The sequence below is a fragment of the Myxocyprinus asiaticus genome, chromosome 43 (genome assembly GCF_019703515.2).
Source record: "Myxocyprinus asiaticus isolate MX2 ecotype Aquarium Trade chromosome 43, UBuf_Myxa_2, whole genome shotgun sequence".
Classification (NCBI taxonomy): domain Eukaryota; kingdom Metazoa; phylum Chordata; class Actinopteri; order Cypriniformes; family Catostomidae; genus Myxocyprinus; species Myxocyprinus asiaticus.
The window spans coordinates 5042203-5114291 of NC_059386.1; the positions used below are offsets into that span (position 1 = coordinate 5042203).

At 43.6% G+C, this 72089-nt stretch overlaps 1 long non-coding RNA gene across 1 annotated transcript; it reads left to right on the forward strand.

Annotated features, from left to right (window-relative positions):
- The first annotated feature begins 1921 nt into the window (after nucleotides 1-1921).
- On the forward strand, nucleotides 1922-36761 carry LOC127433294 (uncharacterized). The gene is made up of 3 exons (XR_007895872.1): nucleotides 1922-2011; nucleotides 11006-11166; nucleotides 34660-36761. It is a non-coding gene; the product is annotated as an uncharacterized LOC127433294 (long non-coding RNA).
- The last annotated feature ends 35328 nt before the right edge of the window (nucleotides 36762-72089 follow it).

The window sequence follows — 72089 nt, forward strand, 5'->3', positions numbered from 1 at the left end:
GCTTGCTCAGCGGGAAGCTCTCCCTCTCGCTGAGATGTCCTTCTTTAACCTCCAAAAGCCTCAAAGAGTTGTTGTGGCCTTAACCCCGGGCATATTAGTCTTTGATGATGACCTATTCAGACTTTCTCTGTATTTGCAAAAAGACTTTCCAAAGGAAAGCTTAATTACTCTGAGATTGCTCTTTAAAAGATCAAAAGTTTTCAATTATGTTTTATCTCTATATCAATTTTGTCTTAGATGTTTCTCCTACAAATCACAAGAAGAAATAAAAATAGACAATTGTTGACATACAGTCAGAGTATAGAGCTATGAAATGTGGATAGCATAGCTCAGATATTTTATTCTTGGAAGAATTTGATGAATTCATATTGAAATATTTGCCTGTTTCTCAATAGAAAAATCTGAGAAGCAAGGGCCAGATTCACAAAACATTCTTAAGGAGAACATTCTTCTTAATTACCATTTTCTTCTTCATTTCTAACTTAAGAAATAAGTTATGAAAATTTTGTATTCCTGAAAAAAATTTCTTAAGAAAGTTCTTATCTTTTTTTTTTTTTATTATTATTTTTTTCTTAATAATTCAAATTTTGTCATAAATATTATTAGGATAACCTCAAAGATGTCTTAAATCCCAAAAGTTAAGAGGTTTACTGGGATGTTTCAAATGTGACACATTCTATCATGTTGATGTAGATGTAAATCAGTGCTGAAGTGTTAAAATTGTTGTATTTGACAAGGCTACCTCATACCTATTATACTGTAATAAGACAACTTCAAAGCCTGTCCATTTATTCTTAAGAAAAATAATTAGAAGTTCTTAAGGAACTATTTGAGAACTTCAAGAATTTTTCAAGAATTGCACTTTCTAGGAACATTCTAACAAACTTAGAGTTTATCCCAAACATTTAAAATGAAATACATTCAAACAGTCTACCTAGTAAAGACAACATCTGTCGCACATCTTTTAACAGTTAAGTGGAAAAAGTTTCATCAAAAGTTTATCTAGGATACCTTAAGTTTTTTTTTTTTTTTTTTTTTTAGAATTCCATATTTCTTGCATTAAACCACCACAACGAAAATATGAAAAAAAAAAAAAAAAAAAAAAAAAACATTTGTGTCAGGTGGCGTATCGCAGAGACGGAGATTAACTCATCTCAACTGACACAGTGATTATACAGTGAAACACCCGTGCTGTCATAATTTAATAAATACAAATATTTCAAAACATTTGCATGGCCAGTAAGAAATATTTATGTATGGTAAATTGTAATCTACACTTTGTAAATATTCCATAATATTCTTGTCATTATAGGAAAAGTCCACAAAAAAATGAAAATTCTCTCATTATATTTTAGTGAAATATATTATATTTTATCATAGTCACATTTAGGCAGCAAAGAAGTAATCCATGCTACTCCAGTCGATCAATATATGTCTTCTGAAGCGAATCAATAGATTTATGTCAGAAACTAGTTGATAATTTTTTTTTTAACTTCAAATCAGCAATTCCATCCAATGATAAAAGCTTCGGCAATTACCACGATATGCAAATTTGATACCAGGCACATACCTACCTAGAAAGCTAGGCTTCTCTATGATGATTGTTCATGCTTTCAAATGGGTGTGACTTTTTAACAAATAGCAGTGGAATGCAGTGATATGTTGCTGACAACATTTAAAAACTTTAAAAATACAGATGTCCACTGAGCGCACAGAGATAAAGCTGCAGTTAAAGCCTGCTGAAACATATTTAATTCAAAATAATTTATTTCAGAATTCATAATCTTGCCATTTGTCTCTTGTCTATTAGCATTTGTAAATATTGTAAAAATACTGCAAGAACCCCGCAATATGTCCCACTTCAACTTCCTGTTTCAATAGGAAACAAGTCAAAACAGGTTGGGGGGGGGGGTGGAAACTGCACTCATCAAGCTGTTTAATGGGGTTTTTAATCTCACTGCTGTCTAGGAAAAACAGTTGAGATGTAAGAGAGGCTTTGTCTGTTATTTGGGTAAGATCCTTTATTTCTTTGATCTGTTCTGCTCTTTTCCCTCCTCTTTCTCTTTTAGTAGACCTCTCGTCCGAAAAACTCTTTCGATTTGTCTCTGTCTTTCTCTCCCCTACTGCACTTGCATGTTTTCTCAGTCCTGCATTTGGCCTGTCTCACCCCCCTAAAACACCCAGTGAATGGTTTATTTGATTTATTGTAGAGTTGCAGAGAGACTCAGGTTACGCTTTTGAAGTCAGCAGTGACTGCACGACCCTTGGCTCTCAAACGCTCCTCCGACATTAGCCAGACAGACTCCGCTTGGAGAAGAGAAAAGAAAGCCTTGTTGTGCCTCTGAGCACTAAAAAGCACATTCAGGTTATTCAAGGGTTTCATAAATGGAGATCTTGGCAGTCTGAGGTTTTGTAAAATGTGGCTTGCTACAGTGATGTGGACATCAAACCGTCAACTGAAAGTCAAGGAGTCTATTCTGAGGTATTCAGAAGGGAGCGAAAACAACTTTCACTTATCAGGGGACCAACATATTCTGCAGTTTTCATTAGTATATAAGTAATTAATCTTATCAATATAAATATTGTTTAATGTATTAATAAGCATTCAAATTAATATCCCAGGATGCATATTTCTATATTTCTTTGTTTATTACAAAACAAATAACTACTATATCACATTGATTTTCTGTGTGACAGTGGCGAATTATCAGTATTTCATGTGCGTGCACACATACATATCATACATGCTATTTCTTACTCAAGGTAGCACTGATGTATCAGTGATTGACTTGATTTACATTTGACATTGCTATTTGATGAAGAAGCAATGTGGAAGTAAACTATAGCAGGTGTAACACATGAACAGTATGGTTTGGCTATTGTCATTTGGGTGTACTACTGAAATTATGTAAGCTATAAATCTATTTACACTCAAAATGTGGCAGAAAATACATATGTGAAGCTTATGTGTAAATTATGTGTTTAATGTAGCTCAATATGTGTTTGACAGCCAGTTACGTCTCATGAAATTTCAGTGTGGAAGTAATGAATTCTGTTCTATATTTGTTGCATCATAATTTTGATATGTAAAAAATAAAACATAATTGTATTGTTTTCTAATTATCTTGAAAATGTTTTGAAAATGTTACACTATCTGGGCATTTTGTTGATCCATTTGTGATTGATATATCTGTCAGGTCTCTAAAGACCTGAATATGTAAACATTTTTGGTTAAACACCCATGCATTTAAGGGATAATCTTAATTTAAACCTATAAATAATCCTGCAAGTAACACATAATAGTAATAAAGTTACAAGAGTTACAATAATCGGTATATAAAGGCTTTATAAAGGGTTTCATAAATGACTATGAATTATGTCGCAATGCAGCAAAAATGACTAGAGCGATTAGAAGAAGGGATTATGTCATTTTGCTACAGTCCGCTTTGAGTTTATATTAGTTACTGTAATGTTTTGGCTCACTTGTGTTGTCACTTTCCTTTTGATGTCAAAAGAATGCTGCTACTCTGAGTGCTGTTCCAATTGTCCTAGTTACATAAAGTTCTCTGCAAAAATACTTTTCAGGTCTTCATGCTCATTCACAGCATTCTGTATATCATATAATAAAGCCTGATGACCATTAAGCCATACTGAACTTTATGTACAGGTTTGTAATATTGACAAACACTTAATAAATGCTTCACAATTGTCTACTTTGCATTAAGATACATTTTCATTGGTTACCAATGTTGAATAAGTGTTATTAAGCATTTATAACATAAGGTAAAATGTCTCACTATTGTTTTTTAGATATTGCATGAAAGTTCCCCTATTTATGAACATTGTAAATGCATATCAATGATTTTTAATGCATTTGTAAATGAATTATTAGTCACTAATGAACCCCTTTATAAACCTTTAAAAAAGGGAAAATTAATGTAAAGTGTTGCCCAATTATCCTAAAATCATTGTTTTCCTAACCATAAGACTTTTTTTTTTGTTCTTTTTTTTTTTGGACTTCTTAAGTCTTATATAACACTGAAAGCTGCAGCATTTGACTTCAGCTCTGAACTGCATTACCATTTGTTCCTCTTGATTATTGACATTGTCAGTGGGCAGTATGAAGAGCTCAGTCATCACCTCAGCTTTTGTTTTGACATCAAAGCTTTGCACTTAGCACCCAGTGGCTAATAAGGCATCAGTGAGAGCTTAGACATTGTAACATCTGTGGTGCTATTGGAGTGTGAAGTTTTACAGGGGGATGGGAGCATTGAATGAAGCTTATTCTGTGCAGAAACTAACCTCCACATAAACCTTCCTGTTTCACTCCTTGGCCTTTCCCTTGACCTAAAACACATTTCCCTTTCTTTTACTTTCTCGTATTATTTATAATTAGATTAGAAAAACAATCAATGCTCTGTCTGTGATTTGTATTTGCTGGTAAACTGTGAAGATACTGCAAGAAATTAACTGATAAAATCTCCAATGTATACCACAAGGTTGCGGTTAGGGCCACTTTTTTATTAACTTTTTAATTTTCAAAGAAACATCCTATAAAACACAAAGTGTCAGGGAAGCTATATACTTTGAAGCTACTTATACTGTAACTTAAAGTATTTAAACTTCAGTCAACTTTTTAAAAAGAAGTTAGCTACACTAAGCTATTAACAAAAAAGTAGCTAACTACAGTACATTGAAGCTATTTGAGATTGCAGAATTCAATAATATCATCTGATAGATATATTTAATTACCATGCTATTTGTAGTATAACCATAGTAACCACTAGGCTTGGGATTGATGCCTTCCTCGCGCATCAATAATCGGAAGATTTTCTCGATGATTATTGATATATATCAGGGTTTTTGCTTGTTGCACAATAGTCTTTGTCTTTTCAAAAAATATTTATCAACACAACTGTGATCGGCAGGGTAAATTAAAGGGGGTTGCACACCGAACGGTCTGGTGGATGACATGACACATTCTAAAATTCCAAACAATTATTTTATACAAAGGTACACACACACTGCCAATGCTCAGTGTCAAAATTCTGAAGTGCCACGTGGTGCAACTCATTATGAAAGGACAAAGATTATTTACTCTGGCCATCACTGGATGATATATGTCACAGTTAATCTCCATTATATTTTCAAGGACTCTTATTTTGTAATAGTTTCTGTCTTTAGTCCCCCCCCCCCGAACTACGTTTCCCATGATTCTTTGCCCTCATCACAGCCATGTGTTCCCCATCTTTGTTCCCAGGTGTTCTGTGTTTGGTCCTTACCCTAGTTTGTATATATACCCTTTAGTTTCTATCACGCTTGGTCAGTTCTTGAATGTATGTCGCATGTCTATCAGTTCCTGAATATCTGTCAGTTTACTGTATGTTAGTGTGTAGTCTAGAGTTTATTTGGTTCTTTGTGTTCTCCTCATTGTTTGATATCTTCATCATTAACTTCATTAAAAGCCTGCAAATAGATCCTTGCCTCTCATCTCATCTCTACTACACAATCTTGACAATATATTGTGTATATGCATCTTTCATAAAGCCTTCACAATGTATTTTCAGATAAAAGTATTTCGTTTTGTGGTTTGACAGCTTGAATGAAAGACCTATTCAATTCTACATAATAAACATAAACATAATAAACGTGCATAATAAACGTCACCATTTCTAATCGTTTAGTTTGCGCAGTTACAGCAGTTTTTAATACACTAACCTGCAAACTCGTCAACGTCACTTTGTTAATTTTTGAAGTAAAAAAACCTTCGTAACTTTGGACTGCCATCTGCTGTTCCACTTCATAATGCTTTTAGTGTCAAACATAAAAGACTGTATGTTGTGAATGTACCACCTCCTTTGTTTAGAGAGCGTTCCCAAGTAGCTAAACTAAAACTATCGCCAGCCATGATAAATATTGACAGTTTGACTTTAGACACCTCAGATATATCGCAACGAATCCATAATTACAGCAAGACATAGATTGTAGACTGGGGTGGCGAAGGAGACAGAAGAAGGGATGTGGTGTAAAACTTGTGTCCCACCCGTTTGTTTGTGTGGAGTTTCCAGCTTGACAACAGATGGGTGAAAAGCAGATGACACACCTCACAAACATCAGACAAGACAAGAGTGGCACTATAGTGTGAGTTAGTTTGGTTGAGAAACAACAAATAAACAAGATTTGCATTTCCTCAAGGAAATAGCAGTGCTTGCAAGGCAGCAAAAGAATAATGTTAACTTTTTAGGAAATCTCAGGTTTTGCCTAAAGGGGTGCTTAACCCAAAAATGAAAATTATGTTATCATAATCACTAATCTAATTAAATTATTGTTAATTTGTCTAAACAAAGAGTGATGAAGCAGAAAATTTCACGAAACACTAATAGTATGCTTTTACTCATTGTGCACTATACCTGAACTTTGTCCTGACAGTGAAAAAGCTTTTGAATGAGTTTATTATCCACTTTTTCTGCTTCCATCTTTTCTAGTGTTTGTTTTGTCCATTTCAGTAGTAATTATTTGTCCAGAATCTTTCCTGGCCAGTCTAGATGGTGCCATACACAAAGTATAGTGGGATATTATAAACAGTGACTTTGTTGCCTTCAAAAACTTACCAGATGAAGGCATCTTAGTAGAACAGGATGTAAAAGTCATTTGAATCTTTTTCACAAAAAAAAACAAAACAAAACAAAACAAAAAAAAACTCCATTAGTTCATATACTCCGGCACTTTTAAGACCGGCCTCTCTCTGTTCCTCTTTATAGCAAAAACACTTGAATGAGTCATGTTCAACCAGGTCTCCTCTTTTCTCTCCAGTAACAACCAGCTAGTTAGCATCCAGCCTGGCTTCAAAAGCCGACACTCAACTGAGACTGCCTTGCTGTCCGTCACTGAAGCTCTGAGGCTGGCGAGAGCAGCATCCAGATTGTTTCTTCACATTCTGCTGGATCTGTCTGCTGCTTTTGATACAGTTAACCACCAGATCCTCCTTTTCACCCTCTCGACAGTGGGCATCACAGGAACCGAACTCCGCTGGTTTGAGACTTACCTCACAATTAGGTCCTTTATGGTGTCTTGGAGGGTAGCAGAGTCCAAGTCACACAGACTATCTACCAGGGTACCTCAGAGTTCAGTGCTTGGGCCCCTCCTCTTCTCAATATACATGACATTACTGGGATCTGTCATGCAGGCACTTGGCTTTTCCTATCATTGCTACTCCGATGAGACACAACTCTACCTCTCATTCCAGCTTGACAATCCTACAGTAACTGCACGGATCTCAGCATGACTGGTAGACATCTTGTGCTGGTAGACAATTTGTTGTTCCAGCAATCCTATTTATACAACATACCTTCACCATTCAGCTAGACTTGTCAACAATCACACACACACACACACACACACACACACACACACACACGTTTGACTATCAGTTGAACTTCATGGACAACATCGTAAAGACAGCAGATATGCACTGTACATCATTAGGAAGATCAGACCTTTCAGAAACCCAAAGCTCTTGGAGGGCTCAATGCACCACATGTTTACTATTATTTCTTAGCCATTTAATTATAGTATATCAAACACTGGTCCAGTGATACAAATCTATTATTTCAATTTCGGTTAAAAAGAGCCCTCGCGCTCCCTCGTGTTTCCCGCACTTACACACGCTCACACACACACACACGCACACACACGCACAAACAAACTCAAGTCGTGACCAACAAATAAAGCCGCATCCCAGTGACTTGATCAATACAACAATTTATATTATCCGAAATAACTTTTAATGTTTCAATGTATTTCGCCCTAATCAGCCTCACATAGCTATAGTGGAAAGCACCGCTGCGCATCGTGACCGCATTACCACCTTGGGTGTGCATTATTTTTCAACAATTCAATGGTCTGTCGTCAGTTATTCCTTACTTAACTGTTCAAACAAATGTTATCAGTTGGAAAAATACTAATAATATGACTTTGCCAAGCACATCCATTCTGTTATACATGTTTAAAATTGCTGCATAATACACACAAACATAATTGACTGTTGAAAGAAATGTTATCAATAGGAACAATACTGATAATATCTTTTTGCCATGCACATCTTCTTGTGTTATTTACATTTTTTCAAAACCCTGCATGTTACGATTTAAACGTGATGACATAACGCTCCTATTCTGTAAAATAACAAAGCAATAAAAACAAATCTCAACCAACAAAACCCATCACCAGTCTGACCCATTATTACATTTTTAAAACTATTAACAACAGCACAGCAATAATGATTTCATATTTTTGTGGAGAAACTGCCATGTATTTGGTATAAAAAGGCACTCAGATAAAAAGATATATAAAGCTGAATACACTAAGTCAAATCAATAGTATTAATATATTTGGTGGAGAAAAACCACACAAGATCCATAAAGTTGTTTATTAAAAAGTGATACAAAGGCAAAGATGCCTCAATATATATTATATTGTGAAAAGGGCTCTGTAACAGGGTTAAAATGGGCAAGGAGGAGGCGGGAACCAGCTGAACAGTCAAAGTAATATTTAATGAAAACTTAAACAAAAAGACACAAACATAAACACACACATACGGCAGCTGCGTTTGGCTCACTCTCTCTCGAACTGCCGAATCCGGCTGCATTTATCCCTCTCCTCGGCTGATTGGGGGCCGGGCATGCGTAGTCACGGCCCAGCCCTGCCCAACTCCTCGTCACACTCCTCCCTCCTTTGCCTCAGGTCGGGGAACCTTTCGGGGGGGGGCGTGACTACGCATGCCCGGGCTTTTCCCCACTTCTTTAGAGCAGGGGAGGGGGACAAGGGGAGAGAAAAAAAAGAGGAGAGGGAAAGGGCGAGGCAGAGCAACAGTGAGAGAGAGAGAGGAGAGAGAGAAAAAAAATTGCTCGTCGGTCACAGACACACCGTAGCCTGGTCCTCGACCACTCCTCTACCCTCTGGCAGACGATAGATGCTCCTCCCCAGGCGGACAGCAGCAAGTCCTCCGACCCCTGGTGGAGGGAACGCCCCTCCGCGTTCTGGCGGCCGGTAGCAAGCCCCTTCGCCCCTGGCAGCGGATCCACTGCTCCAGGTGGCCTGCAGTGAGCCCCTCCTCCCCTTTGCAGATGGCGGCCATTCCTCCACATCCCCCGGATGTTAAAATCAGAATGTTTTTCATCGGGTTGCAAGGCAAAGATGAGGAAAAATAATTTACATGTTACAACAACCCATATGAGAAAATATGTTTTTGTTTTTAAGGCATTTGATACAAATAAAATATACATCCTCACTGCTGGTACAGGATTTCTTCTTTGATTTACTTCAGCCTTTATTGTCGGTGGAGAAAACAGCTTTTTGTTCTTTAGTGCCACCAGTTGCATGGTTTTTAGTAACTGCAGCAGGTTTTGGCACGTGATCCCAAGCTCCTATTTCATTCTTAAGGGCATTTCATTGCCGGGCGAGGGGAAAAAAATCAACACACTCCCGATAAGAAAAACCTTGCTTTGTCGGCACACGAATGTTCTCTCTAGTAGTAAATGGCTCCATAGAAATCCATTGTTTCTATTAAAAATGATCAATGCGTAGGGAAATCGCTGCAAAAATTTGCGTTTGGTGTTGAAAGGAATGCTCCAACAATCAGAGGAATGGTTAAAAGTGACATAGAGCCACGGTGTTTCACTTTGTAGGGAAATTTACATACAAATGGTTAACTTACATATTAAGCTGGTATGAAAAAACAAAAACAATGCTCAAGTAAAGCTGAATTAAAGGCAGAAAGTTGTGTAGAATAAAAGAGAAGACTTCTAAACTGAACTGTCTTGCAAGTACTGCAATGATTTATTGAAGCCACTAAATTGTTTTTAGTCTAAACTCACACAATGAGTTTTTTTTTTTTTTTAGCATTTAGTGTGTCTATTTGTACCTAAACTGGCTTAATTTGTTTAGAGATCTGAGACACAAATGAGCTGGTTCAGTCTAGAGGCAGGGCAACATGTGGGATTTAATGACTGCTGGTTAAAGACTGCACAGACAGCGGGTGACGTCTGTACCACATCACAGAAAAGGAGTGTGTGTGTGTATGTGTGTGTGTGTGTGTGTGTGTGTGTGTGTTTGCCTGTTTTTTTGCCCTGCTCTCATGCTGAGAAAATTCTGGATTTGACTTTATTTCCAAGGTTTCAGTATTTTCCCATCAGGCACGCAGATCTACCCATAAGACCTTTAAAATCCCTTCAACCCCACTGTGGTCCCTGTTATCTTGAATTTGTCCCAGAGAAACACTGACAGCTTATCTTGAGGGTAAAAAGAAGGTTGCATGTGAAATGTATTGTATTTGTGTATCTATCTAAAACCTGTATGCTCATATTTTGATGAATCAAAATATGCTCATTTTTTGATGAATCTTCTTGCTACACTTTTCCAAACAGCGACAGTGCATAGAGACCATATCCATCAAGCTCCAAAAAACAAACAAACAAACAAAACAAAAAAAATGTATCTAGCCAATATGACAGTGGTCTACTACTGACACCTAGTGTTGTGGATGCAGCTTCATGCAAAAGCAAATGATTTCGGTTACCGATGCCATTGTAGAAATTCACAGGCATATTTGCATCCATGATTAATTTATTCCACAACCAAAATTGTCCCATAGTAAAACGCAACAGTGCCCACCCACTTTTTCAGCCATCTTGGTACCGCAGGTATTTTTCCCATTAATTGTTTCTATAGGGGTTTCATAAAATCCTTCATAAAAGAGTTCTAAGCTATGAACCAAATCAACCAACTCCAGCAAACTTTGATTTGAAGCAAAAAAGTATTTGAAAATGTGAAGAAATAAACAAAACAAAACACGAAAGTACAATAAAGTCTTTCATGAGTTAATGAACTACAATTCCATTGTGAAAGATAGAATTCAAATGAAAACATCAACGATATAAGTAGTTTGACAGTGTGCAGTTGCTGCAGAGCTCTTTTGTCACCATTTTATTTTTTTATTTTTTTGCAGTGACTCTATGATTGGTGGATTTCCCCCCTAAGGATCATGGGTATTGTAGTTCTTCTCAAGGAATTCCACTATTAAACATGATTTTTGAAAAATGAAACTGAAGAAATGCAGACTGCTTCAACAGGAGCATATTCCATCGATTAACAACCTTGGAGCTCATGGTAGGTCTGTTTTTAAAGGTTTAAGCTATTTGCTAATAATCAATTCCCCTATGGAAGAAATTAATGGGGTTTTTACTAGGGATGTCCCGATACCATTTTTTTTGAGAACAAGTACGAGTACCGATACTTTCTTTTTGGTACTCGCCGATACCAAGTCTTGTACCTGTTTTTATTTTTATTTTATTTTTTTCTGAACTCCATATTAACTATTTATTTCAATTTTTTCATCAAAATTGTGTTTAAAAAAAAAAAAAAAAAAAAAAACAATTCATTAAAACTTTAATCATATTAAACTATAACAATTCAACATGATATTGTATTATTTTTATCAAATTATGTGCTTTTTCTGTATACAGAACATCACAGCACAATCCAAAATACATCACTGGAGTTATTTATGTCAAATAAATTGCTGCATAACAGAGCATCACAGATGTGAGATATTGCATAAATATGATAAAATTACTATTGATTTTATAATTATAATTATTATTTGTAATATTACAGTACATAAGCCTTATTTAGCAGTGTAAATCTAGCAATTCTTTTTTATATTTGCAATTTTTTTATTATTAAGTGATATTACATTTTTTATGTTATACTTTGTATTAACCCTAGAATAAGTTTTAAATAATGAGTTACCACAGCTGCAATGAGGTTTCTCATACAGCTGCTGAGGGAGTGACAGAAATGGCCTCTTTCTCACTTCTGACTGCTGTAATCCACTGCTCTCTATTTTTTTCCATCTTTTGGACAGCTGTGAAAGTGTAAAAGTGGATTTTTTTCTTTTGCTGCTGGAGCAAACGGGTAAGCAAAAATTATATTTGGCTGTGGTCTCCCATTCATCGCTATAAGTTTACCCTGCTATCGTTTACTTTGACATTCCAAATATTCCATATTCAGCATTCCATATGTGAAAAGGGTCCATTGAGTTGGGCGGTAATGGGTAGAAATGTGATCTCAACATGGCAGCCACCATGATGAGTAGGGGACCACCCTTTTCATCTTCATTTAATGTAAGTGTACATCATTTTGAACAGATCTGACAAAATAACTATTTATTTCTTTAAGTGTAACATTGGAAATAAATACTTTTGCTTTACCATAAAGCACAGTTTTCTTTACGATATTGACGAATTTCTTATTAAAAAAGAAAGTTGGGGTGTCCCTTTTTGTCTTTAGTTTATATCACAGCCTTAACCATCAATGGCTATTAGCTATTGCTAATTGGTGGCTTGTGGTATTAGGGTGAGGAACATTCAGGTCCACACTAATTCCACACTAATTCATTTCAGTTTGGCCTACGTTTTGGCCTTCCTTCCACAGTCAGACTGCGTTTTTGTCCAGCGAAAACTGAGCTTTTTGAAAACGCCCTTCCAAGTAGATACATTTGAAAACACCGTCTTCGCATTGTAGTGTGGACAGGGAAAATGGAGACCAACAATATTCCTCCAAATGTTGTCCCAACTAGTCTAACAGAGTTGTCTGAATGAACAATTTCATATTAAACAATGTTGCTGACTTGCAAGTTCCCAGCATGCATTGCAATATGAATAAATTATGTGATTAGTGTTATAAGCTTATGTTTGCTGACTTTATTTATGCTGTTATTGTTGTTTTTTGTTGCCAGTGTTAGTCAGTTGTTGTGTTGTGATGTTAGGAGCTCATATTTTATCTTAATGAGGTTTGTTAATGGTCACCCATATTGAGGTTTGTGTGTTAAGGGTTGAGGTCTATTGTGTGTCTGTTCGTGTCTGTCTGTTGTGTGTCTGTTCGTACTGCCTTGCAACTACATACCTCTCTTCAGAGGCAAAGATTGTAGTTATCTTCATGTAATAATAATAAAAATGGTGACAAAATGAAAGTTCTTGTACTGCGAATTGATAGTTGGCTGAACAAGAAATTAGTAGCTCTCTCAACAAGAACAATGCATTTAGTGAATAAACACATTTACATTGACTAAACAAAGCAATGTTACTGAGGACAATTAATAAGTTGTTGAGAGAACTCAAAAATTGTGTTGCCTTGATTTTTTAAGTTGACTTATTTTACAGTGCAAGGCGATGGGAAGTTTACTAGGAATTGCTGTCCGGCGGCTGAACAGTTGTGTTTCATACCGTACATGGAAATGACACAGGGTTCTTACGCTTCTTATGCTTTTTCCACATGTGCAGTAGAGGGATTTAAGTGCTTTTAGACGTTCCAGTGTGGATGAGCAACTTTTGGAAAATGTTTGAATATGGCAGTGTGGATGGAGAGTGTTTTCAAATTTATCCGCATTAATGTGGACGTAGTCTCATATTCTAGATAGCATTTTATTAGACAAATATTTGGATACACCCCTGCAAACAAGATGATGTCATCAATATATTTTGTTTGTATATGGCACAAAACTCACATTTTGATTTCATAGGGTCTTTAAGATTAGATACACCAAGTCACTACTCAATCCTTAATGAATAGCATTTATGTAGTGCTGTTCTCTATAACTGAAAGAAATCTTCCCACTTCTGTCAGTGTTAAAATGACCCACACAATATATATTGCCCTTTAAAAAAAAATAAATAATAAAAAAAAAAAATTGCACAGCAGTTTATTCTGTCTAAATACAAAATACGGAAAGTTCAGTTTTTCTTAGAAAACAAACCATTCTTCACAACTTCTCTTTTACTAAGTGACCTTTCAAGCAATCTATGAACTTGAAACCATTATGCTATTTGCCAAGGACAACGGTCAAGTGTGGTAAAGGATGTGGCTTTTGTGGGATTCTTCTTAATCCCAAATTCAAACAAAAGGTTTCATCTTATTGTTGTGTGATTATCATACACACTCTAATACCCTTACAATGGTGAGTTGTGTAAGCTATCATAGTAAACATTTGGACACCATTTATGTTTTATCACAGGAAATGAAAGGGGCATGAGGTTTATAAGGGACTTGCTGGATTTGTCTTTCTGCTGTGAGCTTTGGACTCTTTTTGGACTCATGTTCTTATGTTTTATTGATAAACTTTTATTTCCCATAAGTTAAATTAAAAATATTTAACGTTGGTAACAGGATTGAATGGTTAAGCTTAACAAATTTAGTCAAAAGGTGAATATTAAATGTGGGGCACTGCTAAAAAAAATAAAAATAAAATTGGTAATTCAAAATTAGTAATTGAATATCACTTCAACAAATTATGTCAAAATTGTTGTGTGATTTTAAAAGTTGGATACATTAAAAAAGATCAAGACCACTGAGGTAGGGCAGGCCAAAATCATTTGATGCATTTAAAACTAGCATTCAGGCTATGTTAATTTTATGTTAATTTTTTTTTTTTTTTTACATATCCAATAGTACTACAAAAAATATTCCATTATCAATTCACTCTAAAATCGAAGTCACTGCTGGGGTCATTTTCAGATGATTTTGTCCTAATTATCTTTATTTCCTTGAAGTCACCTATTCATTCAGTCTGACTCCTCAAAGGTCTAATGAAATCATCTTTCTTAGCTTTGCACTTTCCTGTCTGAGAAGTTTGTCTGAGCAGCAGTTCGCAGCAGGTCTGATGAAGGCTACATCTGGAAACAACTACTCGCATAGACAAAATGATTTTTCCTTTCCACTCACGGGCTGGGGGCTGGGTGACCAGGTAGAGAGGAAATGAACACATGCCACAAAAGAGAAGGGAGACGGTGAAAAATACTCTTGGGTTTAAATACTAGACTGTATAATAAAATAAAAACGAATGAAATTAATTCGTAGATCACATAAGTGTGCTCTGTAATAATGACCAATGTTGTCAAAGATGAGCAGAAATACTCAAATAGTCAAGTCATTTTTATTTGTATAGCCCTTTACACAACACACATTGTTTCAAAGCAGCTTCACAAAAAAATCATGCATTAACAGAAAATGAAACTGTAAAGTCTTAGAGTCATCATTGTGTAGTTTGATTAAATATGATAAACTGTGTATAAAAATAAATAATTAAATAAAACTTTTATTTAGGACACCAGTGAGCAAGCTGAAGGCGACTGTGGCAAGGAACACAAAACTCCATAAGATGTTGGTTACTGGAGAAAAGTAACCTTGGGAGAAACCAGGCTCACTGTGGGGGCCAGTTCCCCTCTGGCTAACCAGCATGAATGTAATGCCCATATTAGTTATTTATATGCAGTGTAAGTCACGGATTAAAATTAGTAAACTAAGTAAGTTTTAATGGCCAAGATTTTTTTAAGAACTATAAGATTAATGTCTAATGTCTCTGAAATTCATCCTGGATTAACTGCAGAAGTTCACATAGATGCATTGTCCTTTGTTAGTTGGCTGATGAAGGCTTTAGTTGGCAATTAATTGATAGTCTATGTATTTCATTTTAAGAGTGCAGTCCATCATTAGACCAAGGTGATACAGGCAGAGATCAGTGAGGTGCATCGCAGTTCAAACAATAGGTCATTTCGGTGAGGTCTATCTTAAGTCCAAGGTTCAGGCAGTGGCATATGATGTATCCCATGTCTTATGGTTTGAGATGGCATCAGTTCATCCTCTGAAGTCCATTGGCACCGGCTGCATTTAGTCTTCATCACTCAGAGACACGTAGCAGTGGAGTCCGACACCAAGCAGGAATGCAGCTGGATATGACTGGCTCTGGTAACCTCAAGATATGAATCCCGAGGTTGAGACAAGGGAACAAATAGAATAATATAAGCGTAGATGCCATAACATTTTTTGCAGAGTTATAAATCATGATAAAAGTTTCCGGTTCTGGCAGACCCAACTAAAGCAGCCTAATTGTGAGTTGATGGATAAATTAGTTGTATGCCTTGCTAAATACATGAGTCTTTAGTCTAGATTTAATCTGAGTGAGTGTGTCTGCATACCGAACAGTGTTAGGGAGACTATTCAATAGTTTATGAGCCAAATATGAAAAGGCTCTATCTACTTTTGTGGATTTTGATATTCTAGGAACTATTAACAGGCCAGAATTTTGTGATCATAATGAACGTGATGGAATATAGCGTGGTAGAAGGTCACTTAAGTACTGTGGAGCTAGACCATTCAAAACTTTGTATGTAGTTAACAAAATGTTAAAATGAATACAAAATTTAACAGGTATCCAATGTAACGATGATAAAATTGGGCTAATATGATCATATTTCTTGGTTCTAGTCAGCACTCTGGCTGCTGCATTTTGAACCAATTGAAGTTTATTTATTGACCTTGCAGGACATCCTCCCAGTAATGCATTACAATAATCTAGTCTTGTGGTCATGAATGCATTAATCAGTTTTTTTTTTTTTTGGCATTAGCAACAGAGACCATGTGTCGTTAACTTAGCAATATTTCTGAGGTGGAAGAATGCTGTTCTACAAACATTGGAAATGTGATTTTTAAAGGACAGTTTGGTATCAAATATAACACCTAAGTTCTTCGCTGTAGAAGACGATGTAATAGTACATCCATCGAGAGTCAATTTATATTTTAGCATTTTATTTTTAGAGGTTTTTGGTCCAATAATTAGTACCTCCGTTTTTTCAAAACAGAGTAGAAGGAAATTTCTGGCCATCCAATCTTTGATTTCATTGATGCACTCTGCTAATTTGGAGAAGTGTGAAATTTTGTCAGGTTTCGAAGAAATATAAGGAAACTTATTTCACGATTCCTGGTTATATCTTCCAGGGGAAGCATATAGTATAAGGAGTAAAGCAGAGGCCCTAAAACTGATCCTTTTGGAACTCCATACATAACTTTTGTTTTATTTTACAATTCCTCGTTTACACAGACAAAGAGGTCTGCTAAATAGGACCTAAACCATGCTAATGCAAGTCCATAAATTCCAACATAATTCTCAAGCCTATTCAAGAGAATGTCGTGATCTATGGTGTCAAGGCAGTACTGCCTATATCTAAATATGATTTAGATATAGATTATATAGTCTAGGCTATATTTTATTTTTGACAGCAGAGGTTAATATAGCAAAGGTTTACATAACCAATCATTTGTCACTTTGTCATTTGAGAGGTTAATTATATTTTTGCTTTTGGCTAATGTTGATTCTTGCTATATACTATAAATATATATACAATAGCACTAGTAGTACAATAGTAGTGATAACATATAATACTTTTTTGTAATATATAAGAGTAACATTTTATAATAACTCATTAATAAATTATTAAAAAACAGTATAGAATGCTAAACAGAAAATTAGTTAATATATATTCAAATATTATTAGAAATATGAGATAATGCGCTTTTTAATGTTTAGTTTGAATTTAACTGACATTATATTATGCTAAACAGATAATTAGTTCATGTAAATTCAAATACTTTGACATGTATTAAACTCTTATTCATATATGGCCTTGCAACTTTTAACATCTAAAATTGAGTTTAGCAAATGCTATTTAATGATTAACAGAACACGTTTTGCCGTCAACTGGGGGGAGGGTGGGGGGGATGATGCGGGTGTTGAATAGTACAGTTTAAATAGATTTTTAGGTAACTCCTACAAGAGTAAATATATATATTAAAATGCTTTAAAAAACAATTTTTTTTCACATCAATCTATACTCCATACCCCATAATGAAAAAGCAAAAACCATATTTTTGATAACTTTGCAAATGTATTAAAAAGAAAAAAAGCTGAAATATCACACTGACATAAGTATTCAGACACTTAACTCAGTACTTATTTGAAGTACCTTTGGCAGTGATTACAGCCTCAAGTCTTTGGGGGTATGATGAGACAAGTTTTGCACACCTTTATTTGGGGATATTCTGCCATTCTTCTCTGCAGATCCTCTCTGTCAGGTTGGATGGGGACCGTCGGTGGACAGCAATTTTCAGGTCTCTCCAGAGATGTTCGATTGGGTTCAAGTCCGGGCTCTGGCTGGGCCACTCAAGGACATTCACAGAGTTGTCCCTAAGCCACTGTTGCGTTTTCTTGGCTGTGTGCTTAGGGTCATTGTCCTGTTGGAAGATGAACCTTCGGCCCAGTCTGAGGTCCTGAGTGCTCTAGACCAGGTTTTCATTAAGGATATCTCTGTATTTTGCTGCGTTCAGCTTTCCTTCAACCCTGACCAGTCCCCCAGTCCCTGCCACTGAAAAAGACCTCCACAGCATGATGCTATCACCACCATGCTTTACCGTTGGGATGGTATTGTGCAGGTGATGAGCAGTGCCTGGTTTCCTCCAGGCATGACACTTGGAATTGAGGCCAAACATTTCAATCTTTGCTTCATCACAGTCTGAGAGTCCTTTAGGTGCTTTTTTGCAAATTCCAAGCAAGCTTTCATGTGTCTTGCAATGAGGTGAGACTTCCGTCTGGCCACTCTGCCATAAAGCCCAGATCGGTGGAGTGTTGCAGTGATGGTTGTCCTTCTGCAAGTTTCTCCCATCTCCACACATGATCTCTGGAGCTAAACCAGAGTGACCATCGGGTTCTTGGTCACCTCTCTTACTAAGGCCCTTCTGCCCCGATTGCTCAGTTTGGCTGGGCGGCCAGCTCTAGGAAGGGTCCTGGTTGTTCCAATCTTCTTCCATTTAAGAATTATGGAGACCACTGTGCTCTTGGGAACCTTCAATGCAGCCAAAAAATGTTTGTAGCCTTCCCCAGATCTGTGCCTTGACACAGTCCTGTCTCTGAGCTCTGCAGGCAGTTCCTTTGACCTCCTGGGTTGGTTTTTGCTCTGAAAAGCATTTTCAGCTGTGAGACCTTATATAGACAGGTGTGCCTTTCCAAATAATGTCCAATCAATTGAATTTGCCACCGGTGGACTCCAATCAAAGTGTAGAAACATCTAAAAGATGATCCAGAGAAATGGGATGCACCTGAGCAAAATTTCAAGTGTCATAGCAAAGGGTCTGAATACTTATGTCAATGTGATATTTCAGTTTTTTTCTTTTTTTTAAATTTGCAAAGTTATCAAATATCTGGGCCTGTTCACAAAAAATCCCAAGGCTAAAAGTAGCTCCTAATGTGGAAATTTAGGAGCAACTCTTAAAAATGTGGGGTGTGCCACTCCTAATTTCAGGACTCATAAATTTTATCTAAGGGTAATTCATGAAGCTTTTTTCTTTTTTTTTTCTCCCTTTTTCTCCCCAATTTGGAATGCCCAATTCCCAATGCACTCTCGTCCTTGTGGTGGCATAGTGACTCGCCTCAATCCGGGTGGCGAAGGATGAATCTCAGTTGCCTCCATATCTGAGACCATCAATCCACGCATCTTATCATGTGGCTTGTTGAGCGCGTTACCACAGAGATCTAGTGCGTGTGGAGGCTTCACGCTATACTCCGCGGCATCCACGCACAACTCACCACACGCCCCACCGAGTGTGAGAACCACATTATGGTGACCACGAGGAGGTTAACCCAACATGACTCTACCCACCCTAGCAACCAGGCCAATTGGTTGCTTATGAAGCCTGACTGGAATCACTCAGCACACCCTGGATTCGAACCTGCGAATCCAGGTGTGGTAGTCAGTGTCTTTACTTGCCAGATGGGCTGGTTTGAGTATTTCTGTAACTGCTGATCTCCTGATATTTTCACACACACAACAGTCTCTAGAGTTTACTCAGAATGGTGCCAAAAAATAAATAAATAAAAAATACATCCAGTGATGTACAGTTCTGTGGATGGAAACACCTTGTTGATGAGAGAGATCAATGGAGAATGGCCAGACTGGTTAAAGCTGACAGAAAGGCTATGGTAACTCAGATATCCCATGTGTACAATTGTAGTGAGCAGAATAGCATCTCAGAATGCACAACATGTTGAATCTTGAGACGAATGGGCTTCAACAGCAGAAGACCATGTCAAGCTTTATTAGGTCCATATTGTTCCTAATAAAGTGCTTAGTGTGTGGGTGTGTGTGTGTGTGTGTGTGTGTATGTATATATACACTGGTGGCCAAAAGTTTGGAATAATGTGCAGATTTTGCTGTTTGGGAAGGAAATTGGTACTTTAATTCACCAAAGTGGCATTCAACTGATCACAAAGTATAGTAAGGATATTACTGATGTAAAAAACAGCTCCATCACTATTTGAAAAAAAGTCATTTTTGATCAAATCTAGACAGGCCCCATTTGCAGCAGCCACCACTCCAACACCTTATCCTTGAGTAATCATGTTAAATTGCTAATTTGGTACTAGAAAATCACTTGCCATTATATCAAACACAGTTGAAAGCTATTTGGTTTTTTAAATGAAGCTTAACATGGTCTTTGTGTTTGTTTTTGAGTTGCCACAGTATGCAATAGACTGGCATGTCATAAGATCAATATTAGGTAAAAAAAAATGGCAAAAAAAGAAACAGCTTTCTCTAGAAACTCGTCAGTCAATCACTGTTTTGAGGAATGAAGGATATACAATGCTTGAAATTGCCAAAAAAGGAAGATTTCATACAAAAGTGTACACTACAGTCTTCAAAATCAAAGGACAGCTGGCTCTAACAAGGACAGAAAGAGATGTGGAAGGCCAGATGTACAACTAAACAAGAGGATAAGTACATCAGAGTCTCTAGATTGAGAAATAGACACCTCGCATGTCCTCAGCTGACAGCTTCATTGAATTCTACCCGCTCAACACCAGTTTCATGTACAACAGTAAAGAGAAGACTCAGGGGTGCAGGCCTTATGGGAAGAATTGCAAAGAAAAAACCACTTGTGAAACAGAAAAACAAAAAGAAAAGGTTAGAGTGGGCAAAGAAACACAGACACTGGACAACAGATAATTGGAAAAGAGTGTTATGGATCTTAAGGTAGTGTTTTTGATCAGTTTTATACATTTAAAGTGAAGAGAAACATCTGTTTCTTTCAAGAACAAAAATGTCTTAGTGTTTCCAAACTTTTGAAGGGTTGTGTATAAATAATGACTATAATCAACCTCAACTGCAACATTCACAATAGTAATAAACAGGAATTTGCTTTACCTAATGCATCTTCCAAACATATTGTAGCCTATTGTAGCAAAGGAAGTAGTGAGATTATTAGGTGATAACAGAGAATAACAATTGGAAGAAAGTGTTGCTAGTGGAAAATGATAATATGTAGACAGTGAGTGCAGTTTCTTTTTTCCTTTTTTCTCTCTGCAGGCATTCAGTGGAAAGAGTGAGGTAATGTGACTTCTGCCTTTCACAAGAATCTTAAATGTGTTATTTCGTTGAGCGTGAAGTGTTGTGCTGTTTTGCTAATACAACCCCCTGCCACAGCACATCCACACAAAATACAAACACTCAAGACGCATTCTGGGGGCTTTTTCTGAAGAACTCTACACTGTTTCTTATAGATACACGTGATTTCACTGACTACATTTTCACTGTTTCTGTTGCATAAAGAAAGAGAATACCAAACACACCCTTAACTTTAGAACCAATAAAGAAACACTGATAACACTTTAAAATAAGGTTCCCTTCATTAACCATAGTTAATGCATTAGGTATCATGAACTAACAATAAAAGATATATATATATATATATTTACAGCATTTATTTAGCTTTGTTAAAGCCAGTTAATAAAAATACAATTGTTAATACTGATTTCATGTGAGTTACTAGTGCATTAACTAATTACTAATATACAACTTTTGATAAAAAAAATATTACTGTATGTTGAAATTAACATTTACCAAGATTAACAAATGCAGTTAAACTATTGTTCATTGTTAGTTCATATTAACTAATGTTTTTCACTAATGTTAATAAACAGAACATTATTGTAAAGTGTTACCGAAACATTGAAGGTACCAGTACCACATTATAAATGCTAAGTACTGTTAACATTAAAGAAGTAGCTCTCCCAGAAAATTAAATACTGTCATCACTTATTCTTAATCATCTTGATGGCGCCATGGATGGCTGCCTCGGCGTGGAGCTCCTCAGTTCTTTTGTTGTTTTTGTTGGTTTGTCCTGTGTTTAGTAATCTTTTTCCAGTCAGTTTCAACAGAGACGAACTGCTGAACATTCGACAGCATATACCAGACAATCTTTTCCTGGTTTTCGAATATTCAGATGTTTTTCTAGACATTTAAGTTGGAGGCGCAGCTCTGCTGTTCAAGAGACGCAGGTGAGGGAGACGAGCCAGTGCGCTGGTCAAACTCTGTCGGCACGGATTTCGAACAGCGCTGCTGAGTATTCACTTAGCGAATCTCCACTCTCTATCTAACAAAACAGACAAACTACATCTTCTCACCCCCACAAACAAGGACTTTTCAACCTCTGCTGTTTTGTGCTTCACAGAAACCTGGCTGAGTGAAGCCATTCCGGACAGCGCATTACATCTGCCGGGCTTCCAGCTGTTCAGAGCGGATCGCACCGCAGAGTTAATGGGGAAAATGAGAGGCGGTGGAACATGCTTTTATATCAATGAAAGTTGGTGTACAGATGTAACAACGTTAAAGAGGATGTGCTGTCCTAATTTGGAAGCGCTCTTTATTAACTGTAAGCCTTTCTACTCACCGCGGGAGTTTTCCTAGTTTATTCTGGTGAGTGTGTATATCGCACCAAATGCGTATTTGAACACAGCGCCGCAACAGCTGGCTAATCAAATCACAGACATGGAACAACAATACCCGGACTCAGTTATTATTATTCTTGGGATTTTAACAAAGCAAATCTCACACGTGAACTGCCCAAATACAAAAAACACATCACATGCCCCACCAGAGACAGGAACATACTGGATCATTGTTACACAACAATAAAGGATGCATATCACTCTGTCCCTAGAGCAGCTTTGGGACTCTCTGATCACTGTATGGTTCATCTTCTTCCAACCTACAGGCAGAATTTAACCAAGCCAGTAGTAAGGACTGTAAAGAGATGGACCAATGAAGTAGAGCGGGAACTACAAGCCTGCTTCGATTGCACGGATTGGAGTGTTTTTGAGGCTGCAGCCGCAGACCTGGACGAGCTCACAGATACTGTTACATCATATATCAATTTCTGTGAGGATATGTGCATTCCTACTAGGACTTATTTAAAGTTCAACAATGACAAACCGTGGTTTACAGCAGAGCTCAGGCAGCTTTGTCAGGCCAAAGAGGATGCTTACAGGGGTGGGGATAAAGTCTTGTACAATCAGGCCAGGAACATACTGAACAGGGAAATCAGAGTGGCTAAAAGAAGATACTCTGAGAAGCTGAAAAACAAGTTTTCAGCTAACGACCCTGCATCAGTGTGGAGTGGCATGAAACAACTCACAAATTACAGGACTCCTACCCCCAACCCTGTAGGGAACCAACAACTGGCTGACGACCTGAATGTGTTCTACTGCAGATTTGAAAGGCCCAATCTCACACCCCACACCCACTCTGACCTCCACTTCACACAAACACCAAAATCTCCTGCAACTCCCCTCCTCCCCCCTCCTGCTACTCAACCTGGACTTAAGATCTGTGAAGATGATGTGAGCCGCGTCTTTTGGAAACAAAAGACGAGGAAGGCTTCAGGCCCAGATGGCGTCTCACCAGCGTGTCTTCGATCCTGTGCTAACCAGCTGGCCCCCATCTTCACACAGATCTTCAATAGATCACTGGAGCAGTGTGAAGTCCCATGCTGCTTCAAACGCTCAATCATTATTCCTGTCCCAAAGAAACCAAAATCACAGGACTTAATGACTACAGACCTGTCGCCCTGACATCTGTGGTCATGAAATCATTTGAGAGACTGGTGATGGCCCACATGAAGAACATCACTGGACCCTTTCTAGATCCCCTTCAATTTGCTTATCGAACAAACAGGTCTGTGGATGATGCAGTCAACATAGGATTACATCATATCCTGCAACATCTGGACAGACCAGGGTCATATGCAAGGATCCTTTTTGTGGAATTCAGTTCGGCTTTCAACACCATCATCCCAGCTATACTCCATAATAAATTACACCAACTCTCTGTTCCCATGTCTATCTGTCAGTGGATTACCAGCTTTCTGACGGACAAGCAGCAGCTTGTGAGACAGGGGAAACTCACTTCTAGCACCTGTACAATCAGCACTGGTGCCCCCCAGGGAATGTGTGCTCTCCTCACTACTCTTCTCCCTCTACACCAATGACTGCATCACCAAGGACCCCTCTGTCAAGCTCCTGAAGTTTGCAGATGACACCACTGTCATTGGCCTCATCTGAGATGACGATGAGTCTGCATATAGAAGGGAGATTGAACAGCTGGCTGTCTGGTGCAGTCAAAACAACCTTGAGCTGAACATGCTCAAAACGGTGGAGATCATTGTGGACTTTAAGAGAAACACCCCAACACTGACCCCCTTCACCATTCTAAACAGCACTGTGGCAGCAGTGGAGTCATTCAGGTTCCTGGGCACTACCATCTCACAGGACCTGAAGTGGGAGACCCACAAAGACTCCATTTTGAAAAATGCCCAGCAGAGGTTGTACTTCAACCTGAGGAAATTCAACCTGCCACAGGCACTGCTGATACAGTTTTACTCAGCAGTCATTGAGTCTGTCCTCTGCACTTCAGTAACTGTCTGGTTTGGTTCAGCTATGAAATCAGACATCAGAAGACTACAAAGGACAGTTTGGATTGCTGATAGGATTATTGGTTGCCCCCTGCCCACCCTTCAAGAACTATACACTTCCAGAGTGAGGAAAAAGGCTGGAAAAATCACTCTGGACCCCACTCACACTGCCCATTACCTTTTTGAACTGTTGCCTTCTGGCCGATGCTTCAGAGCTCTGAGCACCAGAACCATCAGGCACAGGAACAGTTTTTTCCCTCAGGCTATCCGTCTCATGAACAGTTAAATTGCCCATTGAACAATAACTATGTGCAATACACAGTTTAGTCTTTTTATATTTATCCAACACATCCAACCTCTTCTGCCATTTCATTCCTCTGAATCAAAAACAAAACAAAACAAAAAAACATTTGCACTGCACATAACAGATTTGTATTTGCACTGTACATAACAGATTGTATTAGATTTGCACAACCCATGTGTATGTGTGCATGTGTGTATGTGTGTGTCTGTACGTATGTGTAAAATTATTTTTTATTATTATCGTCCCGGTTACTTGCGTAACCTCTGTTCCCTGATGGAGGAAACAAGACGTTGTGTCAATGTAGTGACACTAGGGGTCACTCTTGGGAGCCCGAAACACCTCTGGTCTTTGATAATAGGCCAATGAAAATTGGCAAGTGGTACTGCATACCACTCCCCCGGACATATGGGTATAAAAGGAGCTGATATGCAACCACTCATTCAGGTTTTGTGCTGAGGAGCCGAGACAAGGTCCTGGCCATTTCAGTGGGTAGTTCAGCGTTGTGGCAGGAGGGTGTCCCTCCCAAGGGGAAGACAATGCGGAGACCACACCCCGCTCAGAAAGGGGGGGGGGTATTTTGAGTGGAAATTCGTCACATGGTCTTGCCGAACTTTGTCGGAAGTATGTCACGTGGAGAAGTCCCGTGGTAGGTCCTACCCTACGGGGAAGGAGTTTCTACAAACATGGTGACTGGGGCAGAGGGGCCTCTGCCCAAGGAAGACACATTTTACCAACAGGGAAACGAATTAGCAAATGGGGAACCTATGGGGAACCACAACATGTGGAGCACCTACCCCAGTACAGGGCTTAGTTAGCACATGTAATGAGCCAGCAGCGAGTTTCTCCGCAAACTCTTCTGCCACAGGTCTCGGAGGATATCATCCAGAGAACACAGTTTGTCAACACTACTGGGAGTCAACAGCACACATCTTCAGCTCAGGGGAGGTGAAAGGCGCCATGCGCAAGTGATACACCCGGCCAGCTGTCCCGGACTTACCTGCTTGTGCGTGCCACTACACGGGATGAAACCGGTTCCACCTGGAGATTGTAAAACCTTGCCAAAGGTGTTGGGTGTTGCCCAGCCCGCTACTCTGCAAATGTCTGTTAGAGAGGCACCACTGGTCAAGGCCCAGGAGGCCGCTAAACCCCTGGTAGATTGGGCTCCTAGCCCTGCTGGGGGCGGCACGTCCTGGGCGTGATATGCCATTGTTATGGCGTCAATGAGCCAGTGGGCGATCCTCTGCTTGGAGATAGTGCTTCCTTTCTGCTGGCCACCGAAGCAGACAAAGAGCTGCTCAGAGACTCTAAAGCTCTGCGTGCGATCCAGATAGATGCGTAAAGCGTGCATCGGACACAGCAACATCAGGGCTGGGTCTGCCTCCTCCTGGGGCAGCGCTTGCAGGTTCACCACCTGGTCCCTAAAAGAGGTTGTGGGAACCTTGGGCACATAGCCCAGTCGGGGTCTCAGGATCACGTGAGAGTAGCCCGGACCGAACTCCAGGCACGTTTCGCTGACAGAGAACGCTTGCAGGTCTCCTACCCTCTTGATGGAAGTGAGCGCAGTCAGGAGGGCAGTCTTCAAAGAGAGTGCCTTAAGCTCAGCTGACTGCAAGGGCTCAAAGGGGGCTCTCTGTAGAACCTGAAGAACTACAGAGAGGTCCCATGAGGGAAGAAGGCGCGGCCTGAAGGGATTCAACCTCCTGGCACCTCTCAGGAACCTGATGATCAGGTTGTGCTTCCCTAAGGACTTGCCGTCCACTGTGTCGTGGTGTGCCACTATAGTGGCTACATACACTTTCAAGGTGGAGGGGGACAGCCGCCCTTCCAACCTCTCCTGCAGGAAGGAAAGCACTGATCCGACTGCGCATCTCTGGGGGTCTTCATGTCGGGAAGAACACCACTTAACTAACAGATGCCACTTAAAGGCATACAGGTGCCTCGTAGAGGGGGCCCTAGCCTGAGTGATCATGTCTACCACCACGGGTGGTAGGCCACTTGAGTCTTCTGTGTCCCGTCCAGGGGCCAGACATGGAGATTCCAGAGGTCTGGTTGCGGGTGCCAGATGGTGCCCCGTCCCTGAGAAAGAAGGTCCTTCCTCAGGGGAATTCGCCGGGGGGGCTGTCACGAGGAGCGTGAGGTCCGAGAACCATGTCTGGTTGGGCCAGTAGGGTGCTACCAGGATGACCTGCTCCTCATCCTCCCTGACCTTGCAAGTAGGCTCACTAGAGAAACGCATATTTGCAAAGTCCAGGGGGTCAGCTATGTGCCAGCTTGTCTATACCGAGAGGTGTCTCGGTCAGGGCATACCGGAGCAGGCAGTGGGAGGATTTTTAGGAGGCGAACAGGTCTACCTGTGCCTGCCCGAATCAACTCCAAATCAGCTGGACCACCTGAGGGTGGAGTCTCCACTCTCCCCTGAGGATAACCTGTCATGACAGTGCGTCCGCTGCAGTGTTGAGGTCGCCCGGGATGTGAGTGGCTCGCAGCGACTTGAGGTGCTGCTGACTCCAGAGGAGGAGACGGCGGGCGAGTTGTGACATACAACGGGAGTGCAGACCGCCTTGACGGTTGACATATGCTACCGTCGCCGTGTTGTCTGTCCGAACTAACACATGCTTGCCCTGGACCAATGGCCGAAACCTTCGCAGGGTGAGCAGAATTGCCAGCAACTCAAGGCAGTTGATGTGCCAATGTAGCAGCGGGCCCGTCCATGAGCCGGCAGCTGCATGTCTGTTGCATTCAGCACCCCAGCCCATTTTGGAGGTGTCTGTCAAAACCACGACATGCCTAGAGACCTGCTCTAGGGTAACGCCTGCCCGTAGAAATGTGAGGTCGTTCCAAGGGCTGAAGAGGTGGTGACAGATCGGCGTGATGGCCACACGATGTGTCCCACGGCACCATGCCCATCTCGGGACTCGAGTCTGAAGCCAGTGCTGAAGCGGTCTCATATGCATCAACCCAAGCGGAGTGGACACCGCTGAGGATGCCATATGCCCCAGGAGCCTCTGAAATAGATTCAGTGGAACCGCTGTCTTCTGTCTGAACGCCTTTAAACAGGTCAGCACTGACTGTGCGCGCTCATTCGTGAGGCACGCCATCAACGAGACTGAGTCCAACTCCAAGCAGAGAAAAGAGATGCTCTGAACTGGGAGCAGCTTGCTCTTTTTCCAGTTGACCCAAAGCCCTAGTCGGCTGAGGTGCGAGAGCACCAGGTCCCTGTATGCACACAACACATCCCGAGAGTGAGCTAGGATCAGCTAATCATCGAGATAGTTGAGGATGCGAATGCCCACTTCCCTTAGCGGGACAATGGCTGCCTCTGTGACCTTTGTGAAGAATTGAGGGGACAAGGACAGGCCGAAAGGGAGGACCTTGTACTGATACGCCCGACCCTCGAATGCAAACCGCAGGAAGGGTCTGTGTCGAGGTAGAATCGAGATGTGGAAGTACGCGTCCTTCAGGTCTACCATCGCGAACCAACCTTGATGCCAGGCACTCGCTAGAATGCGTTTTTGCATCAGCAACTTGAACGGGAGTCTGTGTAAAGTTCAGTACTTGCAGGTCCAAGATTGGCCATAACCCACCGCCTTTTTTCGGTACAATGAAGTAGGGGCTGTAAAACCCCTTCTTCATCTCGGCTGGAGGGACAGGCTCTATCGCATCCTTCCGTAGGAGGGTAGGGATCTCTGCGCGCAAGGCAGCGGCGTTCTTGCCCTCCACCGAGGTAAAGTGGATGCCACTGAACCTGGGCGGATACCTGGTGAACTGAATCGCGTAGACGAGTCGGACGGTCCGGACCAACCATCGCGACGGGTTGGAAAGCGCAAGCCACGCGTCCAAGCTCTGGGTGAGGGGGACCAAGGGGACAATCTCATCAGATGTACCGGCGGGTGGGGCCTCACGGCGGGGCGGAGCCTGAGTTGCCACACCATGTCATGGCCATGCTGAGTTCAGGGACATCGAAGCACTTATCTGGCTCCTTGTGACCGCACCTGGAACAGCCTGGGACGAGGAGGACGAGGCCTGTCCTCATGACCCGTGGAGACTGTCACATCGGTGGCGGATTTGTGCCACAGCTAGGCACGCAGGGGAGGGGAGACCACCACTGGAGTGCCAAACCTGCCAAAATGGAGTGGTGGACGGTGGTCGTGATGACGGCCGTGCACACCGAGTATGTGACCCAGGGAACAAGGAAATCGCTCTTGCTGAACTCTTGGGTACTGCAGCCACTTGGGCATGTGGTGCAATTAAAAGAAAAGGTAACAAAAGATTCTCCTCCCGGCCCTCCACCGGGGGATGGAGTGGTCTGCTTACCAGCTCCAGAGCAGCGGGTTTCGTTGTTCCTGGGTTGCCCGTCTCAGGGGCGCTTCGAAGCCTTTTGTGGGTTCTTGGCAGCCGACCGTGAGATGGGTGGTGTCTGCTTACTGCAGTGGGCTCCACGCTGGGGCTGGGCCGCAGGGGGATACCCTTGGCAATGAGCAGATGGGGTGCGAGATCCTGAGCCACGCCGGGGCAGGATGTGCCAGATAGCCTCCATCTGCTGCTTCACCACTGAGAACTCCTGGGCAAAGTCCTCAATGGTTTCGCCGAACAGGCCAAGCTGGGAAATGGGGCAGCAAGGAACCGTGCCTTGTCGGCCTCTCCCATCTCGACCAGGTTGAGCCAGAGGTGGCGCTCCTGGACCACCAAGGTGGACATCGCCCGCCCGAGAGACCACGCCGTGACCTTCGTTGCCCAGAGAGCGAGGTCGGTCGCCGAGCGCAGCTCCTGCATCAATCCCGGGGTGGAACTACCCTCGTGCAGTTTCTTTAGCGCCTTGGTTTGGAGGACTTGCAGGAGAGCCATGGCGTGCAGGGCAGAGGCGGCTTGCCAGCGGCACCGTAGGCTTTGGCCGTCAGGGATGACTTAAACCTACAGGCCTTGGATGGGAGCTTTGTCTTATCCACCAGGGGGATTGCCAAATAGCCCTTGGCCGCCCCACCATCGAGGGTAGTGAGGGCGAGGGAGCTGAAAGCTCAGGACTGGGCAGTAAAACGTGCCTCCCATGACCTTGTCAGCTCCTCATGCACTTCCGGGAAGAAAGGAACTGGGGCGGGGTGTGACTGTGAGCGGCGCAGCGAACCAATCATTGAGCTGCGAGGGTTCAGGGGAGAGCGGAGGGTTCCACTCTAGCCGGATGCTCGCGGCTGCCCGGGAAAGGATGTCCGTCATCTCCGCATCAGCCTGTGACTGGGCGACCGCACCTGAAGGGAGGAGCCCAGCTGAGGCTTCTGCATCCGAATAAGAGATCGAACTCACCATGAGACGAGCTGGCGGACTCATCCGGAAGCCCAATCGGGGCAGACGAGCGTGATGGGGAATGGGAGGTCCTTGGGGGGATACCCGGTGGAGGTGGTCCCATTGGGGTCCCCAAATCTCCCCCAGTGCTAGCCGCGCTGGCCTCATACCCGTGGGTAGAAGGACTGAGGCGGGGAGCCTCTGGGGTGGCTTGCTTTCTTACGAAGGCAAGCCGCGACCGCATCGTTTGCCATGGACGTGTTCTCGCAATGAGTACATGACCCATCCACGAATACTGTCTCCATGTGGGCAGCGCCCAGACACGAAAGACAGTGATCGTGGCTGTCAGAAGGCGAGAGATAACGACCGCAACCAGGAATAACACACAAACGGAAAGGCATCTTTAAAAAGACGCATCTTTAAAAAGACATTCCGTGTGTGCCGCTCTTTTAGAGAAATATACTCTTTTTTAGAATATACTCTTTTATTTCTGCCAAAGCGCCCAGGGGCATTCTCTGCAGTGCACCAGTGCAGAGGGTGGAGAAGCCGCTGAAATGCACCGTCAGATCCAGCAGAGGTGAATGAACAGCCGTGGGAATTCAGCTCAGTGAGCATCGACCGTTCGGCTCCGAAGAGAAAATCTGAATGAGTGGTTGCATACCAGCTCCTTTTATACCAGTATGTCCGGGGGAGTGGTATGTAAATACCACTCGCCAATTTTCATTGGCCTTTTATGAAAGACCAGAGGTGTTTTGGGCTCCCAAGAGTGACCCCTAGTGTCACTACATCGACACAACGTCGAGTGAGTGACAGATAGGGAACTATATCTTGCTGCTGTTTTTGTATTGTTTTTGTAGTGTACACTGGAAGCTCCTGTCACCAAGACAAATTCCTTGTATGTGTAAGCATACTTGGCAATAAAGCTGCTTCTGATTCTGATTCTGATGTCATTCAGTACAAGGAAGTGTCATACTCGCTAAGGAGACTGCGGATGTCAATATTTATAGAGAATAAGGACTTACATTTTGGTCCATTTATCTTCCAAAGCTATCATATAGCTTCAGAAGACATGGATTAAACCACTTGAGTTGTATGGATTACTGTTATAATGCCTTTATGTCCTATTTGGAGCTTGAAAGTTTTGGACCCCATAGACTAAATTTATGGATAAAAAAAAATCAAAACACTTTCTGAGGTAAACTATCCCTTTAAGTTTCTTGAAGAGCGAAATCATTACCCTCAAATCAACAGGAGATCTCTTATGATATTATCAGAAAGGAAAACAAGTTGTTGTGAGGTTATCACTGGGAAGTCACAGGAGTTCATTCAGGCAGACAAATCATAGTCACCATTTTGGCCATCACACTTGCTTTGCTCTCAGAAGTACAAAACCAGCCATGAGTCACCACATCAGCTAACACATTTAATGACCGGTCCTCATAACAATAGAAACACAGAGCCGGGTGTCTCCAGTGAGCACTTTATCTTGTTTTGCAACACACATCGTTTCAAAGCAGCTTTACAGAAAATAACACATTAACAGAAAATGAAACTGTAATATCTATAAAGTCTTAGAGTTATCATTGTGTAGTTTGATTAAATATGTTTGTAAATTATGTATAAAAATAAATAATTAAATAATAATTGTATTTAGAACCCCAGTCACCAAGCCGAAGGCAACTGTGACAAGGAACACAAAACCCCATAAGATGTGGGTTAATGGAGAAAATGTTGGGGACAATTCCCCTCTGGATAAACAGCATGAATATAATGCCAATATTAGTTATTTATGTGCAGTGCAAGTCATGGTTTAAATTTAGTAAACTAAGTAAGTGTTAAGGGCCTGTGTTTAAACAAAGATTTTGTATGGACTGTAAGATTAATGACTAATGACGTTGAAGTGCATCCTGGATTAACTGCAGAAGTTCACATAGATGTATTTTCCTTTGTTAGTTGGCTGATGAAGTCTTTTGTTGGCAATAAAATTGATAGTCTATGTATTTAATTTTAAGAGTGTAGTCCATCATTAGACCAAGGTGATACAGGCAGAGACCAGTGAGGTGCATCGCAGTTCAACCGGCAGGTCATTTAGGTGAGGTCTATCCTAAGTCCAAGGTTCAGGCAGTGGCATATGAAGTATTCCATGTCTTATGGTTGGAACTGGCATCAGTTCATCCTCTGAAGTCTATCGTAATAGACTGAAGTGTTGTCTGGGTGGCACCGGCTGCATTTAGTCATCATCACTCTGCATAGTAGTGGAGTTGGATCTGGCCAGCTCTGGTAACCTCAGGATATGAATCCCGAGGTTGAGACAGGGAAACAAATAGAATAATATTAGCGTAGATGCCATTCAATTTTTTGCAGAGTTATAGGTCATGATAAATGTTTCCGGTTCCCGCAGACCGTACTAAAGCAGCCTAATTGTGAGTTGATGGATAAATTAGGTGTATGCCTGGCTAAATAGATGAGTCTTTAGTCTAGACATAAACTTAGTGAGGTCAGCATATTTTAGCAAACTCATTGAAAATAACCACAACTATCCTAAGTGTTTATTCAGTACTGTGGCTAAATTGGTTAGGAATAAATCCTCAACTGAACCAGATATTCCGTCGCAGCACAATAGTAATGACTTCATGAATTTCTTTACTGATAAAATTGAAATAATCAGATATAAAATTTAACTTATGCAATAGTCAATCACTGTACCTCAGAAAACAGTGTCTCATAATTTTCCTCACAAGTAGCTTCAATCCTTCACTGTCATAGGTCATGAAGAGCTAACAAAATTATCGAAACATCAAAAGCCACAACATGTATGTTAGATCCAATACCAACTAAGCTCTTAAAAGAGGTATTCCCTGTAATCTCGGAACCTCTTCTTAATATTATTAACTCCTCACTATCCTTAGGACATGTCCCAAGAAACTTTAAAATGGCAGTTATCAAACTGCTTATTAAGAAGCCACAACTTGATCCTAGAGACTTGGCTAATTATAGACTGATTTCAAATCTCCAATGTATGTAAAAAATACTAGAAAAGGTAGTGTACTCCCAACTATGTTAATTTCTACAGAGAAATAGTATATATGAAAAATCTCAGTCAAGATTTAGGCCCCACCACAGTACAGACACTGCACATACAAGTGCTACAAATGACTTGCTCCTATCATCTGATCGCAGCTGCATTTCTCTTCTAGTGCTTTTAGATCTTAGTGCTGCCTTCCACACCATAGATCACGACATTCTCTTGAATAGGCTTGAGAATTATGTTGGCATTTGTAGACTTGCATTAGAATCGTTTAGGTCCTAATTAGCAGAGCGCTACCACTTTGTTTGAATTGTCAAATCAAGTAAGTATGGAGTGCAACAGGGATCAGTTTTAGGGCCTCTGCTTTTCTCCTTTTATATGCTTCCCCTGGGATATATTATCAGGAATCGTGGAATAAGTTTCCACTGTTCTGCCGACAGTACCCAAGTTTATATTTCTTCGAAACCCAACAAAATTTCACAATTCTCCAAATGAGCAGTGTATCAATGAAATCAAAGATTGGATGGCTAGAAATTTCCTTCTACTCAATTCTGACAAAACAGAGGTACTAATTATTGGACCAAAAACCTCTAAAAATAAGCCATTAAAATATAATTTGACTCTTGATGGATGGACTGTTGCATCATCTTCTACAGCAAAGAACTTAGGTGTTATATTTAATATAAGTCCTTTGAAAATCTAATTTCCAATGTTTGTAGAACAGCATTCTTCCACCTCAGAAATATGGCTAAGTTATGACACATTTTCTCTGTTGCTGATGCGGAAAAACAAATTAATGCGTTCATGACCTCAAGACTAGATTATTGTAATGCATTACTGGGAAGATGTCCAGCAAGTTCAGTAAATAAACTTAAATTGGTTCAAAATTCAACAAACAGAGTGCTGACTAGAACCAAGAAATATGCTCATATTAGCCCCATTTTATAATTACCTGTTAAATTTAATATTAATTTAAAAATTTTGTTAACTAACTTTCTAAACTTTTGTTCACTAATACTCCACTAACTTTGAATGGTCTAGCTCTGCAGTACTTAAGTGACCTTCTACCATGCTATATTCCATAACGTTCATTACGATCGCAAAATTCTAGCCTGTTAATAGTTCCTAGAATATCAAAATCCACAAAAGAAGGTAGATCCTTTGCCTGTTTGGCTCCTAAACTATGGAATAGTCTCCCTAACAATGTTCGGGATGCAGACACACTCACTGAGTTTAAGTCTAGACTAAAGACTCATGTATTTAGCCAGGCATAAACTTAATTTATCCATCAACTCACAATTAGGCTGCTTTAGTTAGGTCTGCCAGAATCAGAAACAAATATCATGATCTATAACTCTGCAAAAAATTGAATGGCATCTATGCTAATATTATTCTATTTGTATCCCTGTCTCAACCTCAGAATTCCTATCCTGAGGTGACTAGAACCGGCCAGATCTAGCTCTGTTCCTGTTTGGTGTCAGACTCCACTGCTACGTGTCACTGAGTGATGATGACTAAATGCAGCCGGTGCCAGCCAGACATCACTTCAGTCTATTACGATGGACTTCATAGGATGAACTGATGCCAGCTCCAACCATAAGATATGGGATACTTCATATGCCACTGCTTGAACCTTGGACTTAAGATAGACCTCACCAAAATGACCGGCCGGTTGAACTGCGATGCACCTCACTCATCTCTGCCTGCAAAACCTTGGTCTAAAGATGGACTACTCTCCTGAAATGGAATAAATAGACAATTAATTAATTGCCAGCAAAAGCCTTCATCAGCCAACTAACAAAGGACAATGCATCTATGTAAACTTCTGCAGTTAATCCAGAATGGACTTCAAAGATATTAGTCATTAATCTTACAGTTCATACAAAATCTTTGTTTAAACAAATGGCCCTTTAAACTTACTTAGTTTACTAATTTTAAACCATGACTTGCACTGCACATAAATATTGGCATTATATTCATGCTGTTAGCCAGAGGGGAACTGGCCCCCACAATGAGCCTGATTTCTCCCAAGGTTATTTTTCTCCATTAACATCTTATGGAGTTTTGTGTTCCTTGCCACAGTTGCCTCTGGCTTGCTCACTGGGGTTCTAAATACAATTATTATTTAATTATTTATTTATATACACAATTTACAATTACACAATGATGACTCTAAAACTTTATAGATATAACAGTTTCATTTTCTGTTAATGCATGAAGCTGCTTTGAAACAGTGTGTGTTGTGAAAAGCGCTATACAAATAAAAATGACAACTTTCATTTCAGAAAGGAGCTTACTGCAAACACCCTGGAATAAACCTTTTTTTTTTTTAAGTGCATGTAAACGTGACCAATGTCTAACCTCTAAAATTGTCTTTATCCATTGCCATTTGTTTTGTATTTATTTTTTTATCCTCAGGCATATAATAAAAGATCCAAAAAGTGGAGCAATGAAGCAATTGCCATCCAACTATCTGTTGATAATTTGACCACTAGTCCAAACAGCCAGACTGAAACTCAACCCATGAAGCCACGTGTGAAGTCTAGGCCTCAAAGGGCACTTCTGTTAGAGGTTAGGAGGTTATTAAACTATGAATGTTCCCTATTGCTCCTCAGAGGGTTTTTAAAATGCTTTAAAGTGCGAATTTCATATATGCACCTGCATACAGGCACCATCATAGGGTCACTTCCTTCCTCAGTATATGTACAAGCCCTTGTTCCTCAAAAAAGAAGGAAAACCAGAACCTTCATATAAGGGGTTTGACTTACATACACACTGCAGCTAAATACGATTGCCACTCCTCTTTTGAGTGCTTAATCCCGTTCTTTAAACACAGAGTTTGGCTTAACTGGCTTAACTTCATTTTTGGTGATTTACGGGAGTGACAGCCAACTTAAAGCGTACCAGCCTAATTTTTCCGAAGTCAGACTTACAGACCTAGGTAATGCAATTATAGTTCAGCTTCATCTTGCATGTATACACATTAATCAGACCACAATTGGCCTCGGCATTGTGGGCATGCTTGTAAAGACAAAGGTGATGCGTGACATAGATTAACTTTCTTAAATGCATGGACAGACAAAAAACAAGGAATGGCGAAGACATCTGTGGCAGCGGGGGCTTGGTCAAGCATCTCACCGGAGAGAGAGAAAGCGGTAAGGGTGCTTACACCTGAGCTAAATTATGTCTAACACCTGTCTCTAATTTCAGTGAGCACGGGGAGAGCGGCATAAATAGAGCCACACAGCACTTAGACGGGGGAGAGCCTGGGCATGGACTATGAAGTTAGAAGTTACTACGATTACAAATCTGAGAGTTTATTGTGTAAGCTAGTTTGTGGATTTTTTTAGACTGTGGTTTCCAACAACGTAAAGCCCTGAGAGTGTGTATGTGCTGCAGTAAGGAAAATAAAAACGCCTACCTGAACCAGGAAATCTGCTTCTCGCCTCATCCTTCCACTGAGAAGTGTCACAACATCAAAATAGCTAGAAGATGTGGACTTTATTTAAAGCCCTGAACAGATCTGCATACAATGGAAGCATCTGAAACAAAGCTATTACAGGGCAATGATGTAATTGAAAAGTTGATTTACTTCCACATACAAATACTTTGCAGAAAGTATTTCTAGCCCCACCATGTCTTGGCAAATTATGTCTAGGGAAAACAACACTTTTTCCCATATGTGTTCGCATTCAGGAAGGGTATGCTTTGAATGTTTCCACCAAAAAGTAAATAATTACAATAAATGTGAAAAGTTCACTTCACAACTATGTTGCATGAGTCTGTGTTTGTTTGTAACTTACTAGCCTGTTTAGCATAGCTTATTCCTCTACATTCATTGTTTTATCCTTTGATATTTTACCGCATACTTAGTTTTTTCCCGCTTTTCTACTGTTTCAACTGCATGTATATTACCGTGCACACCCGTTTTCTTTTCTTTTTTCTTTTCTTTGTTTTCCGCTTGTCTACATCTCGCATTTCGACTGCGTGCATTCATTTTCTCCTCTGTGTTTTACACTGATTATTGCATCATTCTCAAACCTCTGCAGATTAGGAACCACCACAACAACAGCAAACCATTGCATAAGGGTTTCACATTGATCTCAAACACTTGCTGCTCAAGAACAACCATAACAACAACAACAACAACAAACAATTGCGGTAAGTCATGGTATCCGCTCATGTTATTGCTTCTTGCATTGCATGCCACATGTTTACTATAGCTTCTTCCATCAGCAGTGAGGGATTTACATGTGATAAATGTAAGGAATTAGTCAGGCTGATGGAGAAGGTTAATGAATTAGAGACATGCATCTGAATGCTAGTGGAGGTCAGTGAGAAAGAGAAGCCGGTAGATACTGTTTCGGGTGGGGGCAGAACAGCGAGCAACACACACACTTTGGTTCCGGATGAAGAGCCCCTGCAGCAGGGTGTTTAGGTGACGTCTCGGCGGCATTCTCAGCAAAGCGACACCACTCTCCCATTCCTGTTAGGATTTCCAATCGATTCTTTCCACTCAGTGATGCACCCACTGAGAATCATGTTGAAAGCGCCCTTGTTATAGGAGATTCCATTGTAATGATCGTGGAAATAGAGACTCCAGCCACTATTGTTAAATGCATTTCGGGGGCTCGGGCATCTGACATCAGATTAAATTTACAGGTGCTGGCTAATGCTAAATGTTCTAAAATTGTTATTCATGTTGGCACTAATGATGTCTGGCTTCGCCAGTCAAAGATTACTAAAGATAATGTTAAAGCGATGTGTGAACTTGCAAAAATGATGTCAGACACTGTAATATGCTCTGGCCCCCTCCCTGCTCATCTTGGTGACAAGGTTTATAGTAGATTAGTGTCACTGAATGGCTGAATGTCTGAGTGGTGTCCGGAGAATAGCGTAGGATTTATAGAAAATTGGAAGAGTTTTTGGGGTAGACCTGACCTGCTAAAGAGAGATGGACTCCATCCCTCCATGGAAGGTGCCGCTCTCCTCTCTAGTAATATGGCTCATAGTGATAGTATTTGACTAATTGGGGCCCAGGTCAGAAAGAAGACAAACTGGCTAATATGAACATCTGCTAGCTGCCTTAAGATGTCACACAAGTCACATAAACAACAACAACTAAAAACTGTATCATTTAGAAAACAATTTATTAAGGTAAAACTTGAAAATAAAAAATAAAAATTGAAGGTAAACATCATATAAAGGTAGGGCTACTAAACATTAGATCTCTTTCAACCAAAGCACTAATTGTAAATGAAATTATTACAGATCACAGTTTGGACCTGGCTTGAACCAGATGAATACACAATTAGTTTAAATGAATCTACTCCCCCAGGTTATTGTTATAAATATGAGCCTCGTCTGAGGGGTCGAGGAGGAGGTGTTGCTGCAATTTACAGTGAAGTTTTTGGTGTTACTCAGAGGACAGGATATAAGTTTAAGTCTTTGGAACTAATAATACTTAATGTGACACCGTCAGATATAAATAAATAATCTCTGTCGTCTTTTGTCCTTGCTACAGTATATAGATCACCCGGGCTGTATTCTGATTTCCTTGGTGAATTTGCAAATTTTCTTAGGCTTGAGAATTATGTTGGCATTTTTGGACTTGCATTAGCATGGCTTAGGTCCTATTTAGCAGACTGCTACCACTTTGTCTATGTAAACGAGGAATTGTCAAATCAAACAAAAGTTAAGTGCCACAGGGATCCGTTTTAGGGCCTCCGCTTTTCTCCTTATATATGCTTCCCCTGGAGATATTATAAGGAATCGTGGAATCATTTTCCACTGTTATACCGATGATACCCAAATTTATATTTCTTCAAACTCAACAAAATTTCACACTTCTCCAAATTAGCAGAGTGTATCAATGAAATCAAAGGTTGGATGGTCAGAAATTTTCTTTCTACTCAATTCCGACAAAACAGGTACTAATTATTGGAACAAAAACCTCTAAAAATAAGCTGCTAAAATTTGACTCGATGGATGTACTGTTACATCGTCTTCTACAGCGAAGAACTTAGGTGTTATATTTGATACCAATCTGTCCTTTCAAAATCAAATTTCCAATGTTTGTAGAACAGCATTCTTCCACCTCAGAAATATTGCTAAGTTACGACACATGCTCTCTGTTGCTGATACCGAAATACTAATTCATGCGTTCATGACCTCAAGACTAGATTATTGAAATACATTTTTGGGAGGATGTCCTGCAAGTTCAATAAATAAACTTCAATTGGTTCAAAATGCAGCAGCCAGAGTGCTGACTAGAACCAAGAAATATGATCATATTAGCCCCATTTTATCATTGTTACATTGGCTACCTGTTAAATTTCGTATTCATTTTAAAAATATTGTTTACTACGTACAAAGATTTCAATGGTCTAGCTCCGCAGTACTTAAGTGACCTTCTAGCACATTATATACCATCATGTTCATTACAATTGCAAAATTCTGGCCTGCTAATAGTTCCTAGAATATCAAAATCCACAAAAGGAGGTAGATCCTTTCCCTGTTTGTCTCCTAAACTATTGAATAGTCTCCCTAACACTGTTCGGGTTGCAGACACACTCACAGCTATTAGTGTCTGTCTGTAGCTACAGACACTATCCTTCCATGCACCATGAAATACCTATTTTTAAGGTATTAAGAGAAAGCAGTTTAACACACCCAGGTTTCTCCTGGAAAACGCGACTTACCCATGTAAACACATAAGGGCCGTTCTAACGGTTTTTGAGGAGTGCACATGTGTGTGAACAAAATTCCTGATATTGAAAAATAAATGTCATAGGATGGAGCCCAACAACAAGTCAACATAGCGGAACAAATTCAGCATTTCTGGTAGTACAGTGGAAAAAGCACATACACTATAATCTATACCCATTTATATACACCAATGTAAAATATCGATAGTCCCTCTCGTTTGCATATATATATGTGCTCTTACTTTGGGGGAGTCCCGGAGTTTTTCGTAAGAGGGAAATCTCACTACTGCAATGCAATTCCGCTGCAGGTCGCGATAGAAAGTTAAGAAAACAAAAACCACAACAAATACAGTGAGTGTAGTTTATTTATTTATTCTCTCTGCAGGCATTCAGTGGAAAGAGTGAGGTAATGTGACTTCTAACTTTCACAAGAATCTTAAATGTGTTATTTTGTTGAGCATGAAGTGCTGTGCTGTTTTGCTTACCCAACCCCCTGCCACAGCACATCCAGACAAAATGCACACGCTCAAGAGGCATTCTGTGGGCTTTTCCTGAAGAACTCTACACTGTTTCTTATAGATACACGTGTTTTCACTGACTACATTTTCACTGTTTTTGTTACAAAAAGAAAGAGAAAACCAAACACACCCTTAACTCTGGAATATCTGGAAATAAAGCGAAGCAACAGGGAATAAAAATGTGAGGTCTCCTTCGGATACCATGTTTGTTATTTACACTAGCGCCGCGGGGAAATTATGTTACTGTGGAAAAGGCTGCTTACTTTCCAAGCTGCATGTATACTGGAGTAAAGAGTATGCTGCTTATACAGTGCATGTGAACAGGAATGCTACTTTCTCACAGTACTCCGCTTTCTCACAATGAGCCTCTTTCTGGTATACATGTAAATGTAGTCACTGTGTCATTGTTAGCTATGGAATATTTTGCTTGTTGAACAGAAAAAAACACAAGAAACAATTTGACAAAACATTGTGCCATCCACAATCAGTGATGGGTAAGTTATTAAAAAACAAGTCTTCTCTAAAATTGTTATAACATTACTTTACTAATTACTTCATTAAAATTGAAGTCAGCAATTCAATACACAATGCAAGTGTGTGTTGCATTCTCAGCAGACAATAGTGTGAATTGTCTGTTTCTACAGTGAGCCAACTACTGTCATAGTGGAGCAACAGTTTGAAGAGAATATTGTTGAGCAAGTACATTAGAGTCAATATATTTATAGCAACTTACCTGAATAGTAACACATCCGGCTTTATGGCAAAACTTTTTAAGTTTACAATATCGCCCCCTTGAGTTAGAGATTTGTTAACCCAAGAACGTATGTTTAGTATGTTCAACGTTTCAGTGCACTGGTTAGTCTGTGTTTGCGTACTTGCATAAAGTATGTTTCTGGCCTTAGAGTTACAGTTTGTTCAAATCCACAACCCTAAATATGAACAATAATAACAATAATGCTATTGCAAGCAACACTACAAATCGTCCTGGTTACTTGCGTAACCTCCATTCCCTGATGGAGGGAACGAGACATTGTGTTGATGTAGTGACACTAGGGGTCGCTCTTGGGAGCCCGAGACACCTCTGGTCCTTGATAAAAGGCCAGTGAAAATTGGCGAGTGGTATTTGCATACCACTCCCCCAGACATACGGGTATAAAAGGAGCTGGTATGCAACCACTCATTCAGGTTTTGTGCTGAGGAGCCGAGACAAGGTCCCGGCCATTTCAGCGGGTAGTTCAGCGTTGTGGCAGGAGGGACACAAAGTCTCGTTCCCTCCATCAGGGAACAGAGGTTATGCAAGTAACCAGGACGTTCCCTATCTGTCACTCACTCGACGTTGTGTCGATGTAGTGACACTAGGGGTCCCTATACGAAACGCCGCAACTGGCTGAACTGTGTTATGTGAACTGGCGGTGTGTGACGGGCAGACCACTGTGTGCCTTGTAGCCAGCGCACCAGGCCGACACGTAACCTCCCCCAATGCTGTTATGAGTGTCGAACGGCCCTTTGGGGACAAGTTGACTGCCCAAAAGATAGAGACGGGCTTGCCCAGTCGTGGTATTTTGAGTGGAAATACGTCACACGGTCTTGCTGTGCTTTGTCGGAAGTATGTCATGTGGAGAAGTCATATGGTAGGTCCAGTTTGTCAGAGCTGTAGCCTAGCAGGCTGCGCTCACGACATGTGGTGCTGATGCATCGCAGGTGACCCAAGTTCGAGTCCTGGCTCGTGAGGTCCTTTCCCGATCCCGTTCCTACTCTTCTCCCTCTCATTTCCTGTCACCTTTCTACTTTCCCTATCCCATTAAAGCCCAAAAAAATAATAATAATAACCAGTTTGACACCAACCCCCCTCACAAATCCCCTTCTCCCCCACCAAAATAAAAGAAATCAACCCTGACTATAACTTTTGTGTTCCACGGATGAAAGTCATACAGGTTTAACATGACTTTAAGGCCAATAATTGATGAAAGAATTTTCATTTTAGTGTGAGCTATTCCTTTAAACTCTGTTATTGATTTCCCTTGACAAATCATCTCACAAAATCCTCTGTTTGATATTATCAACAGAACACAGAGATAAAGCTCATGTAAAATTTTACTGTATTGGAGCCTTGAATTTTAAGTTTTTATAAAAAGGAAACACTTTATAACAGTCTGCTGCAAGGGCCAATGCCATTTCATTGTCCCCTGACTTTAGGAGTTCCCCCACATGCACTGCTGTTTTCCATGAAGCCTGTCTCTGGTGGGGAACGAAATACCTTTTTTTCCTCTCACGTGGTGTAGCTGATTGGGTGGAGGCAGAGATCAGTCTCATTGTGTGTGGTGTTGTGTCATCTGTTCTAAGTGTAACTACTGGCTATAGAAAAGGGAGGACAAGGAATTCCTTCATGAATTTAGTTATAAACACATTGGCAAGGAACTTTTTTGGATGTGTGTGTGTGTGTGTTTATATATATATATATATATATATATATATATATATATATATATATATGCCTCACCCTTCATGTGATTTTAAGAGGTTAGGAACCGAAGGGGGCTGAATTTCAAGATGCACTACCAGCCAAAATTTTGAAAACACCTACTCATTCTGTATTATGACTTTTTTTTTACACTTTACTCTAATGTTCTCTTTGTTAAGGGATCATAAAATGGTTTATTAATGATTAATGAATCACTTAAAATGCATTATAAATCTTTGATACACTGTGAAAAATAAATTAACTCAACTTAAAATTATACTTGCTGCACAGATGTTTTTGAGTTTATTGAATTTAACAGTTAAAGTGAGATTATAAAACTTTGCATGTAAAACAACAGTAAGCTCAATAAATCTACATTTTAAAGTTTAGCTGACCATAACTTTCAGCTATTTGTTATGTTGGAATTAATATAACAGTCTTTACAAGAAAGATCTTCATTTCCAACAAGTAGTGTTTGTCTGCCCTACTAGATTGCCATTTAGTTGGGCTAACTTAAATAAGGAATAAATGTTTCAGTTGTAATACTGAAATTTAGTTGTATCTTTTTCACTGTAGAAACTTCACCAAAGTGAACACTAATCACCCTGATGGTGACAAAACACAACTTTTCACAATAAAACATCATTAAAACACTGAAAAGACCAATTATATAGATGTCCTCACAAGTTGCTTTAACCAAACACTCATGAACAAATTAAAGTGCAAGGGATTGAGGGTATTCCCCCCAGCCACAATCATAGTGTTTAAAGAGTATGTGAGTCAAAATCACAATTTTTGAATTCACTGATATTTACTGTTCCATATCTGTCACTCACTCGACGTTGTGTCGATGCAGTGAAACTAGGGGTCGCCCTTGGGAGCCCCAAACACCTCTGATCTTTGAGAAAAGGCCAATGGGAATTGGCGAGTGGAATTTGCATGCCACTCCCCCGGACATACGGGAATAAAAGGAGCTGGCTCGCAATCACTCATTCAGATTTTTTCTTCGGAGCCGAGCGGTTGTGTTCAGCGAGCTGAATCCTCTGCCGTTCCATTTACCTCTAGAGTTTATGGTACATTACAGCGGCTTCTCCCCCTCGTGCACCAGTGGAGTGCAGAGAATGCCCCTGGGCGCTTCGACAGTCTAAAAGAGTATATATTCTTGCAATAAAAGAGTATAATTAATTAATTAATTAATTATATTAATTAATATTTTCCCTACTAAAAGAGTGGCACTGACGGAGAGCGTCTTTTTAAAGATGACTTTCCGTCTGTGTTTATTTCCTGGTTGCGGTCGTTAAATCTCCGCTTCCGATGGCCACGATCGCTGTCTTACATGCTTGGGCGCTGCCCACACAGAGACAGCATTTGTGGACAGGTCATGTTCTCACTGCGAGAACATGACCATGGCAATGTTGCGGTTGCGGCTTTCCTTCGTTAGAGGGAAAGCCACCCCAGCGGCTCCCCGCCACAGTCCTTCTACCTACGGGTTTGAGGCCGTGTCGGTTAGCACTGGGGGCGATTTGGGGACCCCAATGGGAGCCACTCCACCGGGTAACTCCCCACGGACCTCCCATTCCCCAGTACGCTCATTTGCCGGCTCGTCTCAGGGTGAGTTCATGATCTCATTTGGTGCTTGCAAAGTGGATGAGCTCTCGATCACAGCATCAGAGAGTGGGCTGGTTCAGTCTGACCAGCTGGCGGCCATGCTTGCCAGGGCAGCTGCGAGCGTCGGGCTGGAGTGGAACCCTCCACTCCCCCCTGAACCCTCGCGGCTTGATGATTGGTTCCTGGGCTGACCGGTCCTATGGTGGGTACCCGGAGCCAGGTAAGTGCTTCAATGTCCCCAGACTCAGCATGACCATGAGTTCTGGGTCCGAGCCTCCTCAATGCCATGAGGTCCCCCTCACCCGGAGCGATGGCTGATCAGGACCGTCCGACTAGGCTATGCGATTCAGTTCACCAGGCACCCGCCCGGGTTCAGCGGCGTCCATTTTACCTCAAGTGCAGGCCGAGAATGCTGCTGCCCTGCGTGCGGACATCGCGTCCCTTCTGCGGAAGGACATGGTAAAGCCTGTCCCTCCAGTCAAGATGAAGAAGGGGTTCTACAGCCCCTACTTCATCGTAGCAAGGAAAGGTGGTAGGTTGCGGCCAATCCTGGACCTGCGAGTTCTGAACCGGGCCTTGCACAGACTCCCGTTCAAGATGCTGATGCGAAAATGCATTTTAGCTAGCGTCCGGCATCAGGATTGGTTCACTGTGGTAGACCTGAAGGACACATAATTCAATGTCTCGGTTTCTTCTCGGCACACGCCCTTTCTGCGGTTTGCCTTAGAGGACCGGGCGCCTCCCCTTCGGTCGGTCCCTGTCGCCTCGCGTCTTCACGGGAGTCACAGAGGCAGCCCTTGCCCCGCTAAGGGAAGTGGGCATCCACATCCTCAACTGTCTCGACGACTGGCTGGCTCTAGCTCACTCTTGAGACTTGTTGTGTGCACACAGGGACCTGGTGCTCAGGCACCTCAGCCAGTTGGGGCTTTGGGTCAACTTGGGAAAGAGCAGCTCTCCACGGTACAGAGCATCTCTTTTCTCGGGTTGGAGTTAGACTCAGTCTCTATGATGGTGTGCCTCACGAGCGAGTGCACGCAGTCAGTGCTGAACTGCCTGAAGTTGTTCAGGCGGAGCACGGCGGTCCCACTGAAGCATTTTCAGAGGCTCCTGGGGCATATGGCATCCTTGATGGCGATCACGCCGCTCGGGTCGATGCATATGAGACCACTTCAGAACTGGCGTCAGACTCAAGTCGCGAGATGGGCATGGTCGCCACGGCACACATCACATGGTCATCACGCCGATCTGCCACTACTTGTTCAGCCCTTGGACGGGCCTTGCATACCTGTGGGCAGGAGTCCCCTTAGTGCAAGTACCCTAGGTGCATCGTGGTTACAACAGACACCTCCGAGCGTAGCTGGGGCGCAGTGTGCAACTGGACAGGGCCACAACTGCATTGGCATGTCAACTGCCTCGAGTTGCTGGCAGTGTTGCTCGCCCTGCGAGGCTTCGGCCATTGATCTGGACGTACAACACGCCGATGGTAGCGTACATTAACCGCTAAGACGGCTTGCACTCGCGTCGCTTGTCGCAACTCGCCCATCACCTCAAGTTGTTGCGAGCCACTCACATCCTGGGCAGACGTGCTGTCGCGACAGGTCACGCTTAGGGGAGAGTGTAGACTCCACCCCCAGGTGGCCCAGCTGGTTTGTAGTCGATTTGGTCAAGTGCAGGTAGGCCTGTTCGCTTCCCGGGAATCCTCCCACTGCCCGCTCTGGTATGCCCTGACCGAGGCTTCCCTCGGTACAGATGCACTAGCACACAGCTGGCCCTGGGTGCCGTGCTATTATGCATTCCCCCGAGTGAGCCTACTTGCACAGACCCTGTGCAATGTTGGGGAGGACGAGGAGCAGGTCATCCTAGTGGCACCCTTCTGGCCACCCAGACTTGGGTCTTGGACCTCACACTCCTCATGACAGCCCCTTCCTGGCAAATTCCCCTGAGGAGGGTTCTCCTCTCTCAGGGACGAGGCACCATCTGTCACCCACGACCAGACCTCTGGAATGTTCATGTCTGGCCCTTGGATGGGACGTGGAAGACCTAAGTGGTATACCACCCACAGTGGTAGACACGATCACTCAGACTAGGGCTCCCTCTGCGAGGTGCCTGTATGCCTTGCAGTGGCATCTTTTCGCTAAGTTCGCTAAGTGGTTCTTCCCCACGCGAAAACCCCCAGAGATGCGCAGTCGGGTCGGTGCTTTCCTTCCTGCAGGAGAGGCTGGTGGGGCAGCTGTCCCCCCCACCTTGAGGGTGTACATGGCCTCTATGGTGGTGCACCACAATGCAGTTGACGGTATTTATGGAAGCACGACCTGATCATCAGTTTCCTTAGAGTCCTCCCAGACTGTGCCTCGTTCCCTCATGGGATCTCTCCGTGGTCCTGAAGAGAGCCCCATTTGAGCCCTGGAGTCAGTTGAGCTAAAGGCAGTCTCTTGAAGACTTCCCTCCTGACTGAGCTCATGTCCATCAAGAGGGTAGGGGACCTGCAGGCGTTCTCTGTCAGCGACACATGCCTGGAGTTTGGTCCGGAATTCTCTCACGTTTTCTCTCCGGCCGAGCTATGTGCCCAAGGTTCCCACGACCCCATTTAGAGATCAGGTGGTGAACCTGCAAGCGAAGCTGCCCCAGGAGGAGGCAGACTCAGCCTTTTCGTTGCTGTGTCCGGTGCGTGCTTTGCACATCTACTTGGATCGCACGCAGAGCTTTGGATGCTCTGAGCAGCTCTATGTCTGCTTCGGAGGACAGCGGAATGGGAGCCCTGTCTCCAAACAGAGGATCGCCCACTGGGTCATTGACACCATCGCTTTGGCATACCATGCCCAGGACGTGCCGCCACACCTGGGGCTTTGGGCACACTCCACCAGGAGTGTGGCGGCCTCCTGGGCCCTGACCAATGGTACCTCTTCGGCAGACATTGGTAGAGCAGCGGGCTGGGCAACACCCAATACCTTCACGAGGTTCCTCAATCTCTGGGTTAAGCCAGTTCGTCCCGTGTGTTGTCAGGTATGAACAGGTAAGTTGATGGGACAACTGGCCAGGTGTAATGCTTGTGTACAGTGCCTTTCCCCTCCTGGAGGGGGAGACATACGTTTTTTCACCCCCCCAGCTGTGTTCACGAGGTCGTGGACCCTGGATGTCCTTCCTCCTTAGCCCTGTGGCAGGCGAGTTCATGGAGAAACTCAATGCCAGCCCAGTACGTGTGCTATTAGGCCCTGTACTGGGGTAGGTGCTCCACATGCGCTGGTTGCCGGTTTGTAACCCCATGTGATGTATCTTCCATGAGACGGTTTCCCTGTTGGTAAACCCACGTCTTCCTTGGGCAGAGTTCCCCTCTTCCACCAGTTGCCGTATTTCTAGAGCTCCATCCCCTCTGGGTAGGACCTACTACGGGGACTTCCCCAGATGCGACACTGCTGACAGAACTTGGTACCATGTGACATATTTCCACACACTTACCTCCCCTTCGGGCAGGATGTGGTCTCCGCGGTGTCTTCCCCTTGGGAATAGACACCCACCCGACGCGGACATTTATGGCCCCCAGCTGAACGATTTCCACTCTTTTTTGGGGAGAAAAAAGAAGAGAAGAGGCCACAGCTGGGGTGGCCTGTCCGCATTTTGGGCAGTCGACTTGTCCCTGAGGTGCGAGGGACTGTACGACACTCGTAGGAGCATTGGGGGAGGTTACGTGATGGCCAGGTGTGCTGGCTACGAGGCACACTATGGTTTGCCAGTCTCACACCGCCAGTCCACGTAACACAGTTCAGCTAGTTGTGGCATTTCATATAGGGACCCCTAGTGTCACTACATCGACACAACGTCGAGTGAGTGACAGATACTTTCCCTCCTGCCACAACACTGAACTACCCATTGAAATGGCCGGGACCCTGTCTTAGCTCCTCAGCACAAAACCTGAATGAGTGGTTGCGAGCCAGCTCCTTTTATACCTGTATGTCCGGGGGAGTGGCATGCAAATTCCACTTGCCAATTCCCATTGGCCTTTTCTCAAAGATCAGAGGTGTTTGGCGCTCCCAAGGGCGACCCCTAGTGTCACTACATCGACACAATGTCTCATTCCCTCCATCAAGGAACGGAGGTTAAGAAAGTAACCAGGACGATTTTCCATGTCTGTGGGAGCTCTGACATTAAAAGACTTGCAGTAAACTTAAGTAATACTACTTAATACTACTCAGTGTTTACATATAATAAATACATTCTGTACTCAATTAAATACTTCTCATCAAATTATCAAGATAAAGCTGCGAGAGCACACTACTGCCAATTCTAAGCTGGAGGAATTATTCTGCCACAAATTACTTAATCAGAGCTGGATATCATTAAACTGAGCATGTTCAAAAGCCTGTAAGTTCTACCTTTAAGACCAAACTTGACAGCGTGTGTTCTTGTTGTTTAAAATTTGATCATAATTTGATCATACTAATTTGACTTTATTGATTTTTTGAAGTAATCAACTTTTCTTCATTAGACAGTTCAACGCAATTTTAAAATAGAGTTTGTCTGGGCTCCGTTTCCCAATAACTATCGATCTTAGCAGTTAAGAGCATTTTCTATGAGCAATCTTACAAACGTTCATTATTTTTTACGTGCATTTCCCAAAACTGCACTTAACATGAACGTGCGAGGATGCGCTTTAAGTGCTCCTTAAGAGAGTCGCTGTCCGTGTGACAGTGGAGAAATGTGACCGTATAGTGCTGTTCATCATTGTAACTTATTATATTTGTGCTTAACTTTTCAATCATTTGTAACTGACCTTGCTAAAAATTTTTTACAATGTTTTCTTCAATATCCGTCCTAATTAACTGCATACTTACATATTGTTTTTACAATAATGTTGTGCAGAACGAACTTTTTCTTTCAGGTGTGCATTTGTAATATTTCGTTTTCACAGATTCCTCTCGATATAAAAGCTTCCAGGATTAGTAAAGACAGTGGAGTATGATCCTGCTAATTACAAGCATTCATTGAATATTACGTGTTAACGCGGAGCGCAAAATAAGGAGATGTTTGAAAAGATGCAATTTAGGGACATTTGCCAATAAAGCAGAGGTCTGCTCTTTACTCCCAAGAGTGATAACGGTGACAGCAATGCAGCAGTTGTGGTGCTACACAACTTGTAGTGCTGGCGAGAGAGCCTTCGGGTGTCAGAGAGGAAGAGATGAGGATAAAAGCATCTCCCAAATTAATAAATGTAAATGTAGGATGATGAGCAAATATATATGGACGATTTTATGCACGGCAGCAAGTAAATTACTTTTTTCTTTTCTTTCTAATATTAATTTATACAGTAGTCTGCATCAATCATGCCACCACTTTGTTGTTACCAACTTATCCAACAAGTCCACACAAATAACTTTATTTATTTACTTATTAATCTATTAATCCATTTAGACTATTGTCAGGGGCATCAGCTTGAGCACGTAAGTGTCTTTTAATGTCTCCAGAGCCTGAGGATTTTGAATTCTTTGATGTATTGTCTTCCTAGAACTGTTAAGGATCAGGGTGTATCGAATCTCACCGGTTTATGACATAAAAAGTATTAAAACCGGCTCGCCGTTCACACGTCCGAACCTCGCATGGCGTCACGTGACTCTCCCTATTTACATTCTTAATGCACATTCCTGGTCTTATTATATTTGATTCATTGGTGCATGTTATTCTTTTAAAAAATGTAAATTGTTGTCTTAATATGCAAGAATCAATTTGTAATAACCTGCTTCACCTCTGAAATGTCTTTCCTTTTGGGAGGACAACACAAATCCCTCTTATTTTTCAACCTCTTCCCTCCAAACAGCCACCTCGCCCTACATATTTACTTGTCGAATGTCCTATTTTACTTGTAGAAAGGTAGTAAAATGGGTTGTGAATGGTGTTTCACACTGACTGAAAAGACTGTTACAAATGAGAAATACAGACAGGGAAATAAATATTCAACAAAGTTCACCACAGGGTGGCAACTGGGCATTTGACATGTTTCAAATAAATGTAAACAACTGGTAATAGTGGAGAGGGTTTTCATTTTGTGGTAAAGCCACATGTACCAATTTACCACATGCCAACCTCAGAAACTTAAGCGGCTCACTTAGAGCAGAAAAATCATTCACCTAAAAAACAGGGTGCGCAAGTGTTTCCATGACTTTGGGACATACATCTTAAACATTTATTGCTGATTTGGAAGTTAACAGTTCCTGATGTTTATACATTTCCATAGCATTTCAATGGATTTAAATTCCTGATTCCTTGGTGTTTTATGGATAACCTACTATTCCTGTTATTCAAAACCTTTTGAACTCTTTAACACCTGAAAAAAGGGCTTGTGATTTAGGGTAGCATACTTACGATAGGGTCATTATCGGGAATCTGTGTCAACTTAACCAGAGGCTGATTTTAAATGCCACGGATCAATATTTACCTAGTAATCCATTATTTTGTAGAAGGGTTTCAAAATGACAATTTTCACTTATGACATTGGCACCAAACCACAGGTTAAAAAATAACTTAAAAATGTGTCAGCTTCATTATTTTATTTATTTTTACACAGATATAGGTAGGTCTATCACTAAAACCGATTGAAAACAAGTCAAATATTTGTATAGCAGTTTTTACAATACACATAGTTTCAAAGCAGCTTTACAGAAAAGCATGCTATAAGGTTTGAAATGCCGTAAGTGTCTTAAAGTCCATATTTTGCAGTTGCATTAGAAAATGTTATTGAAAATCATGCATAAAAAATTATATGTCTTTAGGCCTCCAGTGAGCAAGCCAAAGTTAACGGTGGCAAGGAACCCAAAACTTCATACAATGTTAGTGGAGAGGGAAAAAAAAAAAAAAAGTGGGAGAAACCAGGCTCAGCTGGGGGATCCAGTTTCCCCCTGGCTATTCAGCACGTATCTATTGCCAATATGAGTTAAGTGTCTTTGCAGTCCGTCCCGAATTGACCACGGAAGTGCACATAGATGCAATGTCCTTTTTTATTTGGCTGATATGGCTTTAGTTATCAGTAATTTATTGTCTATGTCCAGAGGTGGGTAGTAACACGCTACATTTACTCCGTTACATTTACTTGAGTAACTTTTTGAGAAAAAAAAAGTTCACACAGCTGTGTGCGCTGAGCCGCTGTCACAGACTGTCACTTAATCACTGCTGCAGCATCAAACTCTTCAAAGTGAAACACTTTCTTTGCTCTGCACAGTGAAAAAAAAGAATAGTTTTGTCATGCAGTGCCTTCATTTAACACCAAGACAAGCTGATATTTCAAAATTAAAATCACAGCTCCAGCTTAAGGCAGCATGCTGAGACCGAATTCCCTCTAAACAATTGAGTATCAAAAAATGTCTTGTCGTTCGGTACCAAATTTCGATACCTAAGGGGTTAATCTCATCAACTTCAGTGATAAGCATGTAGCATGTTAGATGTGCCAAAATCTCAAAGTGCTGGTGATTGGCTGTGGTTAGGCATCAAGGAAAAACACTAGTTTACACCGGTTACGCCCAGAGACGTGGCTCACACGTGAGGCTGTAGTGTGTATGTGTCCCAACCCCCATAGATGTAAAAGATGTGGAAAAGATCAAAAGCGTGGCTATATTTCACCAGGCTCGATGCCAACAGTGCGCAATGCAATATTTGCAACAAGATAATTGCTGCCAAGACCGGCAACATGTCAAATCTGATGCAGAACTTGACAGTGCACTGAATAAATTTAAGAGCAGAAAGTTGCTCCGTCTTCGACTGTAAGAAGACCGAGCCGGTGCAGTAATCCTCTCAGCGTCCTCCTGCCACAGAGCCTCCTTCAACATGCCCACCACACGAGTCCTTCTCCAAAACTACTGATGAATGCAGCGGCGTTATGACTGGGACTCCGACAGGTAAGGCTAACGTTTAGCAAACAAACCAACAAACAAAATCGGCTAAATTGTAGTGGTACATGCTTGTGTACTTGTTAAATTAACATTTCTGTGTGCGGTGACATAGTCCTATAAACTGGGACCTACGTAACATTAGATATTATTTGGATGTATGGCTATAGATAGCTAGCTAAATTGATGCTAAAAATGCTTTAAGGTTGACAGTAACTGATCAAGTTAAACTACTATTAAACTAGTTATCTTGTTAAACTGTGCTTATCCTTAGGGTTGGCTGAATTAACAGTTCCCTATCTGTCACTCACTCGACATTGTGTCGATGTAGTGACACTAGGGGTCACTCTTGGGAGCCCCAAACACCTCTGCTTTTTTGAAAAAAAGCCAATGAGAATTGGTGAGTGGAATTTGCTTGCCACTCCCCTGGACATATGGGTATAAAAGGAGCTAGTATGCAACCACTCATTCAGATTTTCTCTTCGGAGCTGATTGGTTCCATTCATTGAAGCTGAATTCATCCGCGAAGATCATTCACCTCATCTGCTGGATTCTACGGCACATTTCAGCGGCTTCTCCCTCTCTGCACCTGTGGAGTGCAGAGAACAACCCTGGGCACTTCGGCAGAAACAACTAAAAGAGTATATTCTAAAAAAAAGAGTATATTTTCTTTCTAAAAGAGTGGCACACACAGAACATCTTTTTAAAGATGCTTTCCGTCTGTGTGTTATTCCTGGTTGCGGTCGATATCTCTCCGCTTCTGATGGCCACGATCGCTGTCTTACTTGACTGGGTGCTGCCCACGCAGAGACATTGTTCGTGGATGGGTCTTGTCCTCACTGCGAGAACATGACCATGGCAATGTTGTGGTCGTGGCTTGCATTCATAAGAAAGCAAGCCACCCCAGTGGCTCCCCGCCTCGGTCCTTCTACCTACGGGTATGAGGCTGTGCCAGTTAGCACTGGGGCGATTTGGGGACCTCAATGGGACCACCTCCACCGGGTATCCCCCCACGGACCTCCCATTCCCCAGCACGCTTGCTTGCTCCGGTCGGGCGCTCGATCGAGATCGCCGGCTCATCTCAGGGTGAGTTCGACATCTCGTTCAGAGCCCGGGAAGAAGACAAGTTATCGAGCGCAGCATCGGAGAGCGGGCTCGTCCAGTCAGACGCAGATGCTTCGACTGGACTTCCTCCTTCGGGAGTGGTCGCCCAGTCCCAGGTCGACGCGGAAATTATGGCGGCCGCGAGCGCCGGGCCAGAGTGTAACCCTCCGCTCTCCCCTGAACCCTAGCGGCTCGACAATTGGTTCCTGGGCTCTGGGCGCCACCCACGGCCATGCCCTGCCCCCGTTCCTTTCTTCCTGGAAGTGCATGAGGAGCTGACAAGATTGTGGGAGGCATCTTTTACTGCCCGGTCCCGGTCTTTCAGCTCCCCTGCTCTCGCTACCCTCGATGGCGGAGTGGCCATGGGGTATTCGGTGATCCCCCAGGTGGATAAGGTGCTCGTGGTGCACTTGTGTCCACAGAATGCCGCCACCTGGCATGGGCGCCCAAAACTCCCGTCCAGGGGCTGTAGGTTTACGTCGTCCCTGACGGCAAGAGCCTACAGTGCTGCTGGACAAGCCGCCTCCGCCCTGCATGCCATGGCTCTCCTGCAAGTACACCAAGCCAAGGCACTAAAAGGACTGCACGAGGGTAGTTCTGACCCGAGATTGATGCAGGAACTGTGCTCGGAGACTGACCTCGCTCTCCGGGCGACGAAGGTCATGGCGTGGTCTCTCGGGCAGGCGATGTCCACCCTGGTGGTCCAGGAGTGCCACCTTTGGCTCGACTTGGTTTAGATGCGCGAGGCTGACAAGGCACGGTTCCTTGACGCCCCCATCTCCCAGGTTGGCCTATTCGGCGACACCGTCGAGGACTTTGCCCAGCAGTTCTCGGCGGTGAAGCAGCAGACGGAGGCCATACAGCACATCCTGTCCCGGCACGGCTCAAGACCCCGCACCCTGTCTGCTCGTCGCCAAGGGTTTCCCCCTGCAACTGAAACATTGTGCTCATAAAACTATAGTCCAGGTAATAAAACTGATTATTTTTTCAGACTGCAGAGAGTTTCTGATGAGGATTTCAGAAAAGCAGAACAGTTTGTTAAAGTTACAAAGATACTTTACACTCAACCATCTGCATCTCTGCTGAAAGGAGCCCAACTCTGGGTCAGATTCTGCCAATCTTGGATAAACTCCAGCACCACTTCACAGTTAATGATGAGGACTCCTCCTTCACAAAGACCATCAAGGACACTATCTGGAATGACCTCTCAAAAAGATACCATGTGTGTAGTTTAATTCTATTGATTTCTCACTTGTTTTCATTAGGATTATTGGGACTCATACTATGTTTTTATCTTGCAGGTTGATAGCATCAGACAGTTCTTGGAGGAGGGCACAGCCTTGGATCCCAGATTCAAGTCAAAAGTGGCAGATAAAGTGTGGACCAGACTGGAGGAGGAGCTGATGAGAAGGACCTCAGAAGAACAGGTGTTAATTGTTATTGGTAATCTTCTACTTCTCTTCAATTGTAGATCAATATACAGTATATGACCCTCATATTCTATTGAATACAGACTCAGGCCCAGCAAATGGAACAGGGGCTCAAAGAAAGAGCAGGTGACCAAGATGACAGCTCATCTGATGAAGACAGTGCATCTGCAGTAGCAACACTGGTAAGAAAATATAAAGACATCCTACTTTTTCCCATTTAATTTTCAGAAGAAAATGAACTTTGCATTTACCTTGATAGTGTTTTATATTTTTCTTTATTTCTTTACTTATTTGTTCACAGAAGAGGCCAAAGCTGTCTGCCCTTGGGGAGCTGTTTGCTGTGGAGGACATGCCAATTGAAGTAAGAACAGAGATCACTGTCAGCAGCACTACAGAGAAGATTCAGGCAGAGATACAGCACTACAGATTACTTCCATCTACGCTGTCTTCAGTGAGTCCGGTAACCTGGTGGTGGGACATGAAGGACACTCTGCCAATGCTTTCTGATTTGGCAACAAGGTATCTGTGTGTGCAAGCATCATCCACACACTCAGAGCGTACATTTTCTACTGCTGGGGACATTATCAGTCAGGAGCGGGTTTGTCTGTCTCCTGAAAAAACAGACATGCAAATTTTTTTGAAGAAGAACTGTTGAGTGATTTAAAGATCTTATGTATGCAGTAGTGAGCCTCACATACTGACTTGAAACTGTTCATTTTGCGCTGAAAACTATTTGAACTTTATTAAAACTATTTGCACTGATTTATTGTGTTGGTTGCATTTTGTTCCTTTGTGCTTTTTTGTTCCTTTGTTGGAGCTTCAGTGGCTCAGGAGATGAGACTTTGTGTCTGTAAAAAAAGTCAACAAACTGAAAAAATAAAACCAAAGTTTTTTTGAGGTAATGTTTGTGTAGCACTTCTCAGTGGAAGGAGGAGGTGAGAAGCAGATTTCCTGGTTCAGGTAGGCGTTTTTATTTTCCTCACTGCAGCACATACACACCCTCAGGGCTTTACGTTGTTGGATAACACAGTCTAAAAAACATCCACAAACTAGCTTACAAAATAAACTCTCAACTTTGTAATCATAATAACTTTTGGCTTCATAGTCCGTGCCCAGGCTTTCTCTCTCATCTAACTGCTGTGTGGCTCTATTTATGCCGCTCTCCCCATGCTCACTGAAATTAGAGACAGGTGTTAGACATAATTTAACTCAGGTGTAAGCGCCCTTACCGCTTTCTCTCTCTCCAGAGAGATGCTTGACCACGCCCCCGCTGCCACATATCCCCACCACCCGACTCAGGCCGGGGCGGCATCCGGCCTGCCTACCACTCCCCCCCCATTCCTGGAAAGGAAATCGGCGACAGCCATCTACGCCCCTGGTCTGTGGACCACCTTGAACTTAAACGGCTGAAGAGCCAGATACCAATGGGTGATCCGGGCATTGGTATCTTTCATGTGGTGGAGCCACTGGAGTGGGGCGTGATCGGAACAGAGGGTGAAGGCCCGCCCCAACAGGAAGTATCGGAGAGTGAGGACCGCCCACTTGATGGCAAGACACTCCTTTTCCACGGTGCTGTACTTAGTTTCCCTCAACGAGAGCTTACGGCTAATGTACAGCACCGGGCGCTCCTCCCCCTCCACCACCTGCGAAAGCACGGCCCCCAGCCCCCTGTCTGAAGCATCTGTCTGTAAAACAAAAGGGAGAGAGAAGTCAGGTGTATGTAAAAGCGGCCCCCCGCAAAGTGCAGCTTTAACTTGCGTGAACGCCCGCTGACACTGCTCCGTCCATTGGACCGGGTCTGGAGCTCCCTTTTTAGTGAGATCAGTCAGCGGGCTGGTGATGTCCGAATAATTAGGTACGAACCTTCTATAATAGCCAGCCAGCCCCAGGAACTGTCTCAACCTCTTTTTGGTCTTGGGTCTCGGGCAGGTCGCAATCGCCGCTGTCTTGTCAATTTGGGGACGCACCTTCCCATGGCCCAAGTGGAACCCCAGATACCGTACCTCCACCCGTCCAATCGCGCACTTCTTCGGATTCGCTGTGAGTCCCGCTCGGCGCAGCGATCTCAGAACCGCCCTCAGATGTTGCATGTGCCGCTGCCAATCATTGCTGTAAATGATGATGTCATCTAAATAGGCAGCGGCGTAAGCTGAATGCGGTCTGAGGATTCGGTCCATGAGACGCTGAAACGTAGCCGAGGCTCCAAACAAACCGAACGGGAGTGTCACAAATTGGTGTAATCCAAACAGTGTGGTTTTTCACGGGAGAAGGTGGTTTTTTCACGGGAAATTGGTGTCAAGGGGATCTGCCAATAACCCTTCGTCAAATCCAATGTCGAATAAAAACAAGCAGTGCCCAACCGATCGAGCAACTCATCAACACGTGGCATTGGATACGCATCAAATTTAGACACCGCGTTGACTTTTCTATAATCCACACAGAATCGCACAGACCTGTCGCTCTTAGGCACTAGAACAACTGGGCTGGACCAATCGCTGTGGGATTCTTCTATTACCACCATATCAAGCATCGCATCCAATTCTTCCCGAACGATTTTCTTCTTGTGTTCGGGTAATCGATAGGGGCGGCTACGTACCACGACCCCCGGCTCGGTCTCGATGTGGTGATGGATGAGGTTTGTACGTCCCGGTAGAGGGGAGAACACATCTGCAAACTCCTTTTGCAAACTAGCAACCTCCGCGAGTTGGCTCGGTGAGAGGTGGTCTCCGCAAATGACCGGGGTGAACTGTTTATGTTTTGAACTCACCTCCAGTCCGAGCTTCGCCTTCTCGGGAACTACCGTAGCCAACGTCACGGGAACCGCTTCTCTCCACAATTTCAGGAGATTGAGGTGGTATATTTGATGTGCGCCCCCTCTATTGGTTTGTTTAACCTCATAATCGAGATCTCCCACTCGTCGTGTGACCTCAAAGGGTCCTTGCCACTTGGAGAGTAATTTAGAGTTCGATGTGGGAAGCAATACAACCACTTTATCTCCCAGTGCAAATTCCCTTAGCTGAGTTCCCCTGTCATACAGTCGGTGCTGTCGTTCTTGAGCTTGGAGCAAATTCTCCTGTGTTAGCTGCCCCAAAGTGTGGAGTTTTGCTTTAAGATCAAGAACGTACTGAATTTCATTTTTACTGTTTGAAGGTCCCTCCTCCCAGGCCTCTCGCAATACATCAAGCACACCGCGTGGGCATCGCCCATACAGCAGCTTGAATAGGGAGAAGCCAGTGGAGGCTTGCGGGACCTCTCGTACTGCAAATAACAGGGGGTCGAGCCATTTATCCCAATTTCTAGCATCGTCGTGCACGAACTTACGAATCATGTTTTTGAGGGTTTTATTAAATCGTTCCACCAGGCCATCCGTTTGAGGATGGTATACGCTGGTGCGAATCGATTTAATATTTAACAACTCGTACAGTTCACGTAGTGTCAGCAACATAAACGTTGTGCCCTGATCGGTGAGGATTCCTTTCGGAATCCCCACCCGGGAGATTATTTTGAAGAGTGCCTCCGCAACACTGCGTGCTGAGATGTTGCGAAGAGGCACTGCTTCCGGATATCGCATTGCATAGTCCACTAGGACCAATACAAAGCGATGTCCGCGTGCTGACCGTTCTAATGGCCCGATGAGGTCCATTCCAATTCTCTCATAGGGGACCTCGATCAGAGGGAGAGGGCGCAATGGCGCTTTTGGGGTGGCTGGTGGGTTAAGCAGCTGGCATTCGCGGCATGCCGCACACCACCTGCGGACATCGCCACCAATGCCCGGCCAATAGAAACGGGCTATTAGACGGTTCAGTGTCTTCCTTTCTCCTAAGTGACCTGCCATGGGATTATAATGAGCCACCTGGAATACCATTTCCTGACGGCTCCTTGGAATCAAAAGTTGGGTTGTATCCTCTTTGGTCCGAGTGTCCCATGTCACTCTATACAACTGCTCATTTATAATTGCAAAATAGGGGTATGAAAGGGTGATGCCAGGCTGGAGTCATTGACCATCGATGACTCTCACTTGGTCAAAGGCGTGTTTGAGGGTTTCGTCTCGTGACTGCTCCAAAGGGAAATCCCCGTCAGGGAATTCCCTGAGAAGGGGAGGGGCTGCAGCCTCTCCCCCTCACTCGTCATTATGACGTGGAGCTGTCGAGGATGGCCCCGGCTCCACCTCCCCTGCGAGAGCATCGCACATTGCACATCTCCCTAACATCATACAGGACCCATCCGTGCAAATTCCCTTTAATAAAGCTCTAAAGTCAGGCCAATCAGTCCCCAAAATCAGCGGATGGGTGAGGCGGGAACTAACCGCGGCCTTCACTCTATGCTTTTTCCCTCGGAATTTAATCGTCAGGGTCACCACCGGATACTTGAATATCCCCTTGTACACATTTCACCTTCACCGTTTTAGTTGTGACCAATGCCTCGGGTTGAACCAAGCGTTGGTGGATAGTGGTTCGATTACACCCGGTGTCCACCAACGCTTGGTGAGTACCCCCCTTGACACTTACCGGTATCCGGTATCGGGGATAGCCTGTGGGAGGTCAGAGACCCGCACCACCGTCCCCAGCTCCATCACAGGGCACTGATCTCGGAAGTGGCCCGAGTCTCCGCACCTCCAGCAGGCCGGCCCAGGCGCTACGCCCGCACTTGCGTCAGCGGGCGCCCCCCCCTGAGGGGGAGAGCGGCGGGGCATTGGAATAGGGGAAGATGTTGCCTCCCACACCCGGGGAACTGGTCTCAGTGGCTGAAGTCCTCCTCGTCTGCGTGGGGCAGGAACGGGACCTGGAGAGAGAGCAGAACGAGAGGAGATAGGGGAGGGGAATGAGACAGGGGGAAGAGAGAGAGAGAGGGAGGGCTCTTCCGCCCTCGGGATCGCCGCCATGTGGTCCTCCGCAAGCCGGATAGCTTCCTCCAGCGATGCCGGGTGGTGGCACTTGACCCACTCCGCCATCCCATTTGGCAGTTGATGTACTAATTGCTCCAGTACCACCTGATCGATGATCCCGTCGATGCCGCGGTCCCCTGCTAGCAACCATCTTCAGTAGGCGTCGCGGAGCCGTTGGACGAAGGCAAACGGGCGGTTGGAGTTCTCCAACTTCAGGCTCCAGAAGAGCTGATGACTTTCTTCCGGACTCCGACCAGCCTGTTGCAGGATGGCCTTTTTTAAGTCTCCGTAGGCCAGGAGGCTCATCGCTGGTGGTTGTAGAGCCGCGAGTTGGGCTTCCCCGGACAGTAGCGGTATGAGTCGGGCCACCCACTGGTCGAGCGGCCAGCCCCAGATCTCGGTGGTGCGTTCAAAGAGATCCAGGAACGCCTCTGGGTCGACCGCCGCCCCCATCTTTTGTAACGCAGGTGGGGGTAATGACATGTGGGTGTCCGGGGTCGCGGCTGGGGATGCCTCTTGGCTGAGAAGGCTCCGGATCGCCTGTCGGTCCTCTGCTTGAGCGCGCATGAGCTCCACAAACCGACGGTCTTGATCTTGCTGGAGCTCAAGCAGGGATTGCTGGTGGCTCTGATGTAGGCCAGCGAGGGCTTGGAGGATCTCCGCCAACTGGGAGGACTCTACGGGGTGACTTCCATCCATCTTCAATCAAACTTTAATTCCTGGGTTTCGGCACCAGTGTAGCACTTCTCAGTGGAAGGAGGAGGCGAGAAGCAGATTTCCTGGTTCAGGTAGGCATTTTTATTTTCCTCACTGCAGCACATACACACTCTCAGGGCTTTACGTTGTTGGATAACACAGTCCACAAACTAGCTTACAAAATAAACTCTCAACTTTGTAATCATAATAACTTTTGGCTTCATAGTCCGTGCCCAGGCTCTCTCTCTCGTCTAACTGCTGTGTGGCTCTATTTATGCCGCTCTCCCCATGCTCACTGAAATTAGAGACAGGTGTTAGACATAATTTAACTCAGGTGTAAGCGCCCTTACCGCTTTCTCTCTCTCCAGAGAGATGCTTGACCACGCCCCCGCTGCCACAGTTTGTAATCTTGTTAAAATGGATTTCATAAAATTGGTATCGAAAAAAGTATTGTTTAGGAACCGGTATCGAAGTCCTAACACTGAGGTAAATTTTGGCTCTAATCCTAACGCTGTCTTTTCTGTGCAATGAGATGGTCATTTTCAGGGTGATTCTGTAACTGGGCTCTTATTACGTTTTTAAGAGTACATTTTTAAATCAGTACAGCAATATATCAGTGCTCTTTGTCCCGCGTCCCGCATGTCATGAGCAGTATTTACGCATTTACCCCGCGCCCACGCGGGGGTAATGGAAGCTATCGCAGCTACGTCAAGCGGATTAACTATAAATCCATGTAAACATCCAAGTTAAGTGTAAATCACTGCCATTCTCATGATCGGCATTCTGAGCGTGAACAGACAGCATTTCTGCACGTGCACAGCGAGGTGCGCGGGGTGCGCGCGTTTTAGATGTGTGGGCACGAAATCGTAAATGCGTAAATACTGCTCATGACATGCGGGACGCGGGACAAAGCGCACTGATATATTGCTGTACTGATTTAAAAATTTACTCTTAAAAACGTAATAAGAGCCCAGTCACAGAATCACCCTGAAAATGACCATCTCATTGCACAGAAAGCGCGAAATACGGGCGAAGAGAGACTTGCTGTGTCCGCAATCGTTCACTCATTCACTATTTCCTATATAGTGAATGACAGTTAATGCACTGTATCTCAGCAGTAAGTGAACGAAATGATTGTATTCGGACGCTGACGTCGGAGCTCTGGGGCTGTCACAGAAACAATGTCACATATGAAATTTTAAAATATTTGGGCCTTACTTGTTATTCTTAATAAATAATATATTAATACAATAAATCTTCATTCTGTTTGTCATTTTTAATATATACCGTGTGTTAATATAAAGAGTAAACACATTTGATCAAATAAAGAGTATATTTTAAAATGTATCTGTATGTTTTGCCTCTCTATGTTATTGTTATTTTAATCAAGTAATGATTTGTCAGAAAGTAATTTACTACATTCAGCATGAAATAAAACATTGCAGGAGTGAAGGAAGCAGTAAACTCCCAGCTCGTACGTCTTCCCCATGGTGGACTGTGGGCAATTAACCATTGTCGAGTGTACATCAAATGTACACTCGAAATTAGAGTGTAAAGTAGGGAACGAGTGGCTCACTCAGACTTCAGACACTCCTACAAAATGGCAGACACCCTAAATAGTGCACTATATAGTGGATAGGGGGCGGTTTCAGACACAGCGAGTGTTTCATGACTGGGGTTGGTGCCCTACGCACTAGGCTGCGTATATGCATTTAGAGAGCGGCGGTACTGCTGTACAGAACTAATGATCTAAATACTTATGACACTGAAAACTGTAACTACACTGAAATAAGAATCCACACAGGACTTTAAAAGCTATGAAATAGCGAAAGAAGGCATTAATAAAGCATGATCTTGCTTTATATTTCAGCATTATATATAATGTCCTTTGGGACATTTTCACGTTTTCACTGTAATAATTACTAGACATGTTTCCAAACCTCTCTTCTTATTGACAAATTCATCCAGATCTGACAAGAGCCCTTAAAGGGATAGTTCACCCAAAAATTACAATTTTCATTATTTACTCACCCTCATGCCACCCCAGATGTGTATGACTTTCTTTCATCTGCTGAAGATTTTTAGAAGAATTTCTCAGCTCTGTAGGCCCATACAATGCAAGTGAATGGGTGGCAACATTTTAGAGCTAAACAAAATCACATAAGTCAGCATAAAAGTAATCCATAAGACTCCAGTGGTTAAATCAATATCTTCAGAAGCGATGTGATAATGTGGATGAGAATCAGAGAAACAGATCATTCTTCTTCTTGTTTGGTGATTCACATTCTTCTCTGCATATGCAAAAATTGACAAATATTGATCTGTTTCTCACCCACACCTATCATATCACTTCTGAAGACATGGATTTAACCACTGGAGTCTTATGGATTACTTTTATGCTGCCTTTATGTGCTTTTTGGAGCATCACAATTTTGGCCTACAGAGCTAAAATATTCTTTTAAAAATCTTAATTTGTGTTCTGCAGAAGAAAGGAAGTCATACACATCTGGGATGGCATGAGTGTGAGTAAATGATGAGAGAATTTTCATTTATGAGTAAACTATCTCTTTAAAGTGATAGCTCAGCCATAATTTAATATTCTGTCATAATTTCCCTACCCTCATGTTGTTCCAAACCAGTGTGATGCTTTGTATTATGTGGAACACAAAATATGTTAGACAGAATGTTAGGGACTGACAGTCTCAGTCACCATTCACTTTCAAAATATGGAGAAAAAAAACATATTCACTGAAAGTCAGGCAAAACATTCTGTCTAATATCTCCTTATTGTGTTGCATGGAAGAAAGAAAGTCATACGGGTTTGGAAGAACATGATGGTGAATGATGACAGAATTTCCATTAATAATAATAATAGTTCTGTAGTACATGTTCAATGTGTATTATGTAATGGAATATACGGGAGTAAACATCTATTATGTCATTTGTGAAAGTAACGAGTTACTCACTACTTGAGTACTCTTAATTGGATACTTTCTTACTCTTACTCAAGTAATTATTTATGTTAGTACTTTTACTTCTACTTGAGTAATTATTTTTTTTTAAGTAATTGTACTTTTACTTGAGTACAGTTTTTGGCTACTCTACCCACCTCTGTCTATGTCTTCCATATTAAGAGAAGTGTTACTCGCTGTTCGACTGGATTGCAGTTTTGCAGTTTATTCACTATGTCCTTAGAACACAGCCCAAAAATGGTAAAAAAACACTTTTTTTGTGTGTATGTTGTTTTTCCAAAGTTGGAGAGCTTACATACAGAAGTATTAAATATTATCTCAATATTCTTTTAGATTCTGGTTTAGAACAAACATCCCATTTCTGTATATGGTTAAATCCCAGATATGGGGCACTCAATGTGGCTCCATCCAGAAATTGTTCAATTTTACCCATTTTCAATAGTCAAAAACATAGTTTTTCTGTCTAACTGGTTTAAGTGATAGACCTACCTATCTCTGAAATACAAATATTGTTGAAACTAGAAATGTACCTTTATTTAACTTGCAAAAACAATAACTAAAATCTCGATTTTCGAGAGTCCAAAATGATAATAAAAGAATAATTGACACATGTGGCTGTTCAATGTACATCCGCAAAGCTCTGGAATGCATCAACAGGGGTCCAAACACCAAAGGTGCTGACATTTTGTTATCTTACTTTGTGATAAATGAAAATTAATTAATATGATATCCATCTTTTTAAAAGAGAAAGTTTAATATGTTATCCAATATATAAAGACAGATGGGGGGCCATGAAAATGTACTGCATGGTATAAATAAGGGCTTTCTACTAAGACACAAGGAATAAATCAAGAGTTAGAAACATTAAAACAGGGACTGAAGGCACTTTATTCTAATACTGAACTTGTAGGTACAAAGTGGGATTGTTCCATTTCTGGGTGTTAGCTTACTGGACAGGAAGTGCATGTTAGGGTCACTTGGGAATGATCGGCTACACGCCTGCCCACATCTGTTCAAATAAGAAAGACCTTTGAATTTAAAAGGAAACTGAAAAAAAAAAAAAAAAAAAAAAACCCTACTCTATTCACAGAGTGAGCTGTGTGGAAAGCCTGTCTGATTGAGCCTTTCCAAGAATTTTTTTTTAGATACTGAAGGGGTAATAGACAGTTGGTAACACTACAATAATAAGGTTCCATTTGTTTGCATTAGAACGTTATCAAAGAACAATACATTTTTTAATAGCATTAATTAAGCTTTGTTAATGCTAGTTAATAAAAATACAATTGTTCATTGTTAGTTACTAATGCATTAACTTATAACTAATGTTAACATATACAAGTTTTGATTTGACTAATGTTGTTAACTAATGTTAACAATTTGAACCTTATTGTAAAGTGTTACCAGACAATTAAGTTTAACAGTGGCCTTTCATTCTGCAATGTCTTACAAATGTGTTGAGCTGGTCAAATTTAACATGTTTGTGGTTGTTTTCTTTAAGGATTTTATTAATCTGATCTCAACTGTTTATATAGTGATACTGATACACACGATTATCAGATAGCAGCTGACATACACAAGTTCAGTAATAAAAGACATATTTTTATAGTTTATAGGCAGCATCCAAAATTCACTGATGTAAGTGACGTGCATGAATTAAATGAAAACCAGTTTATAATGCATTTTGAATGAATATATTTAAGACTGCAAAACATTTTAAATCAGATTCTTTTTTCTTTTCTTTTTTTTTTTTTTTTTTGTGTGTGTTTAATGCACCTAATAAATGTTAGAAACAAATGGTACTCCATTTATGGAATAACTCTGTAAGACTTTATAATCTGTTCTATGATTAATAGGTAACTATGCAAATTAATGTCGGACAAATGAGTTGTACATTAACACTTTAGTCACTCACTATTATTAACTAATATGGAAACACAGTTAACTAATCAGTAAGTAATAGCAAACTGGTGACTGTCGTAGTTCACTGTTAGCAAATCAATAATTACTGAATTTGATTTGCCACATTGAGAACTATTAACTCAGTAAAATTAATAAGTAATAAGTAAAATTAATTACTCATCACAACATCAAATCCTCAAAATACAGTGTCTAAAATTTGAACAATGATATTTTTATTTTCAAGATGAAAATGCAACAGAGAAGCATGACATTGTGCCTCTGTGTTTTTTAACCAGACATATGTACCATATTTAACCTAATCAACTTGTGAATTAACACCCCTCTAAATCACTGCCTGGTGGAATCATGTGAGAATCATTCAGTGTCTGGTATCTATATGACAAATAAGGATGTCAGAGATGAAAAAAGGAAAATTATTTTAAAAATCTAGTTTACAATGCAGGTGCCAATTTCTTATAAATGTGATATTTGTATTCATGTTGGTCTCTTATTTTTTTTTAAAACATTTACATATTTTACAAACAATTTGATTTAATAACTCTAAAAATGAATTTGTACATGTGTAATGACCAAGTAAAAAGTAGGCCTAATAAAATACTTTACTAGCACCATGAAACGTCATGGTTACTGGTGTAACCTCCGTTCCCTGATGGAGGGAACGAGACGTTGGTGTCGATGTAGTGACACTAGGGGCCACTCTTGGGAGCCCGAGACACCTCTGGTCTTTGATAAAAGGCCAATGAAAATTGGCGAGTGGTATTTGCATGCCACTCCCCCGAACATACGGGAATAAAAGGAGCTGGTATGCAACCACTCATTCAGGTTTTACGCTGAGGAGCCGATATAAGGTCCGGCCATTTCAGCGGGTAGTTCAGCGTTGTGGCAGGAGGGACCAACGTCTCGTTCCCTCCATCAGGGAACGGAGGTTACACCAGTAACCATGACGTTCCCTATCTGTCACTCACTCGACGTTGGTGTCGATGTAGTGACACTAGGGGTCCCTATACAAAACGCCACAAGGCTGAACTGTGTTACGTGAACTGGCGGTGTGTAGTGGGCAGACTTGCTGTGTGCCTCATAGCCAGCACACCAGGTCGACACGTAACCTCCCCCAACACAGTTATGAGTGTCGAACGGCCCTTTTTGGGGACAAGTCGACTACCCAGAGATAGAGACAGGCTTAACCCAGTCGTGGCCTCTTTCCCCTTCTCTTTTTCCACTCCCTAAAAAGAAGGGGGATTATCCGACTGGGCCGCCAGGTCTAGTCGGGGGGTGTCCCTCCCAAGGGGAGGACACCGCGGAGACCACACCTCGCCCCAAGAGAGGGGGGGATATTTAAGTGGAAGAATACATCACATGGTCTTTCCAACCATGTGGAGAGCCTTCAAGGTAGATCCTACCCAATGGGGGAGGAGTTACTACAACATGGAGACTGAGGGGCTCTGCCCAAGGAAGACGCAGTTTGCCAGTAGGGAAACGAACTAGCGGAAGATATAGATCGCATGGGGTTAGCCTTACAGGGAACCGCCACATGCAGAGCACCTACCCCAGAACCGGGCTCTTAGTTAGCGCGTGTACTGGGCCGGCAGTGAGTCTCTCCGAAAACTCGACTGCCACAGGGCTCGGAGGAAGTCAACCAGGGAACAACTTTTGTGAACACTACTGGGAATTAACAGCGCACGTCTTCAGCTCAAAAGGAGGTGGAAGGCGCTATGTGCAAACGATACACCCGGCCGGCTATCCCGGGCTTATCCGCTTGTGTTGAGTGCCACTACCTGGGACGAAACCGGTTCCACCCGGAGGTTGTAGAACCTTGCAAAGGTGTTGGGTGTTGCCCAGCCCGCTGCTCTGCAATGTCTGTTAGAGAGGCACCTCTGGCCAGGGCCCAAGAAGCCGCTACACCACGGGTAGAATGGGCTCGTAGCCCTACCAGGGGCGGCATGTTTTGGGCGAGACACGCCATAGTTATGGCGTCAATGAGCCAGTGGGCAATCCTCTGCTTGGAGACAGTGCTTCCTTTCCGCTGTGCACCAAAGCAGACAAAGAGCTGCTCAGAGATTCTAAAGCTCTGCGTGCGATCCAAATAGATGCGTAAAGCGCGCACTGGACACAGCAACGACAGGGCTAGGTCTGCCTCCTCCTGGGGCAGCGCTTGCAGGTTCACCACCTGGTCCCTAAAAGGAGTGGTGGGAACCTTGGGCACATAGCCCGGTCGGGGGTCTCAGGATCACGTGAGAATAGCCCGGACCGAACTCCAGGCACGTTTCGCTGACAGAGAACGCTTGCAGGTCACCTACCCTCTTGATGGAAGTGAGCGCAGTCAGGAGGGCAGTCTTCAAGGAGAGTGCCTTAAGCCCGGCTGACTGCAAAACTCAAAAGGGGGCTCTCTGTAGACCCTGAAAAACTACAGAGGTCCAATGAGGGAACAAGGCGTGGCCTGGAGGGATTCAGCCTCCTGGCGCCTCTTAGGAACCTGATGATCAGATCATGCTTCCCTAAGGACTTACCGTCGACTGCGTCATGGTGTGCTGCTATGGCAGCAATGTACACCTTCAAGGTGGAAGGGGACAGCCTCCCTTCCAACCTCTCTTGCAGGAAGGAAAGCACTGATCTGACTGCGCACCTCTGGGGGTCTTCCTGATGGGAAGAACACCACTTAGCGAACAGACACCACTTAAAAGGCATACAGGCGCCTCGTAGAGGGAGCCCTAGCCTGAGTGAACGTGTCTACCACCGCAGGTGGGAGACAGCTTAGGTCTTCCGCGTCCCGTCCAGGGGCCAGACATGGAGATTCCAGAGGTCTGGGCGCGGGTGCCGGATGGTGCCCCTTCCCTGAGAAAGAAGGGCCTTTCTCAGGGGAATTTGCCCGGGGGAGCTGTCACGAGGAGCGTGAGGTCCGAGCACCACGTCTGGGCGGGCCAGTAGGGTGCTTACCAGGACGACCTTCTCCTCGTCCTCCCTGACCTTGCACAGGGTCTGTGCGAGCAGGCTCACTGGGGAAAACGCATATTTGCGAATGCCAGGGGACCAGCTGTGTGCCAGCGCATCTATGCTGAGGAAGGCCTCGGTGAGGGCGTACCAGAGCGGGCAGTGGGAGGATTCTTGGGAGGCGAACAGGTGCACCTGTGCCTGACTGAATCGACTCCAAATCAGCTGGACCACCTGAAGGTGGAGTCTCCACTCTCCCTTGAGGGTAACCTGTTATTACGGCGCGTCCGCCGAAGTGTTGAGGTTGCCCGGGATGTGAGTGGCTTGCAGCGACTTGGTGCTGCTAACTCCGTTGGAGGAGACGGCGGGCGAGTTATGACATACAGCGGGAGCGCAGACCGCCTTGGCGGTTGACATATGCTACCGCTGCCGTGCTGTCTGTCCGAACTAGCACGTGCTTGCCCTGGATCAACGGCCGGAACCTCCGCAGGGCGAGCAGAATTGCCAGTAACTCGAGGCAGTTGATGTGCCAATGCAGCTGCGGACCCGTCTAGAGGCCGGCGGCTGCGTGCCCGTTGCCAACAGCGCCCCAGCCCATTTTGGAGGCGTCTGTCGTGACCACGACGCGCCTGGAGACCAGTTCTAGCAGAACACCTGCTCGTGGAAACGAGAGGTCTGTCCAAGGGCTGAAAAGACGGTGACAGACCGACGTAATGGCCACGCGGTGTGTCCTGTGGCGCCATGCCCGTCTCGGGACTCGAGTCTGGAGCCAGTGCTGAAGCAGCCTCATATGCATCAACCCGAGCGGGGTGGCCACCGCCGAGGACGCCATATGCCCCTGGAGCCTCTGAAAATGTTTCAGTGGAACCGCTGTTTTCTGTTTGAACACCTTCAAACAGGCCAGCACCGACTGGGCGCGCTCGTTCGTAAGGTGCGCCGTCAAGGAGACTGAGTCCAACTCCAAACCGAGAAAAGAGATGCTCTGAACCGGGAGGAGCTTGCTCTTTTCCCAGCTGACCCGAAGCCCTAGTCGGCTGAGGTGTGAGAGCACCAGGTCCCTGTGTGCGCATAACCCGTCTCGAGAGTGAGCTAGGATTAGCCAGTCGTCGAGATAGTTGAGCATGCGAATGCCCACCTCCCTTGACGGGGCAAGGGCAGCCTCTGAGATCTTCGTAAAGATGCGAGGAGACAGGGACAGGCCGAAAGGGAGGACTTGTACCAATACGTCTGACCCTCGAACGCAAACCGCAGGAAGGGTCTGTGTCGAGGAAGGATCGAGACGTGAAAGTATGCAACCTTCGGGTCTACCGCCGCGAACCAATCTTGATGCCGGACGCTTGCTAGAATGCGTCTTTGCGTCAGCATCTTGAACGGGAGTCTGTGTAAGGCCCGGTTCAGTACTCGCAGGTCCAAGATTGGCCGCAACCCACCGCCTTTTTTCGGTACAATGAAATAGGGGCTATAAAACCCCTTTTTCATCTCGGCTGGAGGGACAGGTTCTATCGCGTCCTTCCGTAGGAGGGTAGCGATCTCCGCGCAAGGTAGCAGCGTTTCCATCTTTCACCAAGGTGAAGTGGACACCGCTGGACCTGGGCAGATGCCCAGCGAAGTGAATCGTGCAGCCGAGTCGGACGGTCTGGACCAGCCCTCGCGACGGACTGGAAAGCGCAAGCCATGCGTCCGAGTTCCGCGCAAGGGGGACCAAAGGGACAACGTCATCGGATGTACCGGCGGGTGGGGCCTCGCGGCGGGGCGGAGCTTGAGGTGCCACACCACATCGTGGCCGTGCTGAGTCCGAGGACATCGAAGCACTTACCTGGCTCCTTGTGACCACACCCGGAATAGCCTGGGACGGGGGAGGAAGAGGCCTGTCCTCATGACCCGTGGAGACTGTCACATCAGGGGCGGATTTGTGTCACAGCTGGGCGCTCAGGGCGGGAGACTGCCGCTGGAGCGCCAACCTGCCAAATGGAGTGGTGGACGGTGGTCGTGATGCCAGCCGTACACACCGAATATGTGACCCAGGGAACAAGGAAACCACTCTTGCGGAGCTCTTGAGTACTGCAGCCACTTGGGCATGCAGTGCAATTAAATGCAAAAGGTAACAAAAAGAAGATCTGCTTACCAGCTCCAGAGCAGCGGGTTTCGTTGTCCCTGGGTCGCCCGTCTCAGGGGCGCTTCGAAGACCTCCGTGGGTTCTTCGGTGCCGGCTGTGAGATGGGTGGCGTCGGCTTCCTGCGGTGGGCTCCACGCCGGGGCCGGGCCGGAGGGGCGGGCTGCGGCGGAGCTGGTGCAGTCACCGCAGGGGGACACCCTCGGCGATGAGTAGATGGGGGGATCTTAAGCCACGCCGGGGCAGGACAAGCCGGCTAGCATCCATCTACTGCTCTACCATCGAGAACTGCTGGGCAAAGTCCTCGACGGTGTCGCCGAATAGGCCCACCTGGAAAATGGGGGCAGCAAGGAATCGTGTCCTGTCGGCCTCACCCATCTCGACCAGGTTGAGCCAAAGGTGGCGCTCTTGGACCACTAGTGTGGCCATCGTCTGCCCGGGAGACCGCGCCGTGACCTCCGTCGCTCGGAGAGCGAGGTCGGTCGCCGAGCGCAGTTCCTGCATCAATCCCGGGGCGGAACTACCCTCGTGCAGTTCCTTTAGCGCCTTGGCGGACTTGCAGGAGAGCCATGGCGTGCAGGGCGGAGGCGGCTTGTCCAGCAGTGCCATAGGCTTTGACCGTCAGAGACGACGTAAACCTACAGGCCTTGGACGGGGGCTTTGGGCACCCACGCCAGGTGGCGGCGCTCTGCGGGCATAGGTGCACCGCGAGCGCCTTTATCCACCGGGGGATTGCCGAATAACCCTTGGCCGCCCCACCATCGAGGGTAGTGAGAGCGGGGAATCTGAAAAGATCGGGACCGGGCAGTAAAACGTGCCTCCCGCGACCTTGTCAGCTCTTCATGCACTTCCGGGAAGAAAGGAACGGGGCGGGGCGTGGCTTTGAGCGGCGCCGTGAGCCCAGGAACCAATCACAGAGCCGCGAGGGTTCAGGGAAGAGCGGTGAAATCCACTCTAACCGACGCTCGTGGCTGTCCGGGAAAGCATGTCGTCATCTCCGCGTCAGCCTGTGACTGGGCGATCGACCCCGAAGGGAGGAGCCCAGCCGAGGCTTCCGACTGGACGAGCCCGCTCTCCGATGCTGCGCTCGAGAGCTCATCACTTTCGCGGGCTCCGAATAAGAGGTCGAACTCGCCGTGAAACGAGCCGGCGGACTCACCCAGAAGCCCGATCGGGGCAGACGAGCGTGCTGGGGAATGGGAGGTCCGCGGGGGGATACCCGGCGGAGGCGGTCCCATTGGGGTCCCCAAATCGCCCCCAGTGCTAGCCGCGCTGGCCTCAAACCCGTGGGTAAAAGGACCGAGGCGGGAGCCTCTGGGGTGGCTCGCTTCCTTACGAAGGCGAGCCGCGACCGCAACGTTGCCATGGACACATTCTCGCAATGAGAATGTGACCATCCACGAACGCTGTCTCCGCGTGAGCAGTGCCCAGACACGAAAGACAGTGATCGTGACCGTTAGAAGGCGAGAGATAACGAGCACAACCAGGAATAACACACAATCGGAAAAGCATCTTTAAAAAGACGTTCCGTGTGTGCTCTTTTAGAGAAATATATACTCTTTTAGAGGGGAAAAATGCTCTTTCAGAAAATATACTCTCTAGTTTTTCTGCCGAAGCGCCCAGGGGCATTCTCTGCA